Below are 72,089 nucleotides of genomic sequence, written 5' to 3' on the forward strand. Positions count from 1 at the left end.
CCCTGTCACTGGTGCGAAGGAGTAGGATTGCACCGAACAAAAATCCCAACAGGTCACCCTCAGACTGAACAACATGTAAGTACGGTATTTCTGTCTCATTGGTGCAAAGGAGCTGTATTGCACCCATCAATAATGCCTACAGGTCACCAGTGGTGATGATCGAGCATGCTCGGCCGAGTACCACATGTGCTCGGACGTTTGGCGCCTTCTAAGCAGCCAATCAACATGCTGGTAAGTATTGCCATTACTGTAAAGCCATTAAACATGTTTCTCCTGGCATTACAGTGATTGGCTGGCTGGAACACGTCATCGGGTGCTATATAGCACCCAGTCACGCGGGTTTCGGCTAATTGCGAGTCAGGGAGACATGCTGTTAGGAAGGGACAGAGCGAGTGTAGAGCGAATTTGATCTCAAACCTTTCCGAGACCAAAAAGTCCTTTTAAGGACTATTGTGCGAGGTGGCAGCAAAATATATTTTGGGGAAATTACTTTTTTGTGTCAGGGCGACCATTAGTGACATTCATTTTCTGCATTCTACAAACTCTGCTTGCTGTGACCAGTGAGCAGCAAATCAGCACTGATATCTAGGCCGTGTGTGACGCCTATATTTAATCCAAATTGCAGTCACAGTCAGTTTCTGTGATATACAAACTCTGCTTGCTGTGACCAGTGAGAAGCAGATCAGCACTGACATCTAGGCCGCGTGTGACGCCTATATTTAATTCAAATTGCCAATACAATCAGTCTCTGTATTAGGCCTCATGCACACGACAGTTTTTTTTCACGGCCCGCAAAAACGGGGTCCGTGATCCGTGACCGTTTTTTCGTCCCTGGGTCATCCTTGATTTTTGGAGGATCAACGGACATGAAAAAAAAGTCGTTTTGGCGTCCGCCTGGCCGTGCGGAGCCAAACGGATCCGTCCTGAATTACAATGCAAGTCAATGGGGACGGATCCGTTTGACGTTGACACAATATGGTGCAATTGCAAACGGATCCGTCCCCATTGACTTTCAATGTAAAGTCAGGAGTCCCTTTACTTTCACACTTGTGTTCATAATGCAGACGGTGGCTCCGTTCAGAGCGGATCTGTCTGCATTATATTGTTAAAACATTTCTAAGTGTGAAAATAGCCTCAGACGGATCCGTCCAGACTTTACATTGAAAGTCAATGGGGGACGGATCCGTTTGAAAATTGAGCCACAGTGTGTCATCTTCAAACGGATCCGTCCCCATTGACTTACATTATAAGTCTGGACGGATCCGCTTGCCTCCGCACGGCCAGGCGGACACCCGAACATAACTTGAAGCGTCCCCATCACCATGGGAACGCCTCTACGTTAGAATATACTGTCGGATATGAGCTACATCGTGAAACTCATTTCCGACAGTATATTCTAACACAGAGGCGTTCCCATGGTGATGGGGACGCTTCAGGTTAGAATATACTGAAAAACAGTGTACATGACTGCCCCCTGCTGCCTGGCAGCACCCGATCTCTTACAGGGGGCCGTAATCAGCACAATTAACTCCTCAGGTGCCGCACCTGAAGGGGTTAATTGTACTATCATATCCCCCTGTAAGAGATCAGGGCTGCCAGGCAGCAGGGGGCAGACCCCCCCCCCTCCCCAGTTTGAATATCGTTGGTGGCACAGTGTGCGCCCACCATCGGGCCCCCCCCTTCCTCCCTCTATTGTTATAAATCGTTGGTGGCACAGTGTGCGCCCACCATCGGCCCCCCTCTCTCTATAGTAGTAACAACCATTGGTGGCAGTGTGCGGCAATATAATGCTGCAGTAGCTTCCTGGTTGCCATGGTTACCGATCGGAGCCCCAGCGATTAAACTGGGACTCCGATCGGAACTCCGCTGCCACCAATGATGGGGGGGGGGGAATAGGAGGCCGCACACTGCCACCAATGGCTGTTACTACTATAGAGAGAGGGGGGCCGATGGTGGGCGCACACTGTGCCACCAACGATTTTTAACTATAGAGGGAGGAAGGGGGGCGATGGTGGGCGCACACTGTGCCACCAACGATTTATTACAATAGAGGGAGGGAGGGGGGGCGATGGTGGGCACACACTGTGCCACCAACGATATTCAAACTGGGGAGGGGGGGGGGTCTGCCCCCTGCTGCCTGGCAGCCCTGATCTCTTACAGGGGAATATGATAGTACAATTAACCCCTTTAGGTGCCGCACCTGAAGGGGTTAATTGTGCAATCATATCCCCCTGTAAGAGATCGGGTGGTGCCAGGCAGCAGGGGGCAGTCTTGTACAAAGTTTGCAGTGTATTCTAACTAGAAGCGTCCCCATCACCATGGGAACGCTTCTGTGTTAGAATATACTGTCGGAAATGAGTTTTCACGAAGTGAAAACTTAGATCAGAAAAAGCTTTTATGCAGATGGATCTTCGGATCCGTCTGTATGAAAGCAACCTACGGCCACGGATCACGGACACGGATGCCAATCTTGTGTGCATCCGTGTTCTTTCACGGACCCATTGACTTGAATGGGTCCGTGAACCGTTGTCCGTCAAAAAAATAGGACAGGTCATATTTTTTTGACGGACAGGATACACGGATCACGGCCTCGGCTGCAAAACGGTGCATTTTCCGATTTTTCCACGGACCCATTGAAAGTCAATGGGTCCGCGAAAAAAAACGGAAAACGGCACAACGGCCACGGATGCACACAACGGTCGTGTGCATGAGGCCTTATACAAACTCTGCTTGCTGTGACCAGTGAGAAGCAGATCGGCACTGATATCTAGGCCGTGTGTGACGTCTATATTTAATCCAAATTGCAGTTAAAGTCAGTTTCGGTGATATACAAACTCTGCTTGCTGTGACCATTGAGAAGCAAATCAGCACTGATATCTAGGCCGTGTGTGACGCCTATATTTAATCCAAATTGCAGTTACACAGTCGGTTTCTGTATTAAACAAACTCTGCTTGCTGTGACCAGTGAGAAGCAGATCAGCACTGATATCTAGGCCGTGTGTGACGTCTATATTTAATCCAAATTGCAGTTACAGTCAGTTTCTGTATCATACAAACTCTGCTTGCTGTGACCAGTGAGAAGCAGATCAGCACTGATATCTATGCCGTGTGTGACGCCTATATTTAATCCAAATTGCAGTTAGTCAGTTTCTGTATTATACAAACTCTGCTTGCTGTGACTAGTGAGAAGCATACCAGCACTGATATCTAGACCGTGTGTGACGCCTATATTTAATTCAAAATGCAGTTACAATCAGTTAGTGTATTATACAAACTCTGCTTGCTGTGACCAGTGACAAGCAGAACAGCACTGTTATCTAGGCCGTGTGTGACACCTATATTTAATCCAAATTGCAGTTACAGTCAGTTTCTGTATTATACAAACTCTGCTTGCTGTGACCAGTGAGAAGCAGATCAGCACTGATATCTAGGCTGTGTGTGACGCCTAAATTTGATCCAAATTGCAGTTAGTCAGTTTCTGTATTGTACAAACTCTGCTTGCTGTGACTAGTGAGAAGCATACCAGCACTGATATCTAGGCCGTGTGTGACGCCTATATTTAATTTCAAATTGCAGTTTCAGTCAGTTTCTGTATAATACAAACTCTGCTTGCTTTGACCAGTGAGAAGCAAATCAGCACTAATATCTAGGCCGAGTGTGACGCCTATATTTAATCCAAATTGCAGTTACAGTAAGTTTCCAGTCCGTGGACCCATTCAAGTCAATGGGTCAGTGAAAAAACACGGAGGCACACAAGATTGTCATCCGCGTCCGTTTTTTTCCCTATCATTTGCATGGCAAACTTAATTTAGATTTGTTTTTTACTTTCCTTCATGTCTGGAGACCCTCCAAAAAGAAAGGAAGACACACGGAAACAAAAACGGACACGGATCACGGAACAACGGAACCCCTTTTTGCGGACCGCAAAAAAATACTGTTGTGTGCATGAGGCCTAAGGCATGCTGTGTTTTTTTTCCGCATGAGAATCTGAGCGCAAGAAACGCACGTAATCCGCAACATGTGGAGGCAGTCTTAGGGCTCATGCAGACGGCCGTATGAATCAGTCTGCATCCGTTCCGCAATTTTGCGGAAGGGGTGCAGAACCATTCATTTCAACGGGGCCCCAAAAGATGTGGACAGCACAGAGTGTGCTGTCCGCATCCGTGGTTCCATTCCGCGGCTCAGCGGAAAAGATAGAACATGTCCTATTCTTGTAAGAATAGGCATTTTCTATTATGGTTGCGGCCATGTGTGGTCCGCAAATTGCGGAACGCAAACGGCTGGTATCGGTGTTTTGCAGATCCGCAAAGCACTACGGCCATCTGAATGGGCCCTTACAAAGCAATTAAAGCCAAACGGATCCGTCCTGAATTACAATGCAAGTCAATGGGGACGGATCCGTTTGACGTTGACACAATATGGTGCAATTGCAAACAGATCTGTCCCCATTGACTTTCAATGTAAAGTCTGGAGTCCCTTTTATACCATCAGATCAGAGTTTTCTCCAATCTGATGGTATATTTTAACTTGAAGCGTCCCCATCACCATGGGAACGCCTCTATGTTAGAATATGCTGTCGGATATGAGTTACATCGTGAAAACTCATATCCGACAGTATATTCTAACACAGAGGCGTTCCAATGGTGATGGGGACGCTTCTAGTTAGAATATACTGAAAAAATGTGTACATGACTGCCCCCTGCTGCCTGACAGCACCCGATCTCTTACAGGGGGCCATGATCAGCACAATTAACCCCTCAGGTGCCGCACCTGAAGGGGTTAATTGTGCGTTTCATAGCCCCCTGTAAGAGATCAGGGGCTGCCAGGCAGCAGGGGGCAGACCCCCCCCCTCCCCAGTTTGAATATCATTGGTGGCCAGTTCGGCCCCCCCCTCCCTCCCTCTATTGCATTAATAGCATTGGTGGCCAGTGTGCGGCCTCCCCTCTCCCCCCCCCCCCCCGATCATTGGTGGCAGCGGAGTTCCGATCGGAGTCCCAGTTTAATCGCTGGGGCTCCGATCGGTAACCATGGCAACCAGGACGCTACTGGACGCTCTTACAGGGGGCTATGATACGCACAATTAACCCCTTCAGGTGCAGCACCTGAGGGGTTAATTGTACGGGTCACAGCCCCCTGTGAGAGATCGGGTGCTGCCAGGCAGCAAGGGGCAGTCATGTACACAGTTCGTAGTATATTCTAACTAGAAGCGTCCCCATCACTATGGGAACACCTCTGTGTTAGAATATACTGTCGGATCTGAGTTTTTACGAAGTGAAAACTCAGCTCTGAAAAAGCTTTTATGCAGACGGATCTTCGGATCCGTCTGTATGAAAGTAACCTACGGCCACGGATCACGAACACGGATGCCAATCATGTGTGCATCCGTGTTCTTTCACGGACCCATTGACTTGAATGGGTCCGTGAACTGTTGTCCATCAAAAAAATAGGACAGGTCCTATTTTTTTGATGGACAGGATACACGGATCACGGAGGCGGATGACAAACGGTGCATTTTCCGAGTTTTCAACGGACCCATTGAAAGTCAATGGGTCCGCAGAAAATCACGGAAAACGGAACAACGGCCACGGGCGCACACAACGGTCATGTGCATGAGGCCTTAATTGATAACACATGAATACTCAGCTCTGAGATTTTAAGACTTCCATGAATTCCATGCAGGTTATAGAAGCTAAAGCCAGGAACAGAGTACACATATATAGGAGAAGTGGCTTAGGCTACTTTCACATTAGAGTTTTTAGCGGATCCTTCATGGATCAGCAAAAACGCTTCCGTTACAATAATACAACCACATGCATCAGTCATGAACGGATCCGGTGGTATTATGTCTTCTATAGCCATGACGGATCCGTCTTGAACACCATTGAAAGTAAATGGGGGACGGATTTGTTTTCTATTGTAAGTCAATGGGGACGGATGCATTTTCTCTGACACAATAGGAAACTGATCCGTCCCCTATCTTGCTACGCACCACATCTCGGACAGAAAAACGCTGCTTGGAGCGTTTTTCTGTCCGCGATGGGGACGCAACCAAACGAAACGTGTTCCGTTTCATTCCGTTTTGTTTCCATTGACAAAGAATGGGGACAAAACTGAAGCGATTTCTTCCGCTATTGAGATCCTATGACTGATCTCAATAGCGAAATTGAAAACGCTAATCTGAAAGTAGCCTTAGTTGCCCATAGCAACCAATCAGATTTTTTGTCTGCATCTGATCCACATTTTTTGCGGTTCGGATGTGGGCCCGGTCACTTGAATGGGGCTGCGAAAGATGCAGACAGCACACTGTATGCTGTCCGAATCCATAAGTCCGTTCCGTGGGCACACAAAAAATAGAACATGTCCTATTTTTGTCTGTTTTACGGAGGGAAGGATGTTCTGTTCTGCAAATTGCGTAACGCACACAGCCGGCATCTGTGTTTTGTGGATCCGCAATTTGCGGACTGCAAAAACACCAATGGTCATGTGGATGAGCCCTTAATCTGATTGGTTGATATGGACAACTAAGCCAGTTTTCCTTTGCACCAGTTTTGATCAATCTTCCCACCAGTCTTCTCCTCTTTTTGATTTCACTCCTGGTTTTCCCTACAAAAACTGCATCTAAATACCTGACTGCAGACCCCCAGTCTGGGCTGCCCATAGACATTCAGGTTTTGCAGCTGGAACCAGGAGTGGAATCAGAAATGAGAAGTAGAATCTCTCCCTCATACTTTCCCTCACTTTACAATTCACACCTGATTTTGACTTCAAATCTGCATGATTAAAAACCGGGAAAATCCAGGAGAAGACCTGAACTTGTCCAGGAGACCTGGCGAATGTTCAGGCAGCCAGGTTGAGCAGATCTTTGATGTCTGTGTGTCTTGCATCTGTACAGACAGCGCAGGAGAGAAAGCTGCCGTCAAATTATAAAAATAGTCTTTGAACTTTGGTTTGAGGAACAGGCTGAGTCATCCTGACCCTGGTTTTGATTAGTGACATGCCGGTGGGTGTAGAAGCTCCTCCATGCAGGATTGGTTAGTTAGGAGGAGGCCGTACGTCAGGCCCCAGCCTCCCTCCTCCTGACACATCTGGAGTTATCTGAACATCCACACTCTCCTGTCTCTCTGCTCACCATGGCTTTCATCCCGGTAGACCCAGACTCTGATTTTCCCATCCAGAATTTGCCGTACGGGATTTTCTCTACAGAAGATGAGGTTGGTATTGGTGCTGTGCAATGATGATTATTAATGACTGATTGTTCCTTAGGGATTTGTATTCTATGTAATTGTCTATTCTGCCTTCATTAACCCAAGAGACAAAAGGTACTGAATAGTCGCCATGTAGGAATGCCATTACCAGTGACATCATACGCAGAGGTTTATAACTGCTTAGATACGGACCTCACACAATGTGCTGTCCACATTCGTAGTTCTCCGCAAGAATAGGCATTTTCTATATAGCGCCAGCCCTGTGCGTTCCTGGTTTCTGTGTTTTGCGGATCCGCAATTTGCTGACCGAGAAACGGCACGGTTGTGTGAGTGTACTCATATGCTGTGGAAACTTTCCACAATGGAATCCACATCTATATAAGGCTACTTTCACACTTGCGTTCGGGGCTCCGCTTGTGAGTTCCGTTTGAAGGGGCTCACAAGCGGCCCCGAACGGATCCGTCCAGCCCTAATGCATTCTGAGTGGATGCGGATCCGCTCAGAATGCATCAGTCTGGCACCGTTTGTCCTCCGCTCCGCTCAGCAGGCGGACACCCGAACGCTGCTTGCAGCGTTGGGGTTTCCGCCTGGCCGTGCGGAGGCAAACGGATCCGTCCAGACTTACAATAGTCAGTGGGGACGGATCCGTCCCCCATTGACTTTCAATGTAAAGTCAAAACGGATCAGTTTGCACTATCATGCATGGTAATGCAAACGGATCCGTTCTGAACGGATCTAAGTGTTTGCATTATAGGTGCGGATCCATCTGTGCAGATACCAGACGGATCCGCACCTAAACGCAGGTGTGAAAGTAGCCTAACATGACATGCAGTGGAGATTTAAAGGGTAGGTGCAAAGAGTTTTTTTTTTTTTTTGAGGCGGTTTAGAGGCAGATTTTCTTGCAGATTTTTCAGCCAAAGCCAGAATTGGATCCAGCGGGAAGGAGATGTTTAAGCATATTTCTGATTCCTTTCAAATTCACTTCTGGCTTTAGCTAAAAGGAAAATCCGTCTCAAATCCTTCTTCAAAAATCTCTGTGTGAACCTGCCCTAAATCTGCAGCCAAATCCATATGTCAGATAAATATACATTTACCACATGGGGTGTGTACCTTATGATTACCCTAAGTTCACACCTGAGCGTTTTACAGCGCGTTCCTACGCGCTGTAAAACGCTCAACAAGGAGAAACCAATGCTTCCCTATGGGAATGGTTCTCACCTGGGCGTTTTACAGCGCGTACGATCGCGCTGTAAAACACCCGACGCTCAAACAAGTTCTTGAGCTTTTTTGGGGGCGTTTGTCACGCGTTCCCGCACATAGATATTCGGGAACGCGCGACAATGTGTGCACGCCTGCCTCTGTATGCGCGATTGTAAACGCCCGTACAATCGCGCATACAGAGCGCTCGTTTCAGAACGCTCAGGTCTGAACCCAGGGTTAGGGCTACTGCACACGACCAATACATGTTTTCCTGTGACTCGCTGTCGGAGGCGCGTGGCCAGTTTAGCCTGTGATTTGACTTTGAGTCGTGTATGATTTAGCATAGGTTCTAACTGTCCCGAATTTGACAGGATAGTCCCTGATTTTCAGAGACAGTCCTGGCAAATTTGGGCAGTCCTGTGCAGGAAATGGGTGAGGCAGTGTTAGTGGGAATTCCTTGGTGGAGTCGGGGGGTTCCTAGGTGGTGGGTTTTAGATGCCCCGAATTTACCAACTTAACCTTTTGGTAAGTATGATTTGGGCCCTATTCACACAATGTTTTTGCATCAGTAATTGTCATCCAATACCTGGAGCAGGACTAAAACACAGAACCTGGGCAAATATTTCCATTCATTTGGATAAGGCTTCATGCACACGACCGTTGTGTGCATCCGCGTCCGTTACGTCAGTTTTCACAGTTTAGCGGAGGTCCCATTCATTTCTATGGAGCTGTGAAAAAAAAAATGATAGTCCTCTGTTTTTTCTCCGCGTCCGTGATCCGTGATTCCAGTCCGTCAAAAAAATATAACCTGTTCTATTTTTGTCAGTGGAAAACGGAAGACGGACCCATTCAAGTCAATGGGTCAGTCAAATAAAACGGATGCACAACTGGTATGTCATCCGTGTCCGTTTTTTTCTATAAGACCATGGTGCAATAAAATTACACTTTTCATTAACCTTCCTTTTTTTTTCCCCCTGTCAGACAAAAAAAAAAAGGAAGACACAAGGAAACACAACTGAAGCAAAATAGGACACGGACCACTGAAGCACTGTGACCTAATAGTCACTGAGGCAAAACACTGAGAAAATCAATGAAAGGCCTCAGGGTTTGCAACACCCAGTAGATACTAGAAATATGCAGACGTGTCGCACACGAGTCACATTGACTTAAAAGTCACATAAGATTTGTGATCCACAACCAAAAACACATGTTCCTAGTCTTTTCTCCTGTCGTGTCTCATTCGTTATGTCATGTGTTGGAACGCAGCCCATTCACGATGGTTGCTTGTAGGGAGGCCTTGCGATTTTTTTTTTTTTTTTTTGTGTGCCAAAGTCACCATTAAGCCCTAGCCTGAGGCCTCTTTCACATGGTCAGGCTTTGTAAAGCGAAGGACTAAAACCTAGAGAGGAAAAGTATAAGGTCCCTTTCACAGGTCAGTATTGGGGCTCATGTACACGAACATATGTTTTTTTTCTGTTCCCATTAAGTTTTTTTTGCGGCCTGTATGCGGAACTATTCACTTCAATGGGGCCAGAAGAAAATCTAAATGACTCTGTGTGCATTCCGTTTCCCTATGTCCTCATGGCCGTTCCCCAAAAAAGATAGAACATGTCCTATTGTTGTCCATTTTGCGGACAATGATAGGCATTGTAACAATAGATCCACAAAAAAATAAATGGATGCAATACGGATCTCACACAGACATCATCTGTATTTTTTGCAGATCCGTATTTCACGGATTGCAAAATACACAGCTGATCGTGTGCGTGAGCCCTTATTGATCAGTATTTGTAAGCCAAAACCAGCGGCGGGTCCGTGTGAAAGTGGCCTAGGATATTAACCCGTATTCTGTCCGTATGGAATAAATGTTAGGCCTCATGCACACGAACGTTGTTTTGGTCCGCATCCGAGCCGCTGTTTTTGCTTTGGATGCGGACCCATTTACTTCAATGTGGCCGCAAAAGATGCAGACAGGTCGTGTGCATGAGGCCTTACACTGAGGACTCCTTTAATTAGGGAAATTGTGAAACTTAGGAAAGGAAACCTTGACAAGGTGTTTTTTTTTTTTATGTGGAGGCACGCGTAATTTTATAATCAAACTGGATTTCCCTTTTTTTGCTAAATATTGATAATATCTTATCTTGAGCCCACCTTATCCACATGTGCACCCGGTCAGTTGTAACAGGACCCATTTGTTGACTAAATATTTAAAAATTATACAAGAAATCTGCAAAATTCAACCTGTCCACACATGTCTGTTTTATGCCTCATTCACTTGTCAGTGTTTGGTCAGTGTTTTCTATCAGTGATTGTGAGCCCGAACCAGTTACAGATCTTTGTACACACAGAACAGGTGCAGATCTTTCCCTTAGACCTTATGTCTGTGGCGGCTCCAATCCTGATTTTGGCTCAGTCACTGATGGAAATCACTGACCAAAACACTGAGGTGTGAATGAGGCTTTATTTGGAGTGAGAATGGGTTTAATTTTCACTGTAGTCCTTATTTCTATTTGAGACCACTAGAGGGCACTCCAATACCAATAATGTCAGCAAAAGGGAAATTTTAATTTAATTTTATTGTATACCATCATGACGTGCAGGGACACAAGAACCATAGGCAAAGGAGCCTGCCACCCTCTTAAATGGGTTTCCAGGAATCGTATATTGATGACCTATTCTCAGGATAAGTTATCAGCACTTATCATTGGGGGTCTCACACCCAGTATCCCCATCAGTCAGCTGTTTGAATAGGCTGTGTTGCTCCAGCCTCTTCCTAGGCCAGTAACATCACATTCATTGGTCACACGGCCTAGGCACAGCTCAGTCCCATTCATTTCATACTCCGATGCTCTCCTTTGCCCTGCGCTGAATCACGCAGGGCTTCGGCATTTTTTAGAGTTAGCGTTAGGCTTGTCCGGCAGAACGCTGCGGTTTTTGTGCGGACACCTGTCGGCATGTTTACCGTGGTGCGGCCGCATCTACAGCCCGTCCCCATTATAGTGAATGGGGCTGGGCCGGACTTCCGGCAGCACACGTGTGCAAGCGTTAGTACGGAACCGGCAGGCTGTTCCCCTGACGGACAAGCCTAACGCTAATGTGAAAGAAGCCTAAAATTTACTGTCCACTTCCATGTCAGTGTTACCCAGTCTTTTACCGTTTAGTATGTACGGGTGACTTATGTTTTCCCTTCTCATGTGCATGACCTTACATTTATTTACTTGGGATTTTTATTTTTGTGTGTTCTTTATAATAATAATCAAAGACATATTAAAACACACTCATCCCTCTTCTTTTTTTGGCAGCCAAAACATAGGATAGGTGTGGCTATTGGGGAGCAAATTCTGGATCTGAGTGTCATCAGCCACCTATTTAATGGCCCTTACTTGTCGGGAAAACAAGCCGTATTTCACGAGGTATTGTATTTAGAAGTTATGTTATCCGTCTGTCAGCTTGAATGTTAGACAGGCTTCACATGTCTGTGTGCAGGCCGTGTTATCCATCTGTATTACTTGGAAATGTCATGGCGAAATAATGGGTTAACTGACCTATGGTTGGGCCCTGACATATCTGATACAAATATGTGAATCCGTCTTAAAGGAAACCTGTCACCATGAGAATGTGTCACACCCCGGAGTGGTGTTACTATTCTTTCACCCCGCTACTGTCTTTTATTGCTAACACCTATGTCATCTGTGTATTTATTTCCAGGTCCTTCACAAGTGCGCATCAATATTACTGTTATGCAACTGTAATATCAATATGTTCATGTAATATTCCTGGTTCACCAGCAGGTGGCAGCATATATAGTAGAGAGATAGATACTTAAGATAGAATAGAACTCACCATTCCATTCTCCCCCCTTTGGGCAGAAGTGGGCCAGTCCTGCTTCCTACCAGAAGGAAAGGTGACAGTTCTAGTTGATTCCAGTTTAGACTCCATATTGGAGCTGAGAAGACATGAAAGATATAGCAGCCAGAGGAAAGTGTTCTTCAGTTGCCAGAAGATACAGCAGCCAGAGGAAAGTGTTCTTCGGCTGGAGCAGGAGCCACAAAAGGGAAGTAGCTTGTAGAGCACCAGGACTCCATGCTAATTTACTGAGTGTTAGAAGTGGGAAAACAGTCAAAGGCACCCCAATCAAGGAATACCAGAACCGACCGAAAGTCCAGTAACCAGACCCAAGCAGAGTTTAGCACAACAGAGAGAAAAAAAGCAGAGTCATTATTCATGCCGGTCAGCCCAGCAGAGAAAGAGAGAAAGCAGAGTTACCAAGTGTGCCTGCCAGTTTATGGCAATGCAATAGGGCCCTGGGGGGGCGGCGCTTTGTAAATGCAATGTAAGCTACAGTACAGGAATCATATTATAGAGGAGAAAAAGCTGAGCAGGTTGCTATATAGTTTTGGGGAAAAATATTCAGTTAAAGTTATTTATTCATTGAAATTCTTTCTCATTCTGGGCTTTGAAGTCCAGGAGGTGGACCTATCAGTGATTGACAGCTGTCTCTATACACTGTCATAGAGGGAAGGCTGTCAATCACTGATAGGACCACCTCCTGGACTTCAAAGCCCAGAATGAGCAGGAATTTGAATGACAAAATTACAAGTTTTACTGAATATTTTCCCATAAAACTATGTAGCCACCTGCTCAGCTCCTCCTGCTCTATAACTTGCAGCTCAGACATCATGTTCAACGTGACAGGTTCCCTTTAATCTCAGTCTACATGTGAGCTCAAGGGCGTAGCTAAAGGTTCATGGGCCCTGTTGCAAGAGTTCAGCTTGGGCCCCCTTCCCTCAGTGCTTTGTGGCCAGAGGCAGGGAAGTACATAGCCTTCGTGCTGACTGAGGCAAAAATTGAAACTGCACCCCTCCCCCATGCCAAATTCTTGACCTAACCCCTTCCCTACAGCCAGAGGTGTAACTTGACCTACATGCACTTTCTATAATAATGGTGTTTTCTAATGCAGCACAAGAGTCTTTGGGCTCCTCAAGCTCCTGGGCCCAGTAGCGACTGCTACCTCTGCACCCCCTATAGCTACGCCCCTGTGTGAGCTATATTGTCTCTTAATGAAGCAAACTAATAGTCTTGCAGATATAACACCAGACATAATACCTTGTAAGGCTAACTGAAACAAAAGAAATTAATGAATGTTAAAGGGGTTTGCCGATTTCCTCTATTGATGACCTCTCCACCAGAAAAGTCATCAATATCAGATGGGTGGTTGGCGGACTCCCGACACCCCCACCAATCAGCTATTTGAAGAGAATGCAGCGCTTGTGTGAGCTCTGTGTTCTCTTCACTAATTACCTGCTCACAGTCAACAGATGCCCCTGTGGCATGGACCGTTTTATACAGCCTTAGGGCTCATGGACATGACCATGTTTTTTGTCCACATCCGATCTGCATGTTTTGCAGGTCGGATGCGGACCTGTTCACTTCAAAGGGGCTGCAAAAGAACACAATGCTGTATGTTCGTTCTGCATCCTCGTGAAAAAATAGAACATGTCGTATTCTTGTACTTTTTGTGCACAAGAATAGGACAGAATGTCGTGTGCATGGGCTTTTATTTGACAGTTCTTTTTTTTTTTTAATCATGGTATTCCCCTCTAAGGCCTCTTTCACACGAGCGTGACGGATTAGGTCCGGGTGCGTTCAGGGTGCATTCAGTGAAACTCGTACCATTTTGCAAGCTCAGTCAGTTTTGTCTGCAATTGTGTTCAGTTGTTCCGTTTTTTCTGTGTGGGTGCAATGCGTGATGAAAACAACATCTCCTAGCAACCATCAGTGAAAAACGCATCGCACTTGCGGATGCAATGCGTTTTTCACTGAAGCCCCATTCACTTCTATAGGGCCAGGGCTGCGTGAAAAACGCAGAATATAGAACATGCTTCCTTTTTTCACACAAAGCAGAACTGATGCGTGAAAAAAATGCTCATGTACACAGCCCCATTGAAATTAATGGGTCAGGATCCAGGGTGGGTGCCATGTATTCACGTCACGCATTGCACCCGCTCGGAAAACGCGCTCATGTGAAAGGGGCCTAACAGCACTGTTCTAGTAGTTTTTGAGCTGAATATAGTAATATGGTTCTGTATTGTACAATTTAAAGTAGTTTTCCTATAATATATATGGGGACACCTACCAATTACTACTTATGGGGTCCCCATTTCTTCTCACCAGCACCTCTGAGGTGAGGAGGACTTGAAATGCAGCAGCTGATGGTGTCCACTGCCACTCCAGACACATCGGGAGAGGTCCTCTTTAATAACATACCTGTATTGAGGATGACTTCTAATGGTATGTGAGTATTGTTTGTGCTGTTCTGAATCCATTCTGTCTCATCATAGCCAACCCTCAACGGTTTTATGGCCCTTGGGCGCAATGCGTGGAGAGAGGCTCGGCAAACCCTTCAACAGCTGCTATCAGCAATGGAGCCCACCCTCAGAGACAGCAGGGAGCTGCGTGCCCGGTGAGTGCCCTGTGGATTCTGTGGGGTTGTACATGCCTTTTTGGACTCTCCTATCAATCACAGTGGAGAGCTGTTTACCCAATGCTTGGGGTCATTCACCTCAATTGTATATGTGACAGCCACACTACTGTTGATATGATGGGCTTTTACAAGCAGCCATGCTTTCTATCCGCCATTGTAAATTGCTGTTCAGATGTAGTGGAGCCAGGGGTGCACCTAGCCTTTCTGCTGCATGAGGCGAAAACTGAAACTGCGCCCCCCCCACCCCAATGCCAATTTCTTAACCTAACCCCTTTGCCACAATGAAAGAGCTCATTGCCCATGGCCCTTCCGCTGCCCCCCTCTTGCCGCTACCTGGTGCTGCCTGAGGCAATCGCCTCACCTGGCCTCATTGGTGGTGCACCCCTGAGTAGAGCTTTATTTTTTTAGTTTTTTCTGGGGCCGCATTGTTCCCACATAACTCCAAGGCTTGTAAAGCTGGTCCCATGCATAAAACACCTGTCGACTCAACCCACCAGCCTAGTGTACATGTTATCTGAAGAGAGAGACCACCACTGCCAGACACCTCTTTAGGCATCTTATCTCTCTGAAAACAAAAAGATTGGGTGGTGTTGAAATCCAACGGGGTAGGGAGAGAAATTTGGGAGACTCCCATACACAGATGGTCAAACAATCCTGCCGAAATCAGTGATACTGGCATATGTCTAATGTGTATGGCCAGCTTTACCTAAATTCACATTGGGGCTTGTCCAACCCCCCAAAACTTAAATCAATTAAGGCATGCGCTTAAAATAAAATAAAACCCCTGTTCACGGCTACTCCATTCCAATGATGAGGGTCCTGTCCCTGCTGCATCCAGACCAGAAGTGTGATGTCCTGTCTGTGGTCACATGCGCCGCTGCAGCCATTCACTGCCTCAGCGGTGATTTGTCCCTGAGCAGCACTCTATTGAGCCTCTGAGGTCATGTGCCTCTTTGGAAAGTGCCACCACTGAGGCCAGTGAAAGGCTGCAGCGGAGTACTTGACCACAAACAGGGCATTAAGCTTCCGGTCCACAGGAGATTGAAAGCAGCAGGGACGTGACCCCCTCAGTGCTGGAACAGAGCGCCAAGAGCAGATGAGTGGGTTTCTTCATTTATGTCAAAAACATGGTAGCTTTCAAATACCAGTTCTCCCACATGCTGGGGAAAATTTGCGCACATAACTCGACATGCAGTGCACATTGTAAATCTGTAGCATATCTGTCACGGATGATGTTGCAGATAGCTGGAACTTATGAATAAATGTCCGACTGGCTTGATCCCAAACTAAGAAGCATATAGGTGAGCCCTATAAAACCATAAGAGCTCTCCCTGACTGCTATGCCCATGCAAGGGTCTTTATGGTAGACGATTGCATGCCCACGTACCTAAGACTGTGTGACACCTGAAAACCCTATAATAGTGAGGGGACACGACCACCGGCTCCCTGCACTTAATACGGACGGAGTCGGGGTCACCTAGAATCAAGCCAGCAAGGAAACACAATACATGAAAAGACTTATCTGAGCAAACAGCAGCAGCAGCCTCCAGCAGTGAACACTTCATCCAGGAAGTAGTATAAACCGCAAAGTGAGGCAGTATGGGAGGGAATATAAAGGGAGACGATTAGTCTAAATAGGTGACACCTGGGAGAAGGAAAGGAGATGACAAAGTGAAACCAAAACAAAGAACGTCATGCAAGAGGTAGAGAAGGACGTCTGCCAGACCTTCTCACAGAACTGGCGGTGACAATATCAAGGTATGTTCTACGCAATGCAGAAGGTGAAGTCCACAGCATTTCCACGGTGAATTTCATCTGCTGCAAATTTTGCAGCTGTGGAATTCTGGCAAAAGCACTGTGGATTTTCCCACTCGTAATTAAATTACTGCAGATGTTTAGGTTGATTTTGTGGACAGAAAATCAGGAGGCGTGGTCTTGACCGTGAAGCTGTCGGGAGGCGTGGTCTTGACCGTGAAGCCGTCGGGAGGCGTGGTGCTGACCGTGAACCGTCGGGAGGCGTGGTCCTGACCGTGAAGCGACCATACACATGAAATACTTGCAGCCAATCACAAGCTGTAGGGTCACATGGTACAAAACATCATCCCAGGAGGCAGGGTGATGCACCAGGGGTGGTAAATATAATGTCTGGGGCTTTGTTTTATCACTAGGCTATTTGCAAGCAAATCTGCAGCAAAATTCGCACAATTTGGTGTGCTTTTGCCACTGTGGAAATATACAGCAGCAATTCTTTACTGTACATCAACTTTCCATTGTGTTTAGGTAATTATTATTCAAATAAGATTCATAAAACGTTTATTTTTTATTTATTTATTTTATTTTAGAGCATTTGTTCTACAGTCAACGGCGAAGCTTCATATGCCAGCAGATATTGGTATGTACTGCAAACACGGACGCTGAAATATATACACAGAAGCACCATGCAAATGTTATTTTAAAACTGCATGTTAAAAAAATTTAAATTTTTTATTTTTTTTTTTAGTTCTGAAATACAGTATAATAGCTTGAAGCTCAAACCTTGAGCCTGCACTACTGAGAGAGTCTGATAGGCAGCATGTCCCTTCTGACGTATTTCAGATGCAGTGCTGGAGACCTTATGAGTAGAGTTGAGCGGACACCTGGATATTCGGGTTCGAGAAGTTCGGCCGAACTTCCCTAAATGTTCGGGTTTGGGATCCGAACCCGACCCGAATTTCGTCCCGAACCCGAACCCCATTGAAGTCAATGGGGACCCAAACTTTTCGGCACTAAAAAGGCTGTAAAACAGTCCAGGAAAGAGCTAGAAGGCTGCAAAAGGCAGCAACATGTAGGTAAATCCCCTGCAAACAAATGTGGATAGGGAAATTAATAAGAATAAAAATAAAATAAATAAAAATTAACCAATATCAATTGGAGAGAGGTCCCATAGCAGAGAATCTGGCTTCACGTCACCCACCACTGTAACAGTCCATTGTCATATATTTAAGCCCAGGCAGAGGAGAGAGGTCCCGTAACAGAGAATCTGGCTTCATGTCAGCAGAGAATCAGTCTCATGTCATAGCAGAGAATCAGGCTTCATGTCAGCCACCACTGCAACAGTCCATTGGCATATATTTAGGCCCAGGTACCCAGCCAGAGGAGAGAGGTCCCGTAGCAGAGAATCTGGCTTCATGTCAGCAGAGAATCAGTCTGCATGTCATAGAAGAGAATCAGGCTTCACATCACCCAACATTGGAACAGTCCATTGTCATATATTTAGGCCCAGGCACCCAGCCAGAGGAGAGAGGTCCCGTAACAGAGAATCTGGCTTCATGTCAGCAGAGAATCAGTCTGCATGTCATAGCAGAGAATCAGGCTTCACGTCACCCAACATTGGAACAGTCCATTGGCATATATTTAGGCCCCGGCACCCAGACAGAGGAGATGTTCATTCAACTTTGGGTTGCCCCGCAATATAATGGTAAAATGAAAATAAAAAGAGGATTGAATGAGGAAGTGCCCTGGAGTACAATAATATATGGTTAAGGGGAGGTAGTTAATGTCTAATCTGCACAAGGGATGGACAGGTCCTGTGGGATCCATGCCTGGTTCATTTTTATGAACGTCAGCTTGTCCACATTGGCTGTAGACAGGCGGCTGCGTTTGTCTGTAATGACGCCCCCTGCCGTGCTGAATACACGTTCAGACAAAACGCTGGCCGCCAGGCAGGCCAGCACCTCCAAGGCATAAAAGGCTAGCTCTGGCCACGTGGACAATTTAGAGACCCAGAAGTTGAATGGGGCCGAACCATCAGTCAGTACGTGGAGGGGTGTGCACACGTACTGTTCCACCATGTTAGTGAAATGTTGCCTCCTGCTAACACGTTGCGTATCAGGTGGTGGTGCAGTTAGCTGTGGCGTGTTGACAAAACTTTTCCACATCTCTGCCATGCTAACCCTGCCCTCAGAGGAGCTGGCCGTGACACAGCTGCCTTGGCGACCTCTTGCTCCTCCTCTGCCTTGCCCTTGGGCTTCCACTTGTTCCCCTGTGACATTTGGGAATGCTCTCAGTAGCGCGTCTACCAACGTGCGCTTGTACTCGCGCATCTTCCCATCACGCTCCAGTGAAGGAAGTAAGGTGGGCACATTGTCTTTGTAGCGTGGATCCAGCAGGGTGTCAACCCAGTAGTCCGCACACGTTAAAATGTGGGCAACTCTGCTGTCGTTGCGCAGGCACTGCAGCATGTAGTCGCTCATGTGTTCCAGGCTGCCCAGAGGTAAGGACAAGCTGTCCTCTGTGGGAGGCGTATCGTCATCGTCCTGCCTATTCCCCCAGCCACGCACCAGTGATGGGCCCGAGCTGCGTTGGGTGCCACCCCGCTGTGACCATGCTTCATCCTCATCCTCCTCCACCTCCTCCTCCTCCTCATCCTCATCCTCCAGTAGTGGGCCCTGGCTGGCCACATTTGTACCTGGCCTCTTGCAAAAAAAACTCCCTCTGAGTCACTTCAAAGAGACTGGCCTGAAAGTGCTAAAAATGACCCCTCTTCCTCCTCCTGGGCCACCTCCTCTTCCATCATCGCCCTAAGTGTTTTCTCAAGGAGACATAGAAGTGGTATTGTAACGCTGATAATGGCGTCATCGCCACAGGCCATGTTGGTGGAGTACTCGAAACAGCGCAACAGGGCACACAGGTCTCGCATGGAGGCCCAGTCATTGGTGGTGAAGTGGTGCTATTCCGTAGTGCGACTGACCCGTGCGTGCTGCAGCTGAAACTCCACTATGGCCTGCTGCTGCTCGCACCGTCTGTCCAGCATGTGCAAGGTGGAGTTCCACCTGGTGGGCACGTCGCATGTGAGGCGGTGAGCGGGAAAGCCGAATTTACGCTGTAGCGCAGACAGGCGAGCAGCAGCAGGATGTGAACGCCGGAAGCGCGAATAGACGGCCCGCACTTTATGCAGCAGCTCTGACATGTCGGGGTAGTTGTGAATGAACTTCTGCACCACCAAATTCAGCACATGCGCCAAGCAAGGGATGTGCGTCAAACCGGCTAGTCCCAGAGCTGCAACAAGATTTCGCCCATTATCGCACACAACCAGGCCGGGCTTGAGGCTCACCGGCAGCAACCACTCGTCAGTCTGTTGTTCTATACCCCGCCACAACTCCTGTGCGGTGTGGGGCCTGTCCCCCAAACATATGAGTTTCAGAATGGCCTGCTGACGTTTACCCCGGGCTGTGCTGAAGTTGGTGGTGAAGGTGTGTGGCTGACTGGATGAGCAGGTGGAAGAAGAGGAGGAGGAGGAAGCTGAGTAGGAGGAGGTGGCAACAGGAGGCAAAGAATGTTGCCCTGCGATCCTTGGCCGCGGAAGGACGTGCGTAGTGGCCTGGGGCCCAGCTGCCATTACATTTACCCAGTGTGCCGTTAGGGAGATATAGCGTTCCTGGCCGTGCTTACTGGTCCACGTATCTGTGGTTAGGTGGACCTTGCCACAGATGGCGTTGCGCAGTGCACACTTGATTTTATCGGATACTTGGTTGTGCAGGGAAGGCATGGCTCTCTTGGAGAAGTAGTGCCGGCTAGGAACAACATACTGTGGGACAGCAAGCGACATGAGCTGTTTGAAGCTGTCTGTGTCCACCAGCCTAAATGACAGCATTTCATAGGCCAGTAGTTTAGAAATGCTGGCATTCAGGGCCAGGGATCGAGGGTGGCTAGGTGGGAATTTACGCTTTCTCTCAAATGTTTGTGAGATGGAGAGCTGAACGCTGGCGTGTGACATGGTTGAGATGCTTGGTGACTGAGGTGGTGGTGTTGGTGGTACATCCCCTGTTTGCTGGGCGGCAGGTGCCAACGTTCCTCCAGAGGCGGCAGCAGCAGAAGAGGCCGAGGCGGCGGCAGCAGCAGAAGAGGCCGAGGCGGCGGCAGCAGCAGAAGAGGCCGAGGCGGCGGCAGCAGCAGAAGAGGCCGAGGCGGCGGCAGCAGCAGAAGAGGCCGAGGCGGCGGCAGCAGCAGAAGAGGCCGAGGCGGCGACAGCAGCAGAAGAGGCCGAGGCGGCGGCAGCAGCAGAAGAGGTAGCAGGGGGAGCCTGAGTGACTTCCTTGTTTTTAAGGTGTTTACTCCACTGCAGTTCATGCTTTGCATGCAGGTGCCTGGTCATGCAGGTTGTGCTAAGGTTCAGAACGTTAATGCCTCGCTTCAGGCTCTGATGGCAAAGCGTGCAAACCACTCGGGTCTTGTCGTCAGCACATTGTTTGAAGAAGTGCCATGCCAGGGAACTCCTTGAAGCTGCCTTTAGGGTGCTCGGTCCCAGATGGCGGCGGTCAGTAGCAGGCGGAGTCTCTTGGCGGCGGGTGTTCTGCTTTTGCCCACTGCTCCCTCTTTTGCTACGCTGTTGGCTCGGTCTCACCACTGCCTCTTCCTCCGAACTGTGACAGTCAGTGGCACGACCTTCATTCCATGTGGGGTCTAGGACCTCATCGTCCCCTGCATCGTCTTCCACCCAGTCTTGATCCCTGACCTCCTGTTCAGTCTGCACACTGCAGAAAGACGCAGCAGTTGGCACCTGTGTTTCGTCATCATCAGAGACTTGCTGAGGTGGTATTCCCATGTCCTCATCATCAGGAAACATAAGTGGTTGTGCGTCAGTGCATTCTATGTCTTCCACCGCTGGGGAAGGGCTGGGTGGATGCCCTTGGGAAACCCTGCCAGCGGAGTCTTCAAACAGCATAAGAGACTGCTGCATAACTTGAGGCTCAGAATGTTTCCCTGGTATGCATGGGGGTGATGTGACAGACTGATGTGCTTGGTTTTCAGGCGCCATCTGTGTGCTTTCTGCAGAAGACTGGGTGGGAGATAATGTGAACGTGCTGGATCCACTGTCGGCCACCCAATTGACTAATGCCTGTACCTGCTCAGGCCTTACCATCCTTAGAACGGCATTGGGCCCCACCAAATATCGCTGTAAATTATGGCGGCTACTGGGACCTGAGGTAGTTGGTACACTAGGACGTGTGGCTGTGGCAGAACGGCCACGTCCTCTCCCAGCACCAGTGGGTCCACTAACACCACCACGACCATGTCCGCGTCCGCTACTAGATGTTTTCCTCATTGTTATTGTTCACCACAAGAACAAAAATATTATTTGACCCAATGTATTGAATTCAAATTCAGGCCTTTTTTTACAGACACCTAACACTATCTAGCTATCTATTTAGGTACCGTATTACACTAATACAGGCACAGCAGTAACCACAGATTTAGCTGACTATAAATTTGAGGCCTATTATTTAGGCGCTGGGTGACAGGTATACGTTTACTGACAGAATTAGACTGGGATATGGCCAAAAAATAACCACACTATTGATGGTTAAATGCACTTGGTGTGACAGCTTGACCAACCACACTATTGAGGGTTAAATGCACTTGGTGACAGCTTGCCCCTGATGTAGTATATGGCCAAAAAATAACCAGACTATTGATGGTTAAATGCACTTGGTGTGACAGCTTGACCCTGATGTAGGATTTAGCCAAAAAACAACCACACCATTGAGGGTTAAATGCACTTGGTGACATCTTGCCCCTGATGTAGTATATGGCCAAAAAACAACCACACTACTGAGGGTTAAATGCACTTAGTGGCAGCTTGTGCTGGCGCACCACAAGACACAAAATGGCCGCCGATCACCCCAGAAAAAAGTGACAGAAAAACGCTCTGGGCAGCCTAAAAACAGTGAGCAATTCAATAGCAGCAGTTCAATCATCCACAGCTGCAGATCGATCTCTGAATGAAGTCCTTTGGAGGAGTTAATCACTGCCTAATCTCGCCCTAACGTCGCGGCTGCAACCTCTCCCTATGCTGATCAGAGCAGAGTGACGTGCGGCGCTACGTGACTCCAGCTTAAATAGAGGCTGGGTCACATGGTGCTCTGGCCAATCACAGCCATGCCAATAGTATGCATGGCTGTGACGGCCTCTTGGGGCAAGTAGTATGACGCTTGTTGATTGGCTGCTTTGCAGCCTTTCAAAAAGCGCCAAGAAAGCGACGAACACCGAACCCGGACTTTTACGAAAATGTTCGGGTCCGTGTCACGGACACCCCAAAATTCAGTACGAACCCGAACTATACAGTTCGGGTTCGCTCATCCCTACTTATGAGATTCACCATCCACATCAATGTTCGCACATATCTGCAGAAAAGTTATATGTGATCTGTCAGGATTCAGAACAGGGCATGCTGTCATTACAATCTCTCAGTAGTGCAGCCTCAGTTTAGCTTGGGTATCTGTGATCCAGTTCATAGCTTATACATTATCTCTCCTCAGGGCTCATGCACAGGAGCTTGTGTGCCCCGTGCCTGTTCTGTGAACTGCAAATTGCGTTCCGCAATGCACGTGTACTGTCCATGTGAACGCTGTTTGCGGAACCCTTTCTGTTGAATGACAGTCTGCACCACAAAAAATAGGAGATGTGCTATTTATTTGTGGTGCGGAGGCACGGGCCAAAATCCCACTGAAGCGCTTCGTAGTGCGTCTATGGGCATCTAATCCGTGCCTCCACACCGCTCCGTACCTTGCCGATTGCGGACCCATTCAAGTCAATGGATCAGCATCCGTGATATGGAGTGCACAGGGCCCATGCTGTTTTGCGGGTCTCAGTACGGGCATGGGGTACACACGTTTGTGTGCATGAGCCCTAAGACTACAGTAAAATTGCACACTTGACCTATTTATTGCCACCTTTGTAAATAAGAAATGTTTCTCTACAGCCATTTCTGTGCGAGGTGCATTAATGGATGTGTAAAGGCTAAAGAATAAATGGGAAACACATACCACAAAACACTGGGGATGGAGACTGCTGTGATTTCCATATGCCCCGGCAAATAAATCCAGGATGCATATTTTCCCATTTCTTCACGGCAGCATCTGGATGGACACTCCATATTTTAACATGATACAGGGTGGCCCACGAAAAGGTAGCCGGCTTCCAGTGATAGTATGACAAGATGAACGAGCAAGTGGATTGTTTTTTTTTTTTATTACCCACAATTCACAAACAAAATTGAAAATGGTCTCCGTTCACGTCTATGCATCTTTGGGCACGTCGGATTATGTTGGCTGATACTGCTGACAGCTCTTCAACAGTGATGCCGCAGAAGAAAAAATGTCCTGCTTTTTTCAACAAGATGGGGCAACGTGCCGCACCTCACGGAGCTCATTGGCACAGGTTTCTGAACTGTTTACGGAGAAGCGAACTGTGAGCAGTATCGGCCAACATAATCCGACCTGCCCAAAGATGCATAGATGAGAACGGGGACCACTTTCAGCATCTTTTGTGACTTGTGTCCAGTTGTCCACTTGCTCGTTCACCTTGTCATACACTACTTTTTCGTGGGCCACCCTGTATAACATTAATGTCTGATGCTTCCGTAATGCCCATGTTTTTTTTGTTTTTTCTTCAACTTAAATTTTATTAAGTTTTTGTTTTTGTATAATAGTGTAATAAAATAAAACATTCAGATAGCCGATCGGCCCAACACACAGAACACCTAAGTATCTGAAGTATAATATAATTACAATATAAAACATGAAAAGACAAAAATGGAGATAAAATAGAAAAGTTTTCCACATCTATAGGGTAAGGGTACCTTCACACTAGCGTTTTTGTTTTCTGGTATTGAGTTCCATCCTAGGGGCTCTATACCGGAAAAGAACTGATCAGTTTTATCCTAATGCATTCTGAATGGAGAGCAATCCGTTCAAGATGCATCAGTTCAGTCCCTCTTACGTTTCTTGGACGGAGAAAATACCTCAGCATGCCGCAGTTTTCTCTCCTGCCAAAAATACTGATCACTTGCCGGCAAGCCGGATCCGGAATGCATTTACATTGAAGTGTATAAGTGCCAGATCCGGCATTAAGTGTTCCGGCAAAACGGATCCAGCTTTCCGGTCCACATTTTAATTCCGTATACGGAACCATTCATTTCAATGGGTCCGCAAAAGATGTGGACAGTACTCTGTGTGTTGTCCGCATCCGTTGCTCCGTTCCGTGACCCCCGCAAAAATTATTAGACATGTCCTTTTCTTGTCTGGTTTGCGGACAAGAATAGGCATCTCTATAATAGACCTCCTGTTTCGTTGTGCGGAAGGCACACGGGCTGCATCAGTTTTTTGCGGATCCGCAATTTGCAGACCGCAAAAAAACGGCACGTTCATGTGCATGAGCCCCAAGAGGTGCAGGAAGAGCTTGCATGTGCCCTAGCCCATGTGGTTCGCCAGAACTCTGGAGGGGGCTCTCTCTGTAGCTAATCTTCCCATTTTTCCATGTAGAGGTGTTTAAAATCAGCTGGATATACAGAGGCCAATAATAGCTGATATATATCTGAAATTAGTCCCAGGATGAGGGGCCTCGAAGACAGACCTGTTCAAAAGCTGCGGTTTTCTTTCCGTCATGGCCCACAATGCAAGTCAATGGGGATGGATCCGTTTACGGCCTCTTGCACACGACCGTATGTATTTTGCGGTCCGCAAAAAATGGATCCGCCAAAAATACGGATGACGTCTGTGTGAATTCCGTATTTTGCATAACGGAACAGCTGGCCCCTAATAGAAAAGTACTATCCTTTTCCGTAATGCGGACAATAGTAGGACATGTTCTATTTTTTTGCAGAACGGAAATGCGGACATACGGAAACTGAATGCACACGGAGTAACTTGCGTTTTTTTGCGGACCCATTGAAATTAATGGTTCCGCATACAGTCCGCAAAAAATACGGAACGGACACGGAAAGAAAATACGTTCGTGTGCAAGAGGCCTAACTCTGACACAATAGAAAACAGATCTGTCCCCCATTGACTTTCAATTGTTTCTCCTGAGTGCGCATATTTTTATTTTCCCAGAGGCATCGAGATGTAAGCGGAGTTCTGTATAATATATGGGCAGCATCTTTAAACTGCTCCGTGTTGTGTGAACCTGGCCTATAAACGGTACCATTTGCATAGTGAGATGGCTCAACAACCTCATTATTACCGCCATTACCAGTTGGCTCATGGCCGTCATTTTATTCCTGTATCTCAGAGCTCTGGGTATAATATAGAATCGGCAATCTAAAATGGGAAATGCTTGTTGTTGTTTGCAGTCTTGCCTAATGGCCATGTTTATCGGGCAGCATCCGCTAGGGTAGATGAATCGCCTCGCAGCTTTCAGGGAAATGTCTTCTCTGCGCTTTATTTCTTCAGAGCCCTATCTCTAAGGGACAGAAATGGCCGATTCGTCTCCTCAGCTGTTTCAGTGCACTGTGCAGTGTTAACACGGGTTTGATGTTTGCCTTGCAGGGGATTACACCGACTTCTATTCCTCTAGGGATCACGCTACAAATGTGGGGATTATGTTTAGAGGGAAGGAGAACCCGCTGATGCCGAACTGGTGAGCTAAAGTTAACTGCACCGAACAAAAATATAAACACAACACTTTTGTTTTTGCTCCCATTTTGCATGAGCTGAACTCAAAGATCTGAAGCATTTTATTTTCTACATACCCAAAAGACCCATTACTCTCAAATATTGTTCACAAATCTGTCCAAATTTGTGTTAGTGAGCACTTCTCCTTTGCCGAGATAATCCATCCCACCTCACAGGTGTGGCATATCAAGGTGCTGATTAGACAGCATGAATATTGCACAGGTGTGCCTTAGACTGCCCACAATAAAAGGCCATTCTGAAATGTGTAGCGTTTTGCCTTACTGAGGGGAGGGTCAGAAAACCAGCCTCACGCAGTGCAACACATCTCCGTCACATAGAGTTGATCAGGTTGTTGATTGTGGCCTGTGGAATGTTGGTCCGCTCCTCTTCAATAGCTGTGCGAAGTTGCAGAATATTGACAGGAACTGGAACACGCTGTCGTATATGCCGATCGAGAGCATCCCAAACATGCTCAATGGGTGACATGTCCGGTGAGTATGCTGACCATGCAAGAACTGGGATGTTTTCAGCTTCCAGGAATTGTGTACAGATCCTTGCAGTATGGGGCCGTGCAATATCATGCTGCAACATGAGGTGATGGTCGTGGATGAATGGCACAACAATGGGCCTCAGGATCTCGTCACGGTATCTCTGTGCATTCAAAATGCCATCAATAAAATGCACCTGTGTTCGTTGTCCATAAAATACACCTGCCCATACCATAACCCCACCGCCACCGTGGGCCACTCGATCCACAACGTTGATGTTAGCAAACCGCTCACCCACACAACGCAACACACACTGTCTGCCATCTGCCCTGAACAGTGAAAACTGGGACTCATCCATGTGCCAGACGCCATCAAATGTGAGCATTTGCCCACTCAAGTCGGTTACGACGATGAACTGCAGTCAGGTCCAGACCCCGATGAGGACGACGAGCATGAAGATGAGCTTCCCTGAGACGGTTTCTGACAGTTTGTGCAGAAATTCTTTGGTTATGCAAACTGATTGTGGCTGCAGCTGTCCGGGTAGCTGGTCTCAGATGATCATGTAGGTGAACATGCTGGATGTGGAGGTCCTGGGCTGGTGTGTTTACACGTGGGCTGCGGTTGTGAGGCCGGTTGGATGTACGGCCAAATTCTCTGAAACACCTTTGGAGACGGCTTATGGTAGAGAAATGAACATTCATTGCACGGGCAACAGCTCTGGTAGACATTCCTGCAGTCAGCATGCCAATTGCACGCTCCCTCAAATGTTGCGACATCTGTGGCATTGTGCTGTGTGATCAAAATGCACATTTCAGAGTGGGATTTTATTGTGGGCAGTCTAAGACACACCTGTGCAATATTCATGCTGTCTAATCGGCACCTTGATATGCCACACCTGTGAGGTGGGATGGATTATCTCAGCAAAGGAGAATTGCTCACTAACACACATGTAGACAGATTTGTGAACAATATTTGAGTCATGGGTCTTTTGTGTATGTAGAAAATGTTTCAGATCTTTGAGTTCAGCTCATGCAAGATGGGAGCAAAACCGAGTGTTGCGTTTATATTTTTGTTCAGTGTATTTCTATCTGGTTCATTGTTTGTCGTTGTCATTTATTGATCTAAACGTTAGTTCCTTGTAAGGGTATATTCACAAGACCGTATTTCTGGGTCTGCATCCGTTCTGCAATTTTGCTGGTGCGGACACTTCCGTAGTTCTGTTTCGTGGCCTGGCAAAAAAGATTGCGGACAAGGATAGGCATTTCTATCATGGGGCTGGACGTGTGCGGCTGGTACCTGTGTTTTGCAGATCCACAATTCGAGGAACGCAAAACTAAGACGCTTTTCACAAGAACTATATGGATTGGCTGAGGATGTGTTCAGGGTGCATTCAGTGAAACTCGCACCATTTTGCAAGCAAGTTCAGTCAGTTTTGTCTGCGATTGCGTTCAGTTTTTTCCACGCCGATGCAATCCGCTTTCATGTGTGTGAAAAAAAACTGAAGGTTTACAAACAACATCTCCTAGCAACCATCAGTGAAAAACGCATTGCACACGGACTGCATCCGGATTACATCCAGATGCAATACGTTTTTCACTGAAGCCCCATTCACTTCTATGGGGCCAGGGCTGCGTACTAAATGCAGAATATAGAACATGCTGCGATTCTCATGCAACGCAGAACTGATGCGGCAGCCTGCTATCAGTTACTGCCAAGAGGGGCAAGGGAAGCAGGAGCTGCTACCCTAACCAATACATTGTACTGATAAGCTATGTGTCTGATATATTCTTTGACTGATATTAATAAGCAAGCAGACCATCACTACTAGAACTGCCTCGCCAAACCTATTATTACCCTAAATAAAGCGCGAACAATTGCGTGAGCGTGCAATACGGGCTAGCCTGCTGTGCAACACAAGAGCTTACAATCCTATAGCACTACACAGAATTTCCCCATTCCCTTAACTGATAACGTAGCACGTGCTTAAGGATTACTCTTTAACAGAACTGTTGAACTGGCCCGATTTTCCTAGGAAGTTTATCAGTTAAGCAATGTCCTTTTTCGGTTCTAGAGTACTATGGTGAACGATAGAAACCTTCTGGGATGACACAAAATGAAGGCCCTAACTAGCTAACTACAGGCCTTAACTCAGTCTCTGGGCGCCAAAATTGCTATGAGTTGCGTGCACGATATTACTGACCCGGGTCTGTACTGCATCCGCTGGCTCTGAACTGAACAGCAAGCCTTTTCAAAACACATGTGATACAGCAGGGTAGTACTTTGCTCTTTAGCCTCTTCCTGAAACGATTCCTCTTTCCCTTGGGCAGGATTTAGACCTCAAACGACGTTCAGCTGCACTCCGCTGTAACTCTGGTCACTGCAGGACGCTTCTGAACTTGGATGAAGAAAGATTCACTCTCACTGTCTTTGTTAGTCTGCTCCTAAGATGGCCAACAGTTCCTTCTTTCAGGCACTCTGCTCCACCTCTCATAAATATTAAAATATCAGCAGTCTATTAGCTGTAACTGGGAAAAAGTGGCCTCTTGTGGCCGAAACGCAGAATGACAATCCTAATACTTAATTATGCACAAACATTGAACAGTGAGAGCTGTTTCAGGATCTCACACAGGGCCCCCCCCCCCCATCTGAACCTTCATTGCAAACTGCTAGGCAGTTCTTTCATAACTTCTAGAAGGAATAATAAAGGAATGACACTACCTAGAGTCATAAGAATAGACGCTCCAGAATTGTTATTACACGGGGAATGCTAGTAGTTGCTAAAACAGACATGTCAGGAGAGGCGACGGAATCTTTTTAAGATCAAGGCTGAGTAAAGACTACTGCATAAGAACTGGCAATCCTACCCAGATGAGTAGGAGATACCTGTGAAGCAGACAGCGGTATATTGATGATTGCATATGTAGTTTTCCACCAATATAGCCCTTAATTCTGTTTCCATAGGTTACATCTACCGGTTGGTTATCATGGACGGGCATCATCTGTCGTGGTTTCCGGTACTCCAATTAAAAGACCAAAGGGACAAATAAGGCCAAGTGATGGTAGGTTATTCATGATGTTGTTTCTTTGTTCTCCAAATTTACTAATGTAGAAAGAACCAGTCTGCTAAACTATAAGTGAAGGGCATGGTTGTGTACTGTGAGATCATTCCCTCCTGGCACAATACACAGAAAAGGCAGAGGTTAGCAGTTACAGAGAGCATCGATTTCTGTGGAGGATCTGTTTTGCTCTGCATTTTACAGCCAACTCATTGATTTGTAGGCATACTGTGTAATGCTTAATTTCCCCTGTGGTGGCGCTGCACAAAAAAATTGAACACTTAAAGGGGTTGTCTGGTCTAGGATCTAACAACCCTAATGGTGCCTCCTACCAATTGAAAAAAAAAAAATATTCTCTCAGCTGCCCGCAGTCCAGCTGTTCCTACGTTACTGCCCCATACCTAGGTGTTTCCAGTCCCTGCTGGACTAGTAAGTAGCTTGATCCCGTGACTGATGCAGTCAGTAGTCACATGTACTAGAACGGCACTGTGATGTGCTATTCTAGCACTTGACTACTTAATTAGTTCACACATTGCGTGGCCACCCCATTCATTTCAATGAGCTCAATGTTGTTTCTTCATTTTCTAGAGTGTTTCCTCACAGATGATAGCTCGGGTCCTCCTGATATTGATATAGGGAGCAGTCACATGTACCAGTTGTCTCGTGGCCCATTGGCACAGGTGATACTGCCAAGACTTATCACTTCTTTCCTTTACAATCGGCTTGGCCCCAGAGGCTCCAGATGGTGACCAAAATGGTTGCAAATGCGACTTAGAATTGCTAAATGGCGACAAGACTTTGTAGTCTTGTCGCCATTTCGCCTAGACCCTCCGCTGCTCTGTCGCTTTTACAAACTGATATGGGATGCACTGCTGTCAGCGCGGCCATGTTCTTCCCAACAGCACAGGGGAGAAGGAGGCGGTCCCTCCCCCCTGTACTGCTGCTGGCGCTGCCACCAATGGGCTGATAGCAGGGAGGAGGAGGGGAGGGGCTGTGGCCACTGTGCCACCAATGAATATCGTTTATGCTTAATACAAACGCAGGCTGCGCTGTGGGTGCCGGACATATACCATACCCGGCACCCAGCCTCTATGACTGCGTGCTGTGATCAGCCGCTATTAACCCGTCAGGTGCGGCACCTGAGGGGTTAATAGTGGCGGATCACAGCGCGCAGTCATAGAGGCTGGGTGCCGGGTATGGTATATGTCCGGCACCCGCAGCGCAGCCTGCGTTTGTATTAAGCATAAACGATATTCATTGGTGGCGCAGTGCACCAACCCCAACCCCAGTATTATAAAGTAAAATCATTGGTGGCGTAGTGCGCCCCCAGCCCCCCCCCCCCCCCAAGTATTTTTATCATTGGTGGCAGTGGCAGTTCCGATCGGAGCCCCAGCAGTGTAATCCTGGGGCTCTGATCGGTTACCATGGCAGCCAGGATGCTACTGAAGCCTTCCATGGTAAGCTCACTGCTGCTGTGTGCACTATGCACCTGGCAGCAGTGACAATGTGAAGTTCTATTCACCCTAATAGAGCTCTATCAGGGTGAATAGAACAAGGGATGAAAAGATCCCAGGTTCTAGCCCCTAAGGGGGGAAATAGTTATTAAATAAAAAGTAAAAAAAAAAAAGTAAAAAAAAAACAAACACCAAAATATTAAGTTTAAATCACCCCCTTGCCCAATTTTACATATAAAATATACAGTATAAATAATAAAAAAATTACATATCGCCACGCCCGAAAAAGTGCGAACTATCAAAATATTTTAAAATATCTCCTATACAGTGAACGCCGTAACAGAAAAAGAAAAAAAAACATGTAATTTGCCATTTTTAAGTCACCTTGTCCCGACAAAAATTAGGTTAGGACTGTTCTATTATGGTTCAGACGTTCCATAAAATCTGGAATGCACGCAGCTTTTTTTGTGTTTTATTTTTTTCACGTGGTACCGAGTATCGCAGTACTTTTTTATGGTATCGAAATCGAATCGTTGCCTTTGGCTGCTGCTCGGACATGTGACGGCCGATATGTGTAATAGCACCTATAGGGCCCTTAACTTTGCGTGTGGTGTAAAAGGAATTTTCCAGCTGATCTTTTTTTCTTTCTTGCTGTAGATAAACCACCAATATTTGATGCTAGCAAACTCTTGGATATAGAGCTAGAAATGGTAAGGAGTTCTTTTCATTTTGATATACGTACGTTACTGCTTCAGTCTTTGTAGCACTCCTGGAGGGACACTTACTAAGGTGTTAACTCTACTATTGTGGCATCAAAAAGTAGCGAATTATGGCACATGACATATTTGCACCATAATTTGTGTCTTTTTGAGCTTCTCAACACTTTTCCAAAGTGAAATAATATAGAAAAAGATTGAGGACGCTCCCCGTCTTATTAGAGCCAGGCCTCCTGGCCGCCCACCAGTTTCAAAATATTTTTAACAAATGTATTTAAAAAATGGCTGGCTCACAATATAGTGCAAGTATTTTTACTCAAAACATATACATAAAAACATTTAATCGAACAGTATATCATAAATCCTCCAAAATATATTCTCAATAAATTCATAAATTAATAAAACTCGTCCTTCTACAATGCGGAGCTCACGCATAAAAAATAAAAATACGGTTGTTCACTGATATTTGCGCGTGTGATTAGAGAGTCAACAATATGTTTTTTAGCAATATGTATTTTTAAAAGGTAATTCGTTCATCTGATGTGGACAGGCAATAGAATGTCCGCAATTTGTCGTTGCAGTCTGTTCACATTAGTGCGATTTGTCACGATTAGTACACATACACGTGTTAGAATTAATCTGTTAATCACAGTCAACTTGTTAGTTGATTAAATTGATCGAAGCTTTTAGGTTACGATATACAGTATGGCCTTTAGTGCACAGCAATGTCGGGTATTACTCATGGCCTTCTGCAGCTCTTCAGCCGGCTTGTGCTCCGGTCTCGCGGTAACGCGGCGTGAATGTTCACCTAACAACTTGACTGTGATTAACAGATTAATTCTAACATGTGTATGTGTACTAATCATGACAAATTGCTCTAATGTGAACAGACTGCAAAGAAAAATTGCGGACATCCTATTGCCTGTCCACATCAGATGAATGAATTGCCTTTTTAAAAAACATATTGTTGAATCTCGAATCACACGCGCAAATATCAGTGAACAACCGTATTTTTATTTTTAACACTTTTCCAAAGTAGCAAGAAAAAGGGTGGGGTTTAGCGAGAGGGTCAGGGCTCCACACAGCCCGCCAAATTTATACCAGATAAGTTATAGCTGAAGTCTATGCCAGCCCCTAACTGGCGTAGACTTCAGTTTCTGGCGCATGGACTGCATCTCACTCCAGCGCACAGGGATCAAGACTGGTTTATGGGAACTCAAGTCTAAATGCCTCTATTTGTGCAGTAATATATTTCAAGATATTAATGGAACATAACACAATTTTTAGGATGTGTGTGTGTGTCCTCATTGACAAAAACAATAATGCACCGAGAAGGAGTTGTTGGGATTGAATGAAACGTTCTAGGTGTGAATGTAATGATAATATCTGTAAGGGCCCTTTCACACTTGCGTTGGCCGGTTCCGGCATAGAGTTCCGTCGTCGGGGCTCTATGCCGGAACAATCCTGATCAGGATTATCCTAATGCATTCTGAATGGAGAGAAATCCGTTCAGGATGCATCAGGATGTCTTCCGTTCCGGAACGGAACGTTTTTTGGCCGGAGAAAATACCGCAGCATGCAGTACTTTTTGCTCCGGCCAAAAATCCTGAAGATTTGCCGCAAGGCCGGATCCGGAATGAATGCCCATTGAAAGGCATTGATCCGGATCCGGCCTTAAGCTAAACGTTGTTTCGGCGCATTGCCGGATCCGACGTTTAGCTTTTTCTGAATGGTTACCATGGCAGCCGGGACGCTAAAGTCCTGGCAGCCATGGTAAAGTGTAGCGGGGAGCGGGGGAGCAGCATACTTACCGTCCGTGCGGCTCCCGGGGCGCTCCAGAGTGACGTCAGGGCACCCCAGGCGCATGGATGACGTGATCGCATGTACACGTCATCCATGCGCCTGGGGCGCTCTGACGTCATTCTGGAGCGCCCCGGGAGACGCACAGACTGTAAGTATGCCGCTCCCCCGCTCCCCGCTCCTACTATGGCAACCAGGACTTTAATAGCGTCCTGGCTGCCATAGTAACACTGAAAGCATTTTGAAGACGGATCCGTCTTCTAATGCTTTCCGTACACTTGCGTTTTTCCGGATCCGGCGTGTACCTCCGGCAAGTGGAGGACACGCCGGATCCGGACAACGCAAGTGTGAAAGGGCCCTAAGGCTACTTTCACACTAGCATTTTTTGCAGATCTGCAAAAACGCTTCCGTTACAATAATACAACCGCATGCATCCGTCATAAACGGATCTGGTTGTATTATGTCTTCTATAGCCATGACAGATCCTTCTTGAACTCCATTGAAAGTCAATGGGGGACGGATCCGTTTTGCCAGAGAAAACATTGTGTGCCAGGACGGATCAGTTTGGCTCCGCTTTGTCAGGCGGATAGCAAAACGCTGCAGGCTGTGTTTTGGTGTCCGCCTATAGCGCAAACTGATGCATTCTGAGCAGATCCTTTTCCTTTTCCATTCAGAATGCATTAGGGCAAAACTGATCCATTTTGGGCTACTGTTGAGAGCCCTGAACGGATCTCGCAAACGGAAACCAAAACGCGAGTGTGAAAGTAGCCTAAGTGATCATAATGTGAAAGGAAACATTTATTGGGAAAACTGTACAATTGAAGGAAAACTCTAGTACCTTGTTGGGCCACCTCTAGCCTAGATTCAAGATGAGATACGGTTGGGCATGGAGGCATACAGGTTTCGTATGAAGCCCTTCATCACATTTTCCCACAGATGTTACAGCTGGGCCTGTAGATCCTGCACACTTGTATATTCCTGAAGCTGGTCCAATAAATGTTTGATTGGTGATAAATCTGGTCACTGGGCAGGCCAAGGAAGTGTTTCAATCTGGAGACATTCCTAGGAAACCCTTGCTGTGTGTGAGTGAGCTTTATCCTGCTGAAAAATGCCAGTAATATCGCTGAGTTGTCAGTGTTCTGGCAAAATGTCTTTGCAGGGGCATGTCTAGCAGTCAGCAAAATCTAATAAAAAGGTACACTACCCAAAAGTAGCCTCTGAGAGCCCTTTTATACGGCAGAGGAAGCACTTTTACATCATATTATGGCAAAACCCAGTGTCTAATCAGACCACACCTTTAATAATTTACATATCTGCCTAAGACATAATTGCAACAATACTACATTTCTATGCCTCTGTAGTCATGTGTATGTCCTGATAGAAGATGTCCCGGTGTCTGGAAGAGAAGTATGTCTGCCAGTCTCCCATTTCACACTGGTTGTCCAGTTTTGTTTGAAGGGTTCCCTGATGGCTAGCCTGATTGTAGGGGGTCCCACTGCTCCCACACTCCTTTAGCCTAATTCACACGTCCGTGGAACACTGTCCGTGAGATACCGGACTGGCATCCTGCTTAGTGCAGGAGCGCACAGTGTCATTGGTTGCTATGATGCCGTGCGCTTTGTGCCGCAGTACAGTAATACACTGGTATGATCTATACGATTGTATTACTGTACAGCATCGGCGGCACGAAGCAACCAATCACACCGTGCGCTCCTGCACTAAGCAGGATTCCAGTCCGGTATCTCACGGACCGTGTTCCACAGACGTGTGAATTAGGCTTTACAGGGCAATGCTGGATAAGAAATAAAGCATTCTACAATGGCCATTGAAATGGCTGATGATAAAGGTTCCAAAGGCTGCTCATAGTAACGTCTTTCTTGTCAGGCTGAATGTGGAGCACGGACCCAATGAAGTCAATGGATCCACAAGATGCAACATGGATGTCATCTGTATTTTGTGGATCCACATTTTGTGGTACGGTCATGTGCATGAGGCCTAAACAGCACATTTTGGAGCAGATATCGTAACCAATCGTCCCATTCCCATTTCACAAGAAAACCTCGGTCAGCAAATCTCAGAATGTTCTAGGCTCCAGAAATTAATCGGGAGCCTCTTTTATCTTCTTTCACAGGCTTTCTTTGTGGGCCCTGGAAATGATTTGGGAAAACCTATTCCCATTCAGGAAGCTGATGAGCACATCTTTGGCATGGTACTCATGAATGACTGGAGCGGTAAGACTCTCAGGAGCCATGTATATTGCAGACACACTTCCCGCTGCCGTCCATACACACTTAATAGCTCTCCGCTGAATGAGTAAAGGCATTTTAACACATCTCAACCACACGTTAAGGAAGTATTCCGCAGCAATATCCGCACGTAAATTCACATACAGTGGGTCTTGTTAATAGGTGTTGCAGATGTATGCCTGATGTTTCACCCTTTGAAATGCAGAGGGCGAATTCCGATGCAAACCCACAGCATATTCGAGATCTGCACCATTTGCTCCGGCTCTACCCTTAGGTGTCCGCTTTATTTGCACACACAGCCTGTTGCTGATGCCATTAGGGCTATGCTCAGTCAGTGCCATTGCTTCAGGTTTCCGTACAGGTGAACTGAATAACTGATTATCTCGTGGCATCTGTCCAGGTATGGGATAAATTAGGCAGCAACTGAATAGTAGTTTTTTGAAAATGATGTATTGGAAGAAGGAAAGGACTTGGAAGGACTTACATTGTGATGGTTGATGACTGGGTCAGAGCATTTCCAAAGCACCAAAAGTGGTCAAGAGGAGGACAACTGGTGAACTGATGACAGGATCATGAGTGACCAAGGTTCATTTGAGTTAAGGCTAGCCCATCTGGTCTGATCCCACTGAAGAGCTACTGTAGCACAAGTTGCTGGAGAAGTTACTGCTGGTTATAATAGAAAGATGTCAGGGTACATAAAACATTCCTGCTTGGACTGATTTCACATCGGTGCTAATCATTTATATTGTTCTGTTTAGTTATAGGAGCAAGAGAGTAAAAATAATGGAAGTGCCAGATCCAGCACATAACCAGATAGACCCCATTTACTATAATGAGGTCCGTTGGGTTTCCATTAGGTCCATTTCACGCGAGCGAGTTCCACGCGTTGGACTCGCAGTGTATGTCAGCGAGAGCACCCGTCCTGACCTCCCAGCACTGACGGGGTTGAATAGCATTATAGTGATTCATGATGCTATGTAACCCTTACAGTTCTGGAAAGTATTGGATAACACCGACAGCATTATGTATAGAATGTGTATTCTCCGATCAGTGGTCTTACCTTAATACTACCAACAGGTGGTGCTATATCACCTCTATATAAAGCAAAACAAGTACCAATGGGAAGAGCTGCTTCTGAACATCACGAACATTTTAGTTATTGACATCTTATGCTAAACTTTTTGGGTACATTTTATTATAATATTAGAAAAATTGTATTCCGAGCAGATTACCAGTACATCACTGTTCACAGAATATCGTTGGCTGCAAGCATTAGTCATAGCAGAAAGAGTTGCTTATGATGTAACACCTCAAGGTTATTTCAAATATGAGCCTAAACCTTAAAGAGGAGCTGTCACCGCTCCTGACATGTCTGTTGTAGTAACTACATGCATTCCCCAAGTAATAACAATTCTGGAGCATCTATTCTTATGGCTCTGTTGTGCCGTTCCTGTATCATTTCTATTAGAAGTTATGAATGAATTGTCAGCATCTTGCTCTATAGGTACAGATGGCTGTTACCACTTTGTTCTACAAGTAGTTTACAAAGGATGCTGTGCAGGTGGCTCACTGTGATTTGACACGACAGGTGCACAGGTTCAAAGAAGAACCCCCTGATTCTGATAAATGTAGTATAGACTGGATAGAACCGGCACTCAAAACAATCGGATTGCACGTGGAAATTGAATAAAAATTTATTAAACAATCAACACTATATACTAGATGCACCAAGGTAAAATTCATATAAAATATATAAAAAATAAAAAGCATATATCTCAGTGTTAGCCAAGCGAGTGGAGTTTTCTTAGGGCACAGAGGTCTGAAGTGCTACGCACAGAGGGCTGCATCCGTGTCCCCCCAAGTGGGTAGGCTATTGGATCACAGTCGTCTGTGACGGAGCTACACAGGGCTGATTGAATATTGTGCTTGAAATAGTCGCAGGTATTATTCACATATAAATTTCACATAAGCTTAAATGCATGTAAATAAAATCTTGTGCCACCGTATAGGGTAGAGAAAAAGGTGTTTAAAGGTGAACTGAGTTCAATTATCCATCACCTAGAGTGGTCTCAATTTCTGAGTAAACTGGAGGTGAGAAAGTCACTAGTCCAGCACGTCTGATGTCACCGTGCATATACCGCCTTGCGTACAGCGGTTCAGTATGGTTCCACTTGAGTTAGTGTTACTCACTGTTTCCCGTGTGAATTCACTCGGTTAGGTCTGCGGGAGGTTTTCTGTCGTGGCGTCCCACGTTTCAGTCTTTCCCCACTGAGGAAGAGATAAGATATCTCGAAACGCGTCTGGGCGTATTACCTGTGAAAGAACTATCGCAGCGGTACATGGCCATGTACTAATAAGTTTATCCACTTACTCACGTAAGACCAAGAAGCGCTGTGAAATTCACGTAAGTGAAACAGCTGACATAGGTCTCCCACGAGAGTACAGACGGGATCCAAACAGACAACCGGACCCGACACTAATACAGCGGGGAAAGACTGAAACGTGGGACGCCACGACAGAAAACCTCCCGCAGACCTAACCGAGTGAATTCACACGGGAAACAGTGAGTAACACTAACTCAAGTGGAACCATACTGAACCGCTGTACGCAAGGCGGTATATGCACGGTGACATCAGACGTGCTGGACTAGTGACTTTCTCACCTCCAGTTTACTCAGAAATTGAGACCACTCTAGGTGATGGATAATTGAACTCAGTTCACCTTTAAACACCTTTTTCTCTACCCTATACGGTGGCACAAGATTTTATTTACATGCATTTAAGCTTATGTGAAATTTATATGTGAATAATACCTGCGACTATTTCAAGCACAATATTCAATCAGCTCTGTGTAGCTCCGTCACAGACGACTGTGATCCAATAGCCTACCCACTTGGGGGGACACGGATGCAGCCCTCTGTGCGTAGCACTTCAGACCTCTGTGCCCTAAGAAAACTCCACTCGCTTGGCTAACACTGAGATATATGCTTTTTATTTTTTATATATTTTATATGAATTTTACCTTGGTGCATCTAGTATATAGTGTTGATTGTTTAATAAATTTTTATTCAATTTCCACGTGCAATCCGATTGTTTTGAGTGCCGGTTCTATCCAGTCTATACCACTTTGTTCTAGCCTGCTGTCTGACTCAATGATCTTAAACTGATGGCATATCCTAGTGATATGTTTCAGACGGCCCCATTAAAACCAGTTCCTCTACAACATGTATTTAAATCTTAAAGTTATGGCACTAAATAACATTTGCTTCTTGTCTCCCCCCATATCATTAGCCAGAGATATCCAAAAATGGGAATATGTTCCTCTTGGTCCTTTCTTGAGCAAAAATTTTGCAACTACTATATCGCCATGGGTTGTACCTATGGAGGCCCTTATGCCTTTTGTGCTACCAAATCCAGTGCAGGTGAGTAAACATACACTCCTAAACATTGACATGGTAACGCCAAAAAGGAAAAGTCATGGAATTATGTGAATTACAGAACTGATACACATGTAAGGGTACAGCTAGACGGCAACACTGATCACACAACATCTGCGCGAGTCGCAAAAAAACAGCAGTGGTGGACTTTTGGAGACTTGTGCAGAGATGTCATTACTTTCTATGGGATTATCACTACTCTGTTATCCTGGCAACATCACGTCATGCGACCAATGTCACAGTGTAGCTGTACCCTTAATTATATGCAACTCATAAAGAAACAATATATTGAAAACCTCTTTATTCAGTAGGACAGATTTATTCAGTATCGAGTATGAGCGCCACACACCGAAATACATGCAGTTTGACCCCTTGGCTTGCCACCCATGCACTTGGTCGCACAAATCAAGGGAACAGCCACCCCACACCGTAATTCTCTGAGTAGGGCTGGTGTGACATTCCCTTGTGAAGGCCTCTTCATGTCATTGCCCATTGACCAATCTCCAGCTATCAATGGAGCGGGACTCATTCCTGCCTTCCTTTCCCATTTTGCTCGGCACCATGACGGCCTTTGAGATCGGTGGCATGAAGGTAATGGAACACCTGTAGCTGGATGTCTGGCTTCTTGCCCAATGTCGTGCAAATGCCATGGTTTGTGTAGACACTGTTTGCCACCCTAGGCTTATGATGTAATGTCCAATTTCACTTGCAGTACAGAATGGATGACTACGCCCCATTTTTGTATTCGGATGATCCGTTCACCTCTTTCTGTCGTTCCAGTCATCGTTGTTTTCCCAACCACCGGGACATGCAACGTTGAACAGTATTGACATCTCGGTCTAGACATTTTGTAATCTTCAAGGTTTCTGTCCCTCTCAGTTTGCGACAGGGGGAAATAAGTGACACATCGATGAACAGGAGGCAATACACAAACATCCCACATGACTTGGTCCCATTTTTTAGGTTTCATGTGACTAATTCAAATTGGCATAATAATAATAACTAGAAAAGGTACAATTTCTGGGGAAATTGTGTGATGTGTTCTTGCCTCCACCAGTAGCTTACAACTGGAGTGGGCGGAGTAACTGGGTGGAGTGTAGACTCCGCCCACTTTTATAAATTTTGACCTTTGTCTCACACTGACCCACCCTGCCGAGTTTGGGTGCTGTGAGAATGACAGCTGTTTAAAGGTTTCTTATTGAAGTCAATAGGGAAAATCTGATTGGTTGTTTGTGGCTCCGCCCACTTTTTAGCATCCCCAAAATGAGATATACATTGGCACAGTCCTCCAGTGACCAACTGTGCCAAGTTTCGGGAACCCTGCCATTAACAGTCTAAGAGCAGCGGCAGTTTGAATTTTTCCCATTTAAACAAATGGCTGAAATTTGATTGGCCGTTGTAGACCCCGCCCACTTTTAATTTTTTTTTGACCCCAGTCACCCAATGACCTACGGTGCCTAGTTTGGGTATTCTGGCTTAAATACTGTGAGAATGACAGCAATTTAAAAGTTTCTCATTGAAGTCAATAGGGAAAATCTGATTGGTGGTTTGTAGCTCCGCCCACTTTTTAATGTCCCCCCAAAATGTGACAGAAATTTTCAGGTTGACCCCATGACTAAGTGACCCAAGTTTGGTGACTTTAGTTTAAAATCTGTGCGACTGGGAGAGATTTGAAAATTGTCCCTGTCAAAGTCAATGGGAAAAACGTGGATTTTGGGGGCCCTGTCCCAGGGGCCCGGAGGGTGGGATCGGGTAACAAAGCAAAAGCAAGGTACTTGGGTGGGTGCCGACCAAGTCTGCAAAGTTTGGAATTTGTACTCCTAAAAATGTGGGAGAAGTAGCAATTTGAAGGTCTCATTAAAGTCAATGGGGAGATTTTGATTGGTTCTGTGTGGCCCCGCCCACTTTTTGGGGTCCCCGAAATGTGCCCAAAGTTTTCGGGTTGACTCCATGACTAAGTGACCCAAGTTTGGTGACTTTAGTTTAAAATCTGTGCGAGTGGGAGCGATTTGAAAATTTACCCTGTCAAAGTCTATGGGAAAAAAGGGGGCTTCCGGGGCCCGCCACGGGGGCCCCGGGGGTGGGATCGCTCCACAAAGTAATAGCAATCCGATCGGGTACAATCTGCATGTTTTGGTAAATTTTTGTCTATGTAGTGTAAAAACTGTGGGAGGAGTTAGGGTGGCAAATTTGGCTATAATAAGAATAAGAAGAACTAGAAAAGGTACAATTTCTGGGGAAATTGTGTGATGTGTTCTTGCCTCCACCAGTAGCTTACAACTGGAGTGGGCGGAGTAACAGGGTGGAGTGTAGACTCCGCCCACTTTTCTAAATTTTGACCTTTGTCTCACACTGACCCACCCTGCCGAGTTTGGGTGCTGTGAGAATGACAGCTGTTTAAAGGTTTCTTATTGAAGTCAATAGGGAAAATCTGATTGGTTGTTTGTGGCTCCGCCCACTTTTTAGCATCCCCAAAATGAGATATACATTGGCACAGTCCTCCAGTGACCAACTGTGCCAAGTTTCGGGAACCCTGCCATTAACAGTCTAAGAGCAGCGGCAGTTTGAATTTTTCCCATTTAAACAAATGGCTGAAATTTGATTGGCCGTTGTAGACCCCGCCCACTTTTTAATTTTTTTTGACCCCAGTCACCCAATGACCTACGGTGCCTAGTTTGGGTATTCTGGCTTAAATACTGTGAGAATGACAGCAATTTAAAAGTTTCTCATTGAAGTCAATAGGGAAAATCTGATTGGTGGTTTGTAGCTCCGCCCACTTTTTAATGTCCCCCAAAATGTGACAGAAATTTTCAGGTTGACCCCATGACTAAGTGACCCAAGTTTGGTGACTTTAGTTTAAAATCTGTGCGACTGGGAGAGATTTGAAAATTGTCCCTGTCAAAGTCAATGGGAAAAACGTGGATTTTGGGGGCCCTGTCCCAGGGGCCCGGAGGGTGGGATCGGGTAACAAAGCAAAAGCAAGGTACTTGGGTGGGTGCCGACCAAGTCTGCAAAGTTTGGAATTTGTACTCCTAAAAATGTGGGAGAAGTAGCAATTTGAAGGTCTCATTAAAGTCAATGGGGAGATTTTGATTGGTTCTGTGTGGCCCCGCCCACTTTTTGGGGTCCCCGAAATGTGCCCAAAATTTTCGGGTTGACTCCATGACTAAGTGACCCAAGTTTGGTGACTTTAGCGTCAAAGCCTGGCGAGTGGGAGCGATTTGAAAATTTACCGTGTCAAAGTCTATGGGAAAAAAGGGGGCTTCCGGGGCCCGCCACGGGGGCCCCGGGGGTGGGATCGCTCCACAAAGTAATAGCAATCCGATCGGGAACAATCTGCACGTTTTGGTAAATTTTTGTCTATGTAGTGTAAAAACTGTGGGAGGAGTTAGGGTGGCAAATTTGGCTATAATAAGAATAAGAAGAATAATAAGAATAATAATATATATGTGAGATAACAATATGTGGTCTTGCTATGCAAGAACACATAATAATAATATATATGTGAGATAACAATATGTGGTCTTGCTATGCAAGAACACATAATAATAATAATAATCCCATTTTCATGAAACAACACAATTGCCACAGATTGGAGCTAGGTGCTTGAAAATTTGATCATCTGCAGATCTTAGTGACACCTGCTACTTCTCAATTTGTATAACCCTACGGCTTGTCGTTGCGGATTCGAACCCAGGACCCCAACGCTGGAAAACACCAGTGCTAACATCTGAGCCACCATGCTAATAATAATGATAATATAGTAAACTACACTCTCCCAATTTCTACTATGGGCTACAAAAGTATGAGGTCCATAAATCAGGACCTCATACTCTTCCCATTGCTCACCATCCATTGATTTTTCTTGTATCTTCTATTTTCAGGATCCAGTGCCACTGCCATATCTTCAGGACAAGAGTAATTACACATTCAATATTAACTTGTCTGTCTGCCTTCAAGGTAAATTGCATTTTACTAATGATTCTGCATTATTGATCCATGTGGGTGTTGAGAGATGGACTTAGCAGGTCTATACTGAGCTGTTTACATTTGTATATTTCCTTCCTTCTAATTATCTGGTTATCTGAGGAGACAAGTACTATGACTGCCTATACATTTGGAGCCAACCAAATGTGAACTTACACTTGGTATTTACAGACGTCTCATATGAGAATAACACTCTGTACTTGTGCTAGTAATCTCATCATAGAGCAGGGTGTCTCTTTTACTGTCAGGATAGCCTGTATACTGCTAAGAGACCCTGGACAACGCTGAGGAAGTAGATTTAGTATGGGAAAGAAGCATACACAAATGGATATTTCCCACAATATGGGACATTTCTTTATGTTTGTTTTTAGGTTGATTTATGGGAAATCTCGTAACCCTGCATTGTCCCACATGTCTTGTAATTTTTCAGACCATATTAAACACTGCGACTGAAGTGTTTACCACTAATAGAGGTCTAAGCATGAATTATAAGTGTTCCCCTTAGGGAGCAGATTGCCATATGCTTGATCTATCATTTGTGTACCCATACAAATATTGCTAACCATGTCAAAATATTAGGAATAACGTCTGAAGCTATGACCAGATCCGGGGTAGGTTTACACTTGGAATTTTTATGCAATTTATAAGTCCAAAACTAGAAGTAGGTTTCAAAAAAATCTTTCTTATATAATTCTCCTCACTACTCTACAAAAACGGCATCAAAATGGTAGCAATTTTTAGAAACATGATGCAGTTTTTCATACAGTTTTTTTTTTACCTGAAGCCAGATGTGTATACAAAAGGAATGTGAAATATGGAGGAAGGATTTAGGGTAAATGCACACAATCAGGTCATGTACATTATTTTCTATGAGAATTTGAAATTCTCATGCACACGATGTAGATTTTTTCCGTGTGGATGTTAAAATCCGCAGCATGTTAATTTATTTTTCCTGACTGGATTTTCTCCATTCACTTCGATGGGGAGAGTAAAATCTGCAGGTAAATCCGCCCCAATCAATGTGGATTGACCGCACAGATTTCCCTGCGAACACCTGCAGATTCCCCTTTTTGCTGGATCCAGTTCTGCCTTTGGCAAAAAATAAATAAAAAATTCTTGTTATAAAAATAAATAAAATAAAATTCTTTATATGAAATCACGCTTAAGCCCCTTTCCCACGAGCATGACGGAGTAGGTCCGGATGCATTCAGGGAAACTCGCACCATTTTGCTAGCAAGTTCAGTTGGTTTTGTCTGCGATTGCGTTAAGTTGTTCAGTTTTTTCCGTGCGGGTGTGATTAAAAAAAAAACTGAAGGTTTACAAACAACATCTCTTAGCAACCTTCAGTGAAAAGCGCATTGCATCCGCACTTGCTTCTGGTTGCGATGCGTTTTTCCCGCAGCCCCATTCACTTCTATGGGGCCAGGGCTGCGTGAAAAACTCGCTCGTGTGAAAGGGGCCTTAGTGTGCTACAAATAGGCCATGCTACGTTTTTTCTGAAACCTCATCATACCCAGCAGCTGCAATACATTATAACTGCCACTTGTGCATGCATGTTTTTGGGTGGCTTGTTTGCTGACTGTGTGCTGCAGGGAGTGGGTGTAATAAGACTATATTCTGCTCACCGGCTTTATAGAATGTGAAATTCTGGGGTTCCTTTCAAGAAAAAGATCAGTTTATTTTCAGCCAATGTCAGAAGTGGAAAAGGATGGATAAGTGTAAGGGCTCATGCAAATGAACATTTGTTCCTTCTGTGTCCATTCCATTTTTTTGTGGCCCGTATGTGGAGCCATTCACTTCAATCGGTTCTCAAAAACAAAACAAAACAAAAAACGGAAATTACCTTGTGTGAATTCCGTGTTCCGCAAAAGAATAGAATGTCCTCATATTGTCTACATTACTGACGAGGATAGGACTGTTGTATTAGGCACCGGCCCTTCCGTTCCACAAAATACTGAATGTACACGGCCAGTATCCGTGTTTTGCGGATCCGCAATTTGCGGACTGCAAAACATTTAACTGTCGTGTTCATGAGCCCTAAAGGCAAGACTTACACTTCTCGTTTCTATTTGTGGGCAGCATGGTGGATCAGTGGGTAGCATTGGTGCCTTGCAGCGCCGGGGGTTCTAATCCCATGAAGGTCAACATCTGCATGGTGTTTGTATGTGCTCCCTCGGACACTCCAAAGACATATCAATGGGGAATTTAGATTGTGAGCTCCACTAGAGATAGTGAGTGATGATAATGTCTGTAAAATAAATAAATAATTAAAATATGCAAAAAAAAAAAAAAGACTAATCAAAAATTGCACCATGTAATTCTGAGCTGAAAGAATTTCCAGAGACAAAAGGGATTTTTTTTTTGTAATCTCAGACAACCTTTTAATTTGTTAATAAACATGTTTAGAATAAAAATACCTGCAACAACAATGTACTTTCTTTGTGCAGGGAATGGGATGAAGGAGCCAGCAACTCTATGCAGCTCTAACTTCAAAGTAAGCAATTCTTGTATTTTGGGTTTACTTTATCAGACCTTAAAGGGGTTATCCAATGATTAATGTAAAAAATTAAAATCAGACATCATATAGCACATGGCAACCTCTTTCTAACAAAGCTAGAACCAGCCCTGTACCTCACATGGATCCAGAGATCTCCCTATTCATTGCTCTGCTAGATTTATATCAAGCTGACAGCTCAGGGGGAGTGTCTATTCTGCTGCAGCTAAGGGGGCGTGTCCATGCTCTACCTATCACAGCTCAGGAGGCAGTTGAAGGATGAATCTGAGCATGTGCGGCCATCTCAGTGAGCAGGTCAAAGAAATAAGAAAAAAACTAACGACAGGTGGTGCTATACAGATACATTTTATTGAGTAACTCAGTGGCTATGCTAAATTTTTTATTACATGCGATTATAAAAGTATTCAGATCCAGGTGCTGGTTTTAAAACTGTGGAATAGATTTTGTGGGACAACCCCATTAATATCTGCACTGTTGCCTTTGCTACTGCCTTTTTTGTTTACAGGCGCTTGTACACCGCTCAGTCAGCTATCCTTACTCTTCCATACACTTACAATGGTGGCAGCGTATTTTCCAGGAGAACAAAATGAACGAGAGTTAAAATTCCATGTGCCCATTTCTTGTCTTCACCTATATTGTTATTATTTATCATTAAACCGCCATTCATTCCTTGGCACTGTACATATGAAAAGTGGTGTACACTCATAAGATAAAACTATTGCAAAAGGCATAAATAAGGCGGGTTACGAACTGGAACAGAAGGGGATAGGACCCTGCCCATGAGGGCTTACAGTCTACAAGGGATGAGAGTAGGATACAGTAGGTGAGCGTAAAGCTGGTCATTAGGCTGTATAGCAGCAGCAAGGTTACTGTTGGTTGTAGGCTTGCCTGAAGAGGTTTCTTCTGGAGGTTTCCACAGTAGGTAAACATCTGATATGTTGGAGTGGAGAGTTCCAGAGTATGAGGGATGCATGAGAGAAATCTTGGAGGCGATTGTGGGAGGAACAGATAAGCGGGTAGAGAAGGAGGTCTTGTGAGGATTGGACATTATAGGGTGTATTATACCTGCAGATTAGCAGGGAGGGAAGCGTTCCTTCCCGGCAATCGCCTGCTGTTTAGCGGAGGAGACCACAGCTATTACATGCAGTGATCTCCTCCACAGTATAGGGAGGAGCGATCGCTTATGCCATTGCTCATCCCTATGCTGATCACTGTTTGCCAGCAGCAGATTGTGATTAGACAGCACGATCTACCACTAGCAAACAATGATCTTTCATCCTGTTGTTCATTGGGTAATGGGCGGCAGGATTACACTGCCAGATCATCGCTAATAAGCATTACTACGAATGCTTGTTAGCGATAATCTGGCAGACTATCTGCCTGTCTAATACAGTTTTATGTGTGGGATTACCGTGAGATCAGGTCACAGATGTATGGAGGGGATATCAATAGGGATAAGCGAATTGACTTCAGATGAAACCTCAGAAGTCGATTTGCTTAAAACTTTGTTCTAATACTGTAGTACGGAGCTCCGTACTGTATTATAATGTATTGGCTCCGATGAGCCGAAGTCTCGCGAGAGTTCGCGCAATAACTTCATATATTAATTTGTACTGTAAAAAACATTTCCTGAACTCTGGTTCGGTTCCAAGTGGTACCTTGGAACCAAAATAGTGTTTGGGAAATGGTTGTTTACAGTACAAATTAATTTATGAAGTTATTGCGCGAAGTCTTGCAAGACTTCGCGAAGCAATAACGTCGGCTCATCGGAGCCAATACATTCTAATACAGTACGGAGCTCCTGCCAAAACCCCATCAAACCCCATTTGAGACAATTGTGGCATATCGCTAGGCATTTGGCTCCACACCAAGAATGGAGCGGGAAGGTGGTGGCCGGAGGGCCACAGGTTTTCCAGGGTCTGGCCACTACCAACGGTTTCCCCTGTAGTAGTGAATGGGAGAGCTCTCATTAATTTCTATGGGGCCGACGGAAATAGCCGAGGCAGCGCTTGGCTATTTTTGGTGGCCCCATAGAAATGAATGTTGGGCGGTTGCACATGAGCAGTGCGCCCTCCATAACTTTCAGGGCTCTGTTGTCAGTGTAGGCGTGGGTCCCAGAGGTGGGACCTGCACCTATTAGACAATGAGGGCTTATCCTAGCGATATGCCCCCATTGTCTCAGATGGGAATACCCCTTTAAAGTGAATGTGGAGAATAATTCTGTACTTAACAACATTTCAGTTTGATTCCATAAATGGTGAGTCACAATATTTTGCTGCGCTGATTTTCAATATTATCATTTCAAAAGGCTTTCTGTTAATCAGTAGTACAAGCCAAATTTTGTAATATTCTACAGAAAATAATGCTTTCTCCACTGCTTTTTCTCTCAATGTACTGCTAAAATCCATTGCTAGAGGCAAAGAATAGATTGATTGCCAGCTTCTCAGATAGATCAGGTTACAGTTGCTGCCCATAGAATTCTATGAAGAGGGGAGAGGGATTGGAAGGAGGGAGAAAGAGACATTGATGCTGTAATTGCTTTACTGTTTCGCCCCAGTGCTGGATTCACAGCTACACAACATTACTGCTATATAATGTTGCTGCTCCTGTGTATGTGAGGCACAAGGAAAAGAGAGCAGGATCTCCTCTTTTCTGTGTGTGCTGTGTATGGGAGACATCATAGCTACTTGTCTGCACCCTCTGTGGAGCTGAGCTCAGGGACAACTGACAATAACAGATGGAGTCTGCAGAGAGCATAACAGCGATAAATGCAGGACAAAGGCCAGATATAGGGGACATTTATAAAAAGTGGTGCAAAGGGAAACTGGCTAACCAATCAGATCGATCCTTATATTTTACAAAGATGCTCTGAAATATAAATGAAAGGTGGGATCTAATTGGTTGCTATGGGCTATGTTTTCCTTTGCACCATTTTTGATAAATCTTACCCATAGTCTTATTCCTTACATTCACATACATGACTGTTTATTCTGAAACATCCCCTGAAAAGGCAGATATTCTTTAAGTTATTTCATGTGTATTTCATAATTCATATATTTAGCTACTCTACAATCTACTGCCAGACATATGATGTTATAGTTTATCTTAAACTACTTCACTGCCATCTCAGCATCCACAATGCACTAATGCACTCGCCTTGTTAACAGAAAATCTGCAGAATTCCAAATGTAAATGCAGAACAAAGCCAAATGTACCTCGGGAGTATTTGCCTAGTTACACAATCTTTACAAAATGAACATGAGCCAAAATTCTGCTTCCTTACAACCACATTTTGGTACCAACTTGCAGCAAATGTATGTGTGCAGGCGTCTCCAGATGAAATCTAAAATTAAAATATCATGCCAAGTAATGATAAGTAGTAATAATAATGAAATATCTTGCCATTTGATAAAGCTCCTATATAGACCCATTCTCATCCTTTGACCGTTGGTTGCTGACAATAGACAAACCCTATGTAGAGTCATACATTACTCCCTTTTCCCTGTTATGCTTCTTGTTATTCAAGTCCTCAACACTGAAAAGTCTTCAGAGCACATTTATGCTATACACACACAGAATGCAGTATATGATGTGACTTCTGAGAGATATATATATATATATATATATATATATATATATATAATATTATATACTGCATAAAAGTATTAGGAATTTACATGTATTTGAGTAGCAATTTCATATTGTAGTATTAATATCTACATAATATACAGGTGAAACTCGAAAAATTTGAATATCGTGCAAAGTTCATTTATTTCAGTAATGCAACTTAAAAGGTGAAACTAACATGAGATAGACTCATTACATGCAAAGCGAGATATTTCAAGCCTTTATTTGTTATAATTTGGATGATTATGGCTTACAGCTTATGAAACCCCAAAGTCACAATTTTGAGGTACCCTTTGCTCAGGGGGTATGGATTAATTAGCTGACTAGAGTGTGACACTTTGAGCCTAGAATACTGAACCTTTTCACAATATTCTAATTTTAAGCTGCATTAAGGAAATTCCTTTTAAGGACTCAGCCCTATTTCACCTGAAAGGACTTGGCCATTGTTTGCAAATCTGACCAGTGTCACTTTAAGTGATGATAACTTTAAAATGCTTTTACTTACCCAGGCCGTTCTGAGATAGGTTTTTCGTCACATATTGTACTTCATGACACTGCTAAAATTGGGTCAAAAACGTAAATTTTTTTTTGCATTAAAAAATACCAAATTTACCAAAGATTTGGAAAAATTAGCAAGTTTCAGTTTCTCTACTTCTGTAATACATAGTAATCCCCCCAAAAATTGTGATGACTTTACATTCCCTATGTCTACTTCATGTTTGTATAATTTTGGGGATGTTACATAGCTTAGAAGTTTTTGAAATTTTTCAGAAATTTTCCAAATACCACTTTTTATGGACCAGTTCAGGTCTGATGTCACTTTGTGAGGCTTACGTAATAGAAACCACCCAAAAATGACCCAATTTTAGAAACTACACCCCTCAAGGTATTCAAAACTGATTTTACAGGTCTTCCACAAGACTTCATGGCAAATGGACATAAAATTTAAGAATTTCAATTTGTTTTGAAAATTTTCCAATATAATCCATTTTTTCCAGGAACACAGCAAGGATTAACTGCCAAACAAAACTCAATATGGGTTGCCCTGATTCTGTAGTTTGCAGAAACATCCCATATGTGGTCGTAAACTACTATTTGGCTAAACGGCAGGACATAGAAGAAGGGGAACGCCATATGGTTTTTCGAAGGCAGATTTTGCTGGACTGGTTTATTTACACCATGTACCCTTTCAAGCCCCCTGATGCACCCCTAGAGTAGAAACTCCATAAAAGTGACCCCATCTAGGAAACTACGGGATAAGGTGGTTGTTGTTTTGGGACTATTTTAGGGGTAAATATGATTTTTGGTTGCTCTATATTACACTTTTTTGAGGCAAGGTAACAAAAAAATGTAATTCTAAAATTGTTTCTACATTCGCTATTTAGTTTTGTGGAACACCTAAAGGGTTAACAAAGTTTGTAAAGTAACTAAGTAACTTTTGAATACCTTGAGGGGTGTAGTTTCTTAGATGGGGTCACTTTTTTGGAGTTTCTAGTCTAGGCTACATCAGGGGGGCTTCTAATGGGACATGGTGTAAATAAGCCAGTCCATCAAAATCTGCCTTCCAGAAACCATATAGAGTTCCCTTTGTTTTATGCCCTGCCGTGTGGCTATATAGCCATTTACGACCACATATGGGGTGTTTCTGCAAACTACAGAATCTGGGCAATAAATATTTAGTTTTGTTTGGCTGTTAACCCTTGCTTTATTACTGGAAAAAAAGGATTCAATTGGAAATGTTGCCAAAACATGGGTGCTTTGGCACCATTTTTATATTTTTAATGCTGTTCATCCGAGGGGTTTGGTCAAATGTTATTTTTATAGGGCAGATTCTTACGGACGCGGCGATAACTAATATGTCTACATTTTAAAATTTATTTAGATTTTACACTATATTATAACGCTGTTCATCCGGGGGGGGGTTTGAGTTAAATGTTATTTTTATAGAGAAGGTTTTTACGGACGTGGCGATGCCCAATATGTATGGCTCTCAGACTTTGGAGACACTAAGCAGGCATCCTCAAACTGCGGGTGTAAAAACTACAATTCCCACCATGCCCTGCTGATAGCTGTAGGTTGTCTGGGCATGCTGGGAGTTAGTTTTACAACATCTGGAGGGCCGCAGTTTGAGGATGCCTGCACTAAAGCTAATAGGCAGAGGGGTCTAGGGTCTCAAAGCTGGAAACTAACTTTTCCCTTATATCCCTGCCTAACGGTGCCTCTCCCTCACTGACCCTAACCTACCTGGAGGGTGATGGTTGCCGATGGGGGGGATCGCAGGAGCCTGGTGAGGAAGGTGCTACACGGTGCAGGTGCTGAACAGGAAGGGAGGAGGCCTGGAAGTTTGAATCTCGCGCCTCTCCCTGCACCAATCGGCACCCTGGACAGCGGCATTCAGCACCACGGCCTCTCCCAAATGCACGGACTGTGATTGGTGGTCGATCAGTCTTTTTCCGGTTCATCGGGTCACCGGAGACCCGAATGGACCGGAAACGCAGCAAACCGCAGGTCTGAATTGACCGGCGGTTTGCTTTGATCTACAATGCGGGGGGGTCACATGACCCCCGCCCCGGGCATGGTGACAAGATGCCCGCTGAATGATTTCAGCGGACATCCTGTTCAGATTAACCCCCGCCGCGCCGCAATTTAAAGTTCAGATGTACCGGTATACCCCAAGTCCTTAAGGGGTAAGTTGCATTACTGAAATAAATAGACTTTTGCACGATATTTAAATTTTTCGAGTTTCACCTGTATTGTAGCTCCTATTAGCCATAGGAGTTTTCCTAGAACAAAATAAGCTAGCCAGGGTAATGCTGATTCCCTGTGGCCCACAAGCAGACTATAGGCTGTTGCATCCTTCTGTATCTTCTCATGGTGGACTCTCTGTTTTTCAGTACATGTATTGGACTATGAAGCAGCAGTTGGCTCATCACACTGTGACAGGCTGCAATGTTCGCCCTGGAGATCTTTTAGGTTCTGGAACTATAAGTGGACCGGTGAGTGAACCCTCATATGGAGCTATAGATGATTAACCAGCGCAGGGTTTTAGTTTGTAAATTCAAATAAATCACATACAGGTGTCATACATATGATAGTAGCAATTGAAGGACCGCATAGCAAAAATCAGAAAGGGCCCCCTTGCACACTGCTAAATGATACTGACAAAATAATAATTATGTATAAATAATAGCAGTTCCAGTAGCCAGTTTCACACTTGGACTCTGGGGCACAGAGAGTGCAGGACTGTGCGAGTGCAGCAAATTGGTAAAAAAAAAAAAAAAGTCCAGCCTCCGGTAATAGTAAAAAAAATATCCAATATTTATTCCGTCATCTTTAAAATCAGCCACATACAGATGGATACAGACAGGACAGTGTCCATCCCTGACGCGTTTCGGGTGCGTCCTCTTTGCACCCTTAGGCCCCTTTCACACGGGCGAGTTTTCCGTGCGGGTGCGATCCGTGCGGCGAACGTATGGCACCCATACTAAATCCTGACCCATTCATTTCTGTGGGGCTGTGCACATAAGCGATGTTTTTAATGCATCACTTGTGCGTTCAGTTGAAATCGCAGCATGCTCTATATTGTCCGATTTCGACGTGACGCAGGCCCCATAGAAATGAATGGGGTGTGTGAAAATCGGATGGCATCCGCAAGCAAGTACGGATGCCATGCGATTTGCACGCACGGTTGCTAGGAGACGATCGGGATGGAGACCCGATCATTATTATTTTCCCTTATAAGGCTACTTTCACACTAGCGTTCGATCGGATCCGTTCTGAACGGATCCGATCATAATAATGCAGACGGAGGCTCCGTTCAGAACGGATCCGTCTGCATTATTTTAGCATATAACAGCTAAGTGTGAAAATAGCCTCGTACGGATCCGTCCAGACTTTCAATGTAAAGTCAATGGGGGACGGATCCGCCTAAAGATTGAGCCATATTGTGGCATCTTCAAACGGATCCGTCCCCATTGACTTACATTGTAAGTCTGGACGGATCCGCACGCCTCCGCACGGCCAGGCGGACCCCCGAACGCTGCAAGCAGCGTTCAGCTGTCCGCCTGTCCGTGCGGAGGCGAGCGGAGCGGAGGCTGAACGCCGCCAGACTGATGCAGTCTGAGCGGATCCGCTCCATTCAGACTGCATCAGGGCTGGACGGCTGCGTTCGGGTCCGCTCGTGAGCCCCTTCAAACGGAGCTCACGAGCGGACCGACGAACGCTAGTGTGAAAGTAGCCTAACATGGTTATAAGGGAAAATAATAGCATTCTGAATACAGAATGCATAGTAAAACAGAGCTAGAGGGGTTAAAAAAAAATAAAAAAAAATTTAACTCACCTTAGTCCACTTGCTCGCGAAGCCCGGCATCTCCTTGTGCCTCCTCTGCTGATGAACAGGACCTGGGGTGAGCTGCTCCATTAAATAGAGCTTAAGGACCTTCGATGACGTCACTCCGGTCATCACATGATCTTTTACCATGGTGATTCACCATGGTAAAAGATCATGTGATGACCGGAGTGACGTCATCGAAGGTCCTTAACCTGTATTTAATGGAGCAGCTCACCCCAGGTCCTGTTCATCAGCAGAGGAGGCACAAGGAGATGCCGGGCTTCGCGAGCAAGTGGACTAAGGTGAGTAAATTTTTTTTAAAAATTTTTTAACCCCTCTAGCGCTGTTTTACTAAGCATTCTGTATTCAGAATGCTATTATTTTCCCTTATAACCATGTTATAAGGGAAAATAATACAATCTTCAGGACATCAATCCCAAGCCCGAACTTCTATGAAGAAGTTCGTGTTTGGGTACCAAACATGCGCGATTTTTCTCACGCGAGTGCAACGCATGACAATGTTTTGCACTCGCGCGGGAAAATCGCGCATTTTCCCGCAACGCACCCGGCTCTTATCCGGGCAAAAAAACTCACGCCCGTGTGAAAGAGGCCTTAGTCATAGAATAGTGAGACAAACTAAATAGCGCTATAGTCAGAGGGGAGTGGTCGAACCACATGTGCATACTGAAGAGAACGAATTCCCAACTACCTCTCTGCTGCCATTCAGTATAGCAAATGCAAGTGAATACCTTGACATCTATACAAATACATAATTAAAACAAGGTTATACAATGTTGCAGTCAGTAATACAGTCCATAATGCAAAATCAGATCTTGCTCCCTGTTCAGACCATGGGGGACACAGGTATTGAGTTTAAACATCCAAAACACCTCTTGGCTTAATAATTTCCTTTGCAGGTCCCCACCTCTGTCTGACAAGGTCACTTTTTCTATACCCTGCACCATTGTGCTGGTCCAGGATATGGTGAGAGACCGCTGAAATATGACGCAGGGTATTTTTATTTTGATCCCTATTGGCGTCAGACGAGTGTCTCATGACCCTAGTTTTTAATGGCCCAGCAGTGCAGCCCACGTACTGGAGCTGGCACGTCTTACAGGTAAATAAAGGCCACACTGTGTGTTACAATTGACGCATTCTTATTTGTAAACCTCCAATTGTTTAAGCAGAAAACAAAATCTTTGGACACATAAATAACAGAACTGCGTATACATGTATAGTGACCGCATCTGTAGGTGCCCTAATATTGTAGCCAAGTTTTAGTAGTCACGATGCTCCTGTCCCCGAACAAACTGGGTGAAAAATTATTGCCAGGTGTTCTCACACATCTAGACACAACAAACGCCTTTTCCAACTACCTCTACAAACCCTGAATCAAGATGAAGTATCGGCAGGTGCTTCCTGATAATCTGACATATTTCAGTGTATTGTAAACTGTAGGGGGTTGAAAAAAACAATATTCATTCTCCCAAAAACACCTAAAAGTATTAGCCAATGAAAGTGACACTTTAGCTCCCATTAAAGCACATGATATCCGTAAATAATATGAATTGGAGAACATAAAATAATTATGTGTAAACGGGTACAAAGAAAGTTAAATAGTTAATACTGTTGAAAAAAAGACATAAGTCCATCAAGTTCAACCAAGGGATAGGTGGGTCACTAAAACCTCCTATTAATCAGTAAAGATCAGGGGTGAGCAACCTGCGGCACTCCGGCCGATGTGAAACTACAATTCCCAGCATGCTCCATTTATTTCTATGAGAGTTCTGAGCATCCAGCCGGAGCCCCTGTGATAAGTCCGTTGCAGGTCTAGACAGCCTTTCTAAGCTTACACAATCTTTACGATTATGTACAGATTTGGCAGAGCTTGAAAATGTCTAGTAGGTGGGAAGTATGATTACCCCATGACACATCAAGCTCCTACTCAAACCCCACAGACACCACATCCACCACAGAAATGGTCTAGAATCCCGCTCCCACAGTACACAGTGCCTGTATACCTCCCCCACAGATAAATCCCACTTCACCAGGTTACACAAAGCCTGGATGGTCCCTTAGCCCACCAGATCCTCTCATTCCTTCTCCACCACCATGACACAAAGCCATGATCCTCACACACAGAGAACCCAATGCGGTGTCTTCTCTCCATCACATAAAGCTGCACCAACCACTCATCAGCCCAGAGATCGACAGAGAACTCTTCAGGCTTCTTCGTGTTGGTATGGTCTTCATTTACCAACAGGAGTTCGGTACAGAAAAATCTGTAATCATATATTAACTGACTGCATCATAAAACACTGTGATACATATCTAGCAACAGGCCCCCTTTCCAACATGGGCCCCATAGCAGTTGTCTACCCTGTCTTCATGGTCGGTACGCCACAGGCTATAAAACATGAGCAAATGTTGCTCAGACATAGAGCTTTGTTGTAATTACTCATGCACTTCTGAAAATTAATCATACTACTAGACAGTTTAAAAATATCTAATCTATAAAATATAGAAAATTAGATGGCTTTTTTAAAAATAAAAAATACAATAAAAAGTTTGATTACCGTAAGTGGTCATATGGTCTACAAAACTCTTTTTTTTATAAAAACACTAAAGAAGGATGTTAGTATGGTGGGCTCCCCTGTTTAGATCCTCATCTATCAGTCAGGGATCAAAAAGCATCTCCCGCTCTGGAGGGCCCAGCCTGTTCATGAATTACACAGGCAGACGATTTCCGTAGAAACTGCGTAATTCTTCATTTTCCCTGTGGTGGTGCTGCAGGGGAATTGTACTCTTGCTGCCAGGTAGTGACACAGGTCACTGGGGTTTTGGCAGCATGGTGCTATGTGATAAGCTTATTGTCAGTGGCCCTTCTAGCAAAAAAAGGCATTGTCCAGGTAAACAATTGACAAGAATCAACTGAATTCATAAATGTCCTTATCACGTACCCGGGACCAGACCGGCCCACCGCGTCATGTGATAAGGGTTGCCCAAGCCCTTCAGGACGATTAACCTCACGTCCTCACACACTGTTACGCCCTACGCCGGGCCGTAACTTGAGCATGAATCACCATCTGAAGCCTGCAAGCACACCCACGCACTAAGGCTGCTTTCACACTAGCGTTCGTCGGTCCGCTCGTGAGCTCCGTTTGAAGGAGCTCACGAGCGGACCCGAACGCCTCCGTCCAGCCCTGATGCAGTCTAAATGGATGCGGATCCGCTCAGACTGCATCAGTCTGGCGGCGTTCAGCCTCCGCTCCGCTCGCCTCCGCACGGACAGGCGGACAGCTGAACGCTGCTTGCAGCGTTCGGGTGTCCGCCTGGCCGTGCGGAGGCGTGCGGATCCGTCCAGACTTACAATGTAAGTCAATGGGGACGGATCCGTTTGAAGATGCCACAATATGGCTCAATCTTCAAGCGGCTCCGTCCCCCATTGACTTTACATTGAAAGTCTGGACGGATCCGTCTGAGGCTATTTTCACACTTAGCTTTTTTTTGCCATTTTAATGCAGACGGATCCGTTCTGAACGGAGCCTCCGTCTGCATTAATATGATCGGATCCGTTCAGAACGGATCCGATCGAACGCTAGTGTGAAAGTAGCCTAACACAAAACTTTTACTGCCACCACCCGGCAGTTATAAGGTCCACTTGCAAGCCACCCACACGGTAGTAAGCCTCATGGAAAAACAACATACAGTCTCAGACTGCACACACACTCTTCATGGCGCTAACAGGTTCTTAAGGTTACAAGACAAACCATCAAACTTTCAGGTTTAATCTATAAAAAATAGACAGTACTTGGTTACAAAATATTATTAACAGGAGACATACATAAATGGCAAACAAGGGTAAAATAAAAAGGAGAAAGCAAAGAAAGTTCTAATACTTAACATTTGTGTGGTAAAAGTCCTTTCCTCCCAGGAGATTTGGGCAGAGTAATGGTGCACAAACCAATTAGATTGGATCTCCCACTTTGTGACACCCAAATATCCATAGGGACATCCGATCCCTCCTGAACAAGTTATGAAGGATTACGGATTATGGTTAATTCTCTGGTTAGGAAGCCCCCATGCTGACACAAGGCTTCGGAGAGTCTGCTGTCCCCTGTCCCAAGTGTGACCAGCAAACGGGGCCATCCTCGTTAGCATCTCTGTGTTAACTACCCCCTGGGGAGCAGGCTGCTGTTTTCCCAGGTATGAGGCAGACATCTTGGCCTATATGCAGCCTTAAACCAATTCATCAATGGCTGCTGGCCTGGCAACACAAATACATAAATACATACTGTATATATGTGAATCACACCAGAACACGTTACACCACAACACATAACCATAAAACATATATTATCACAGCAAACATTATAATAACTAGGAATAAGGCGGTCCTTATTCCTGACAGTCCTCATAACAATGTTTTTTTTTTTTTTTTTTTTAACAGGATCCTGAAAGTTTTGGCTCCATGTTAGAACTTTCCTGGAGAGGGTCTAAGCAGATTGATCTTGGAAATGGTCACACTCGAACATTCTTGAGAGATGGAGACACTGCAATCATAAGAGGTGCTGCCAGATATTATATGCGTGTGTTTGTGTTACACTGGCATTTTAGATAAAACTAGAGATATACTTCAGCCATATAAAGTGCAGAGGTGTCCAGTGGTGGACAATGTCTGATAATGCTGCACCCCTGTAGTAAGGAGGAAGCTAGATTATAATTTTACTATATTGTCACAATTCTGGTTGCAGATTCTACTTATCTAAAGTTCACATTTTGTTGACCTATAGTTGTACATTTCTACTGCACAAAATTGATTTCTGTTTCCCTACTACAGGTTACTGCCAAGGAGAAGGTTATCGAGTTGGATTCGGGGAATGTTCTGGAACAATTCAACCAGCAGAATAGAAGATTGTGTCCTTATTTCATTATATTAGATGTTTACAGTCTTCCTCTAAATTCACATAGACAACTGGAAAACGCTGGCAGCATTCTGCAAACCATATGTGTTGAATGAATGAATAAATAGTTTTTTTTTCTAGTGGTAACCACTGTTTCAGCACATACCGAATGTAGTTCATGTTTACTGATTTTATTCAAGAGATAAAATCCACATCTTGTCACCTGGTCTTTGCTTTTCAACTCCAGAGATGAGACACAGTCCAGACCACCAGGCGGCTGGGAAACAGCAGAGCACTCCGGCGCTCGCTGTTTTAGTAGCTCCCATTGCGGTGCATGACAGCTACGGAAACAGCATAGCACAGCAAGCTCAGACACCATAGCTTGCTGTGCTATGCTGTTTCCGTAGCTGTCATCGCAATGGAAGCTACTGAAACAGCGAGTGCTGGAGTGCTCTGATTTTCCCGACTGGCTGGTGGTCTGGACTGTGTCTCATCTCATCTTAGTAATGCCGAGATGAGACGACCCCTGTGTGCTGAAAAAACTCTCCACTGTTGAATAGATACACAGGTGCATCTCAATTAGAATATCATAAAAAAGTTAAAGGGGTTCAACCCGGACATTCCCACAATTTTATCCAGGTAGCCCCCTGTTATGAGCATCAGATCATTTCATGCTCCAATGCTCTCCTTTGTGCTGAATCGCGCAGGACAAAGGCATTATATGAAGTTTTGATGATGTACCAGGCTCTCCATAAGGACTGCTAGGTGGAGGCTTCCACCTAGCAGTGAGCCAGGTGACATCACTGGCTCTGATTGGCGGGCTTTAGCGTTGCCCTAGCCCAGGCATGCTCAACCTGCAGTCCTCCAGCTGTTGTAAAACTACAACTCCCACAATGCCCTGCTTTAGGCTGTTCAGGCATGCTGGGAGTTGTAGTTTTGCAACAGCTGGAGGGCCGCAGGTTGAGCATGCCTGCCCTAGCCTGTAAAACGGGTAGGGCAGTGGTAAAGCCCGCCCATCAAAGCCAGTGACGTCACCTGGAACACTGCTGGGCAGAAGCCTCTGCCCAGTAGTGTGTTATTATAAACTAGAAAAAAAAAGCCCTTGCCCTACGCGATTCAGCATAGTGCAAGGGAGAGAATCGGAGCATGAAATTATAGGTATGTCTGGGTTTAGCTCTGAACCCAGACAACCCCTTTAATTTATATCAGTAATTCAATTCAAAAAGTGAAACTCATGTATTATATAGATTTATTGCACACAGAGTGATCCATTTCAAGCATTTATTTATTTTTCATATTGATGATTATGGCTTAAAGCTAATGAAATCCCAAAAGTCAGTATCTCAGAAAATTTTAATATTGTGAAAAAGTTCAATATTGTTGACTCATGGTGTCACACACTAATCGGCTAATCAACACAAATAACCTGACAAGACTTCCTAAGACTATAAATGGTCCATCAGTCTGGTTCAATGCACTACATAATCATGGGGTGGCTGCTGATTTGACAGTTGTTCAGAAGACAGTCACTAACACCCTTACAAAGAGGAAATGTCACAAAAGGTCCTTACTGAAGAAGCTGGCTGTAACCAAGCATTTTGATGGAAAGTTGAGTGAAAGGAAAGGTTTGGTAGAAGACGTTGTACAAGCAACAAGGATAATTACAGCCTTAAAAGCATTGTAAAGAAAAAGCCATTCAAGAATTTGTAGGAGATTCACAAGAAGTGGGCCATGGCTGTAGTCAGTGCTTCAAGAGTCTCCACACAAAGACACATCCAGGACATGGGCTACAACTTGCAGGATAACAGGCCGAACTGGATGGACCGTCTCATGACCCAGAGACAACATCAGATGTGTCTCTTCTCTGCTAAGGAGAAAAAAGGACTGGACTGCTGCTCAGTGGTCCAAAGTCCTGTTTTCAGTTAATTTGGAAATCAATGTACTAGATTCTGGAGGAATAGTGGAGAGGCACACAATCCAAGTTGATTGAGGTCCAGTGTGAAGTTTCCACAGTGGTTTGGGGAGCCATGTTATCTGCTGGCATTGGTTCAATGTGTTATATCAAGTCCAAAGTCAGTGCAGCTGTCTACCAGGAAATTTTAGAGCACTTCATGCTTCTGCAACAGATGGCCGCACCCCAGGGCCCTCTGTCTCGTCCCAGGTGTAGGAAATGCCTAGTGGTATGTTGCAGCCTAAAATGTCTCTCCATGTGTGTCCTGGTGCTCCCACCTGGATATGGCTGGACCCCAGGTTTTGGCTCCGAAGCAAGAAATAGAGGGAATAATTGAGGGATTTGAAGAAATAACTTGAGTCCAGACCATGAGATGACGTTCAATAGCAGCTTTACTCGAATATATGTTTCTCCAAACAGTCTCAGGCTTTGTCTTGGTTCCAGCAGGATTTAGCATTAAACTGGCAGGCAAACTCAACTGTGCTATATCTTTCTCTCACTCTGTGGTACTAACAGGCTGGCTGTATAACTCAGCTTCTTCTGTATGCTGCACTTCTTCTCTGTAGTCTGACTCTAGGTTTTGCCAGGGAGCGTTCCTCCTGGCTCCTGAGGCTTCAAGCTTTAGCCTCCATGGCCAGCAGAGCTTAAGGTGCTCTGGCTGGCGTGGGCACGTCCAGCAGAGATGTGCCCCTGCACACCCTTTCCCTGGGAAGACTAGACTAACTAGAACTGGTGCCCATCCTTCCTGCAGGAAGTAGGGCTAGCCCACTCCCCTACAGAGGGGGGTTAAAATGGAATGGAAAGTTCCAGCTCTGCCGTGCTTCCACCTGCTGGTGAACCAGACACTTTACATATGAACAGTTACATAACAAGATTTTAGATGCATATTGTAGAGGACCTGGAAAGAAATACATAAGATAACATTATTTTAGCCCATTAGAAATAGTAGCAGAGTGCACTAGTGGTAACACCACTCTGGGGTTTTACACTTCCCTCTGCTGACAAGCTTTATGGAGATGCTGATTTCATTTTCCAGCAGGATTTTGCACCTGTCTACACAGCCAAAAGTAGCAATACCTGGTTTAATAACTATCGTATCACTGTGCTTGATTGGCCAGGAAACTCAACTGACCTAAACCCCATAGAGAATCTATGGGATATTGTCAAGAGGAAGATGACACTAGACTCAATGATTAAAACAGGCATGTCAGAAATGGTGACAGTTCCTCTTTAAGGGTATATTGAGCATTTTAAAATTTGTGAATTTGTTGTGGATTTTCACTTTTTGTAATACAATGGGGAAAATACGTGGAATATATGCTACAAAATGAACATGTGCATGCAGATTTTTCCACAGATTTGCAGCACCCCCCCCCCCTTAATACTGATGTAGCAGTATAGCAGTATAACTTGTCATTTATTGATCTAAAACTCTTCTCTTTCTATGCTTAGGAGTCCAGTGGATCGTTGTACTCAGTAATCTATCTATCTATCTATCTATCTATCTATGTATCCATCTATGTCAGAAAGAGGAGAGTTTTAGATCAAATGACATGTGTCATGGACGTTCCAGCGACAGGTGGCAGGAGTTCGGTCGGTGAGACTCACAACATGTGGTTTAACCTGACATGTTTTCCCTTTGGATCAAATGACGTCTGTGTTGTTTCTGCTGCTTACCACACCTTCTTTCCCCAGGTGTGGCTATTAGGGTCATTTAACCTTCTCTATTTATTTTTGTTTCTCCCACTATGCTATGCGGTTTATAGCTTCAGTTTGAGTTGTGGATAGCTGGTGTGTGGATCTCAGCTGAGTTCCTGGTGCTGCCATAGCCACTTGAAGTTAAGTGTTTTCTTTCCCTTTTGTATTTTGTTTGGGTTATTTTGTGTGTTTCTTTTTCCTGTAATTTGTATTAAGACCTGAAGGGAGACTTCTGTTCGTCCTTTCTTTTGGAGGAACAGGTTGTCTCAGTCCTGACATTAGTGCCAGGGTCCTATAGGTTCAGTGGCGTAACTACCGGGGAAGCAGGTGAAGCGGCTGCTTTGGGGCCCGGCTGACAAGGGGTCTGGTGCCCGACAGTATGTCAGTCAAGTTTAATCTTTTTTTATTTATATGCAAATTACCTTACTAACGTGCCCAAGAGGTTGTCCCTCCGGCCGTTTGTGCCCAGCCGCACCCATTATCACCAAGCCCACCACAGCCCTGCTGTTACTTATTCACTGCTGTCCTAGTCTTTTTTTTTTTTCTAAGTGCGCCGTAGTCTCGCGCATGCGCTGATGTTACTCACGTCCGGGCCCATGTGGTGTCCTGGCAGCAGCCTCAAGTAGTGTAATCACGCATGCGCCAGCTTTCTCCGCTTTCTGGCGCATGTGCGATTACATTACTTGAGGCTGCTGCCAGGACACCGCGCGGGTCCGCACGTGAGTAACATCGGCACATGCGCGAGACTACGGCACACTTGGAAAAAAAAAGACGAGGGCAGCAGTGAATAATTAATAGCGGGACGGCGCTGGGCTCGGCGATAATGGATGCAGCTGGGCACAAACAGCCGGAGGGACAGCCCTTTGGGCACGTTAGGAAGGTAATTTGCATATAAATAAAAACAATTTTTATCAAAAATAAAAAGGACAGGTGGGGGTAAAAATAGTATATCAAAAATTGGGCGGGGGGCCCATACAAAAATTTGCTGTGGGGCCCAGGCACTTCTAGTTACGCCCCTGTATAGGTTATAGAGTTAGGACACTAGGTATTCCTGTGTATGAACTCTCCTACCTCTGGGGTCTGTTTATACTGGTAGTTAGTCAGGACTTTGATTAGGGTTTTACTAGGAGGTGTCCATCTCCTTTCCCTAGTTTCCAGGCCGTATTCCCTCACCCCTTTCCCTCCTATGTTCGGTGTGGTGTTTCCCTCCCACACCCGAACGTGACAACATGTTATAATGAATTATTTCCCACAAAACTTGATATCAATCTGCTCAGCTCCTCCTGCTCTAGAACATGCTGCCTACACAATAGACTGCATTCTCAACATTGCCGGTTCCCTTTAAATGTGACACTGCTGTAACCCCTTAATGACCATCAATACGCCTCACTAAGGATGCTTAGGGTGGGCCACCCCCTTTTCAAGGCGGCCTGGTTTAAGAGCTGCACGTGAGAGCCGCACTCCTTCTCTAATGATGTGTGTAAAGGCTGCCTGGGACCTGATATAGCCTTGAGGGTTTTCCAGCAGGCTGTGTGGCTGTGCACTGACATTAAAACGCAATGCACTATAGGGATAGTGCATTGTATTTTAAAAGCAATCTAAATATTGCCTGTTATAGTTCCCTTGTGGGACTATCGAGTGGTAAAAAATGGTAAAAATAAAGATCTTCCCCACGTTTGGTATTGCCGTGTCTGTAACAACCCGCACTACACAAATATCATGTAAATTATTCCATAAGGTGAATGCCGTAAAAAATAAAAAAAAGGCTGAATTGCTAATTTATTCTTAGTCAACATTGAAAAAACTTGATAACAAGCAATAAAAAAGCGTAATTTACCCCAAATGATACTAATGAAAACTACAAGTCGTCGGCAAAAATCAAGCCCTCACACAACGACATAGAAAGAAAAATAAAAAAGTTATGGGTCTTGCTTTGGAAAAAAGGGGTTTTATTGCACAAACGTAGTAAAACATAAAAAAAAAAATATATGTATTTGGTATCACTGTAATTATACTGACCCAGAGAATAAAAGATATTATGTTATTTATGCTGATTAAATGAACGCCGTAAAATTTATAAAGCAAAAAATGTGGCAGGATCGCGTTTTTTCCCCCATCTGCCTCCCACAAAGAGTTATTAAAAGTTAATCAGAAAGTTGTGTACCCCAAAATAACACCGTTAAAAATTACAACTTGTCCCGTAAAAAACAAGCCCTCATACAGCTACATAGACGGAAAATTTAAAAAACGTATAGCTCTTGGAAGGTGAAAATGAAAAACGGTCTGTAAGGCCCAAAACAGGCTGGTCACGAAAGGGTTAATATTATTTCATTGAAACCTTGACATTCTTTTTTTTAAATATGTTTTTTGCAGCATTCTTCGCAGTTCTTAAATGGTGTGATGGTATTCCAAATGACACTGCTGGAACTTACTGATTCAGTAATGTTTGTGTAGCAAATAACTGTACATTGGTAATGTTTTAATCCCTGTGGTCTCTTTAATACACAAGGATTTATAGAAGTATAGAAAATTGTTGGCATTCAAGACCTAAGAAACGTACTCTGCCTTATACTTCCCATTCCTACAGTATGTTCTAAGCAGGGGCATAACTACCATAGCGGCAGACCATGCGACTGCTATGAGGCCCAGTGTTAGTTGGGATTATCTTCTCTTCTACTGGAGGTGAAAATTTGGTCAGGACTCTACCCTCTAATGGAACAACTTTTTAGCAAATGAGGCAGTGGAAAAATGGCCAAAGGATTGAGGCAGAAACCCTTCTGTCCTGTGTAGGGGGCCTGGTTTGATATTTGCCATTAGGGCCCTTACTTCTCTATGTACGCCACTAGTTCTAAGCCACCATGTTAGAAGACTATCTTTTAGGCTACTTTCACACTTGTGGCAGAGTGATCCAGCAAGCAGTTCTGTCGCCGGAACTACCTGCCAGATCCGGCAAAACGTATGCCAACTGAAGGATCCTGATCAGTCTTAAAAATGCATGATTAGTCAAAAAAATGCATTGAAATGTCAGATCCGTCTTTCCGGTGTCATCCGGCAAAACGGATCCGGCATTTATTGTTTTCAACTTTTTTGGGGTCTGTACATGCGCAGACCAGAAGGACTGATCCCGGCATTCCAGTATTTTGAAAGGCACTAATACATTTCTATGGAAAAAAATGCCGGATCCGGCATTCAGGCAAGTCTTCAGTTTTTTTCGTCTGAGATTAAACCGTAGCATGCTACGGTTTTCTCTTTTGCCTGATCAGTCAAAATGACTGAACGGAAGACATCCTGATGCATCCTGAACGGATTACTCTCCATTCAGAATGCATGGGGATATGCCTGATCAGTTCTTTTCCGGCATGGATCCCTTTTGACTGAACTCAGTGCCCTTAGGGTACTTTCACAGTAGCGGCAGGACATATCTGACAGGCTGTTCACCCTGTCTGATCCGTCCTGCCACTATTGACTATAATGGGGGTGCAGCTCCGGCGCAGCACAGCAGTTCGCGGTGAGAGGCCCCCGGACTAAAAAGTCAGACATGCAGTACTTTTAGTCCAGCGGCCTCTCGCCGTACACTGCCGTGCTTCGCCGTAGCTCCGCCCCAGGCCCAATTATAGTCAATGGGGACAAAGCTGCGGTCCGGCGGCACAGCGAAATAGCGGCAGGACGGATCCGACAGGGTGAACGGCCTGTTGGATCCGTCCTGCCGCTAGTGTGAAAATAGCTTTACTAGTTGACAATATGCATTCCCAATAAGGTAAGAACTGTGCACAGCCAACCAATATATCCTGAGGTTTTTCATTTTGTCCTAATATAATATGCTGTATTTGATTCATTTTCCCTCTTTCTACATCAGTACCCATGACTATGACAAAGTCAGAATAAAAATAGCATTTATTGTAACTGTGGATCTGGGCCAAGCAGCCCTGCCAACACCACTCAAGGCTTGCTATTATCTTTATTGGATAATTTTGAATTTCGGCCATGCCACAATACACACTTGCACTGCATGCATTACATCACAAGATGGCTTAGACTATAAAGATAGCAGCAGGACATCAGACAACACTATGAGGAGTTAGTTGTCTGCTCGCACATGAGCTGTCTTCATATACCTTACTTCCTCAAACTCCTTTATTGGCTAAATGAAAACCTCTTCAGGACAGTATTATCATTTTAAAAGGATTCTATCACCAGGTTTCACCCCCGTCAGCTAAAAATATGCTGATGTTCAGGGCGTCTTCACGATTCCTAATGTAGGCTTATAAATGTCATCTGTGGGCTTATTTAGCTAAAAAACAGCTATTACTAACCTGTCAGTCAAACAAATAAGGTGCCCAAGGGGATGTTAATGGATGCAAGGTGCCGTCCGCACCCGCCGCCGTTCGTGCCCAGCTCCGCCTTTCCAGACTTCTGCGCCGCCTCCTAATCCTCTGTGCCGCCTCTCGCTCTCCCTCCCTCCCTCCCCCCTCCTTCTGCTGTAAGATCTCGCGCTTGCTCACAGGGCTCTGCCTGATGCGCCCGTGCGGACTTCTCCATTTGGCTTCATACAGCGAAATGCGCATGCGCCGGCACTTCGCTCAACCCCTGTATGCGCGAGATCTTACAGCAGAAGGAGGGGGGAGGGAGAGCGAGAGGCGGCACAGAGGATTAGGAGGCGGCGCAGAAGTCTGGAAAGGCGGAGCTGGGCACGAACGGCGGCGGGTGCGGACGGCACCTTGCATCCATTAACATCCCCTTGGGCACCTTATTTGTTTGACTGACAGGTTAGTAATAGCTGTTTTTTAGCTAAATAAGCCTACAGATGACATTTATAAGCCCACATTAGGAATCGTCAAGACGCCCTGAACATCAGCATATTTTTAGCTGACAGGGCTGAAACCTGGTGACAGAATCCCTTTAAGGAAGATACAGAATCGATCCTTCATGTATAATCATGTATTAAAGAGCACCTTCAGAGAGTCCTTCTTATCCGAGGTGACCTTGCTGGATCTCCTTACTTTTGCAGAGACCAGGATATTCAGCTTCTATACTTGTAGCATGTGCCACTGTAAACAGGAAAATATGGTTGGCGCTAAACCCATCTATTAGGTAAGGGAAGTACAACGGTGCTGTGCGGAAAGAGAGGGACCATGAGAAGGTTGGTCAGATTTACTAATACCGGTATTGCACTGTACAGTATGCAGTGCTAGAGTAGTGTCTGCTGTGTAGTATGGGTTTATAAGTTTCTTATGGGGGCATCTATTCCCCAATACATTACATTCATCTTGAGGAGTATACTGCATATCTCAAAATAATGGCAGGCTGTACCCAGGTAACCGTCTTATGGCAGTGCATGTAGTTCATATGGCTTCTTAGTACAGAACCACATGGTGAGCCACAAGCACCGCCATACAAGCTGCGCCTGCCTGCGCCATTTGTATGGAAGCAGAGGCATATCCAACCATGCCATGTCAGGCCAGCCTTGTAATGAATAAGGACTAGATACAGTCCGAAACATGTAGACATTGTCTATGCGGGATGTATTTCTGTGATGCATATGAACTCTTTTAATTTGTCCTAATAAAGCAGATTTTTATTCTCCAAGTACTGGATCTACCTTTTCTATTTATCAGAGGCATATGGAGGTACAGTACAGGCCTCAAGTACAGTACCTCCACAGAAGCCCTCCGTAACTGCTCCGTCTCCGTACAAACAGTGGCGTATCTATCACGAAGCAAACAAGGCATTTGCCTGGGGCGGCAAAATGCCTTGTTTGTCCCTTGTCCCATCTGTCTTATACGCAGGTATACTCAGATCCGATAGTATATTCTAACCCCCAGGTGTTCCCATGGTGACGGGGACGCTTGCCTGGGGGTTAGAATATACAGGGCCACGCCGCTCACAGGAGTACATTTATAAACTGTAATCAGTAACTTTAAAGGGCTTCTGTCACTCCCCAAAACTCATTTTTGGGCATATTAAAATCCTTATTGTACGACTATTCAATATATAGGGCTCTTACCTTGTTCTGTGGCTTTGTTTCATTAAAAATCAAGCTTTTAAAATATGCAAATTGCTTCACTACCAGCAAGTAGGGCGTCTACTTGCTTGTAGCCGCCACATTCTCCTTTTAAATAAACGCCCCCTCCTCCAGTTGATTGACAGGGCCAGCAATCGCTCTCCTCCTCCGGCTGGCCCTATCTGCAATTCAAATCCTGCGCCTTACGTGTCTTCATTCGGCGCAGGCGCTCTGAGAGAAGGACGCTCGCTTCCTCAGCACTCCCTCAGTGCGCCTGCGCCGATGACGTCAGCTCTAAACCCGAAAGAGAAGACGTCATCGGTGCAGGCGCACTGAGGGAGTGCTGAGGAAGCGAGCGTCCTTCTCTCAGAGCGCCTGCACTGAATGAAGACTCGTAAGGCGCAGGTGCGGGATTTGAATTGCAGACAGGGCCAGCCGGAAGAGGAGAGCGCTCGCTGGCCCTGTCAATCAACTGGAGGAGGGGGCGTTTTTTTAAAAGGAGAATGTGGCGGCTACAAGCAAGTAGACGCCCTACTTGCTGGTAGTGAAAGTAATTTGCATATTTTAAAAGCTTGATTTTTAATGAAACAAAGCCACAGAACAAGGTAAGAGCCCTATATAGGGAATAGTCGTACAATAAGGATTTTAATATGCCCAAAAATGAAAAATGAGTTTTGGGGGGTGACAGAAATAACTTTAATTATCGCTGTAATTGGATACCTTACTCTTAGCTCCAGTAACAGCAGGCAGTGCGTGCGGCGCTCACTCACTGACGTCACACGCCTGCTCCTCCCACTAGGCGGCGCAGGCGCGTGACGTCAGTGAGTGAGCGCCGCCCGCACTGCCTGCTGTTACTGGAGCTAAGAGTAAGGTATCCAAGTAAATAGATCAGCGATGATTAAAGTTAAAGTTACTGATTAGTTTATAAATGTTCTCCTCTGAGCGTCGGGGAGGGGCATCTGTGGATGTCACTGATTAGGTGGGATCTGTGGATGGCACTGTTTAGGGGAGGGGGATCTGTGGATGGCACGGTTTAGGGGAGGGGGATCTGTGGATGGCACTGTTTAGGGGGGGGGGATCTGTGGATCGCACTGTTTAGGGGAGGGGATCTGTGGATGGCACTGTTTAGGGGAGGGGATCTGTGGATGGCACATAGGAAGGGGTGGGGTTTAGAGAGGAAGGGGTTTGGCCTTGACAGGAAGGGGTGGGTCAAATTTATATTAGGGGGGTGCCCGAGTTTAGTCTTGCCTAGGGCAGCACAAAACCAAGATACACCACTGCGTACAAATCACGTGCATGAGCTCTTAGACCAACTTGAAATGTATCCCGCAGAATCCTTCACCTATTTTATTAGTAAAGGACTAATTTCTCTGATCTATATCACTAAAATCTATAATTTTGTCTTTCTGCCAAATCTGAGGCTGACAGAATTGAAAAAGAAAGCTGAATATTGGAAGCACTCCTAAAGCTTTTAGCATTCTGGATGTTACTGGTGTTCTGCTGCAGCTGCTAAGGTGTTGGAATGGCCTTCACCAATATCCTTCACACTTCCGGGCGTCAAACTCACTGTGCATGAAAGACAATAGTATTTTGAAATTAGAAGCATTTTGCAAGTGTTAGTAGAAAAAATATTCTGAACCAATGTGTACTGATTGAAGGCTGTAGTTTTGCCAAGGAGGGTGTTACTAAATATTGACTGACTGGATGGCCAAAGCCTTACTCACATGGACTTAGTGGTGGTAACTCACATTATTAGAAAAAGGTATTTCTTCCAGAAACGTCACTATGCCTGCCCATGGGTTGCATGTGTTATTGCAGCTCAGCCCTACTAAAGTCCCCCCACACAGTAAAGAAACTCCCTTAGTGCCCTAACACATTTAAGAATACTCCCCTAGACAGTAATCATGCCCCTTAGTGTCACTCACAGATCCCCCTTAATGCCCTTCAGACATTAATAATGTCATTTAGTGCCCATCATACAGTAATTATAGCCCTTAGTGCCTCTTCACACAATATGACACCCTTTTTAATGCTCCGATGGAGTAAGATGCCCCCAAGTGCCCTATCAGTGCAGGATGATCCCTGGGTGCCCCCCACATGGTATGATTCTCCCTTCAGTGTTTATTAGTCAGTGCCCCCCACACAGATTGAGGCACCCTTGAGTGTCCCCCACACAGAGTGATGCTCCTTAAGTGCCCCCCTCAGAGCTGTGCCTCCAAATTGAATATTCACCTACCCCATGTTCCCCTGATGAACAGAGCAGAGCAGGTCTGTTTCGGTCTTTGCTGTGACTGTCCGTGGCTCAGTGCAGCAGGCTTGGTGATGTCGCTGCATTGCACCTTCCTGTGCTGATCCTCTGATAGCAAGGGAATGGTGAAGCAACAAGCTGACTGCATCCTGTATCCTGATTGTATTCGATTGTATCCTGAGAACGCAGCAATCGGGGGTCCAGACAGCAGGCACCTACCTCTGGATTCAGGTTGCAGTGAGTTCCTTTGATATAGCACATTGAAATTTGCATAATACTCGTTGCAGCACCAGCCGAGTCCCATATAATGTGGATTGGCTTGAGATAATAATTAATCAGTTTCTTAAGCAATCATTTGTTTTACTAACTAGGAGGTTTTCAATGGCTTACCTCAGATTGATGTTTCTGCCATCAGGACAGCAGCTGCAAAAAGGCTATGTACACCTTTGGGGGCAATTTTTTTTATTATTACATTGTTCTCATTTTTAGATAAAAATATATTTTTTTAATTGGTCTTTATTACAAATATGGAGCCCTTTTTCTGTAAAGGGCTGAGATGCCCTAATAGAGGGATCAGAATTTTTTATCTGCTCTGTCAGACCAGGAGCTGACGGGCTCCTTATCTTTGCTCTCTGATCTCCTTATCTCTGCTCTCTGATCTCCTTAACACTCATTATTGTTCGGTTTTTATCTTAATGATAAGAATGTGGCTTAAATAATTGTTTATGGCCTTTTAGTAAATTAGAGATAAGGGTTATTGGAAGGCCAATACAAAGAGAAAGTAAATAGAATGTTTCACACAGCTAGACAGTTTAACCCTTTGTGATAGAACGGCTCAATATTTTTAATAAATGCCAATTGAAACAAATATTTTTAGCCCAAAATGAGGTAATGCAATAATAAAAAAAATGTGTCTCCGAAGATGTACATAGCCTTTAAGGTTATTTGGATAATTGCCAATATTTGCCGGCATGGTTGGAAGGTGACAAAGGACAGTTGCCTTATTATACTAGTAAGCAGGGCCGTCTTTAATATTGATTGGACCCTGGGCAAAAATTTACTTGGGCCCCCTGGATCCCGCCTTCCCACACCCTAGCAAGCAATCATGCTCTCCACCACAACACACACACACAGAAAATCCACACATCTGGTAGAGTACAGTGAATGACTGTAAATACTTCCAGTTCTGAAGACTCCAGCGGCTCAGGATCAGTGTTCTGGGCAACTGGGCTCAGGCTGGAAGTGGGCACCGCTCTGCAGGAAGGAGACCAGGGCTCGGCTCACCCTAGTGTTACAGTGCACCTCAGCACC

The 72,089-nt window shown here is 45.1% G+C and overlaps 1 protein-coding gene across 1 annotated transcript; it reads left to right on the plus strand.

Moving 5' to 3' along the window:
- Positions 1 to 7,082: 7,082 nt before the first annotated feature.
- Positions 7,083 to 59,027, plus strand: FAH (fumarylacetoacetate hydrolase). The gene is made up of 14 exons (XM_044274951.1): positions 7,083 to 7,211; positions 11,708 to 11,818; positions 14,747 to 14,868; positions 17,232 to 17,281; positions 26,196 to 26,286; positions 29,771 to 29,868; positions 31,977 to 32,029; positions 35,967 to 36,066; positions 39,372 to 39,502; positions 43,402 to 43,477; positions 45,952 to 45,998; positions 52,541 to 52,642; positions 58,427 to 58,544; positions 58,817 to 59,027. Exons 1-14 carry the CDS (start codon positions 7,131 to 7,133, stop codon positions 58,885 to 58,887), a joined length of 1,251 nt encoding a protein of 416 aa, XP_044130886.1. The 5' UTR covers positions 7,083 to 7,130; the 3' UTR covers positions 58,888 to 59,027.
- Positions 59,028 to 72,089: the final 13,062 nt, after the last annotated feature.

Source organism: Bufo gargarizans, unplaced genomic scaffold, assembly GCF_014858855.1.
Source record: "Bufo gargarizans isolate SCDJY-AF-19 unplaced genomic scaffold, ASM1485885v1 original_scaffold_2152_pilon, whole genome shotgun sequence".
Taxonomy (NCBI): Eukaryota; Metazoa; Chordata; class Amphibia; order Anura; family Bufonidae; genus Bufo; species Bufo gargarizans.

What these genes read in the sequence shown, in the direction of transcription:
- FAH (XM_044274951.1), top strand. Translation starts at nt 7,131, where the DNA reads ATGGCTTTCATCCCGGTAGACCCAGACTCTGATTTTCCCATCCAGAAT. An exon ending in ACAAATAAGGCCAAGTGATG is followed by an intron (nt 29,869 to 31,976) that starts GTAGGTTATTCA and finishes TTCTTGCTGTAG; the next exon opens with ATAAACCACCAATATTTGAT. An exon ending in TGGATATAGAGCTAGAAATG is followed by an intron (nt 32,030 to 35,966) that starts GTAAGGAGTTCT and finishes CTTCTTTCACAG; the next exon opens with GCTTTCTTTGTGGGCCCTGG.